A 70,995-nucleotide genomic window follows, 5' to 3' on the forward strand; every position below is an offset into this window, starting at 1 on the left:
TCACCTACTGTGTCCCACAATGCAAAGCGCTGGAACAGCCAGGTAGACCCTCTTACCCCACAGTCACACAGACCACTCAGCCAACATGTTTTACCACTGCTTTTCTGTCAGGACATAAGATTTGAGTGCATTATTGAACTTACGCACCTACTGCCAAGGGGGAAATGTTCCCAATATGAACCAAAAAGTCCCATCAATCAACAAGTTTTTTGAAAAGCACCCTGTTTGATTGAAGCGAGGATAGCATCACGCTTCCACAGCAACAGAAATACCGGGAGGACTCGCTCCAACCTGCGTAACTTTTGCAGTGAAGGAATGCGACAAAACGCCAGTGAATCTGCTTCCTTCCAGTCATCAGACAGGTGGGACCCATCTCTCAGGTACATGTCCTTTTGGAAAATCCTCATTTGTAAATTTTTTTTCAGAGCATAAAGGGATGCTACATGGTAACGGTGGTGAATTATTAGCTAGCTTTCTCAGGGTGAGATGAGAATATTGATACCATCTTCATGTCTGCGTCAAGTGACCTGGAGCAAGGAAGTTAGCTTAGTTTAGCTCAGCAAAGATTGGAAGCAGCTAGCCCAACAGGTTGCACCAGACCAAGTAAAGCAAGCCTTTATAACTTGTGCTTGTTAATGTTATTTATTTAAAAGTTACATAGTGTTGTTTTAATCTGAAGAAACTAGATCTGTAGAGACATTATCATCTCCAGTCACTGTCTGTTCTACTTATTATATTATTTACTTATCTATATATTTTGCTTTTTTTACTGGTGGTTTTATCTTACTATTACGTGATCATCTTTGCTGCTGTAACCCTGCAAAGTTCCCAGCTGTGGGATAATTAAAGGATTGTCTTATCTTATCTTGACTTCATGCTGTGGACCTGCTGACCTCCCGACTTTCACTCCACAGTTTTTTTCTGGAGACGTGTGGCTTGGCAGGAAGTCATCGGCTCAGTATGGACTTCCTGCCCGGGCGTCCGTCTGAAATAAAACACTCGCAGAGAGAGAAGGTCTGCGCTGGAGAGCTCGGCTCCTCAGCCTTCACAGGACGGAGGTTGGATATCCTCCTCTCTTGACACACAGTCAGGAAGCGATTAGACTCTGTGCCAAACGCTCGATGTTCCAGGGGGGGCTGGGGAGAAGAAGAGGGGCAGGCTGGGATTTGGAGTCTTGTGAGGTTTATAATGAGTGGTTTAGAGGAGGATAAACACATTTATAAATCAGTTTACCCACATTTTAGGTTAATGAACTTGTTAACATGATGCTTCTATTTTCATTTCATGTAATATTTATAAGCATTATTATATCTTATTTTACTTTATGTTAATTCTGGGGTTTTTTTTATATAAAGCACTTGGTGCATGTGATCACTTTGTTGTAAAGCACTTTGAGCTGCAATTCTTGTATGAAAGGTACTATACAAATAAAGTTTTATATCAAACTAATGTTATTTACAGTATATTTATTTTAATAACTTCATAATATTGCATTGCAAAGGTCTTAGGCAGCATGAGATATTACTTATGGAAATCAAAAATGAAGACAAAGTTGTACCTCTTTAAATAAATTCATTTATTTCTGTAGGTTGCTATCCATAATCAATACAGACAAAAGCAATACTCAACTACCAGAATTTATAAATCATTATAATCATCTCTTGTGAGCATCACAATAAACAGTATACTGAATTATGTACAATGGAAGACAACGACACATTCAGACTGAGTCAATCCGAGATCAATCCGTAAAAGAGGAGTCTGTCCATGGACACAGAGATGGGGAAAGCGCTTTGAGACGTGTCAAGAACAAAGTTATGAGCAAAAAAAAAAAAAAAAAAAAAAAACCCAAACACTTGGCAGAAAGAGAAAATGCACGAGGAGCAAAACGGCTTCTGCTCGTCACAAAAAAGAAAAAAAAATCATCGATGCAATGTTACATTTGGTTCCACGGTTGTAAACTAGATTGTATTCATGTCACTATTGCATATGCCATTAGGTAAAGTGTTTCAACAAGGCAAAGAGATCTCTATAATAAAATAGACAGAGTATTTTTTTTGTCATATAGTCACGGAGACTGTGAGGGAGGAGAGCATACAATACACTGTACAACCCCAAAGCAAAAACCTTGTCCCCTTTTTAAAAATCGGTAGCCAAAGTCTTTACACAGGAATATCATTGCAACATAAGTAAAATCTAAGTACTCTATGTATTTTCAATAGATTTTTTGTTTTTAGTTAAACTCTTTCTATGTACACAATATACACATTCAAGACTCATAAGATAAATAGATAACTCCACAAAGCGTGGTACAGCTCCAACATTACTCGACTCTGTCAAACCCGGTTCCCACATTTGTGTTTCTGCGGCATTCCCACCAGCTCAGCGATACATTCAGACATGGTGAAAAGTTTTACAATCTCCCGAACGCTGAAGGGGTCGTGGAGTCGGCACAGTGGACGATGCGAAGACCACAGTGTCAGGATGTCAGTGTTTGCGAACCGCCTGGCAGCCATTTTGGAGGTTCAGAGCGCTTAAGAAGCAGCAGAATTTAAAGGTTTTTTTGTAATAATTGTGATGAATGTGGTTAAGAAGATTATGCAATTTAAATAAATAGCATTAACAGATGAAAATTTTAATTTATTAGCACTAAACTCATCCAAGCTAAAGCCTTGGTATGACCAACACCTTGTGGTAGCTAATGTTAGCTAACGATAGCGAACCTTAGTTAGACATTGCTATGCTGTGTCAAGTTCTTCTCAGCTCATGCAAGCGTGAAACTACATGTTAGCATTTAGCATTATCCTGACATTTTGTTCAGCAAAAGTTGCACAGGCTCGCTTCAGCTTGCTAGCTTTAGCTAATGCTAGCTAACGCCAGCCGGTAGCTGATAGTGGCAAATGTTAGCAGACATGAGATACATACTGCTGCGTGCGACAGCTGTGTTTTAGCATTTAGCTGTATCCTGTATGCGTAGTTGTATAGTTATTTTATAACACTGCAGAATTCTCCTACTCCAGATCACAGTTTTTATGCCGTCTGCAGTACAGTTACTTTTTCCAGACAGCTGGTTCTCCAGTGAACCTCCATGATGGTGCCAGATGTGGCTGTTGGCCTTTCTTCTTCTACTTTTTCTGAGTTGCAGAGCCCTCCTCCCCTCAGTGCTTGTCTGGCACCGCTGACACCGGCGGCCCCCCCGCCCCCTCATTTCAGCCCTCGCTCGCTAATGCCTTTCAGTGGCTCCGCCCCTCCGCCGACACCTAGTATAGACAGTTGTGCTGTCCAATGATATCACAGCAGGAGCGGCCTGCATGGAGCTTAGCAGCAGGCCGGAGGTTTGAAGGTAGGAGTGTGTGAGGTTTTCAGGCTCAAGTGACTGAGGAACTGCGGGAGGTACAGTGCATTCAGATGCCTGGTGTTACGGGGTCTGAGCCGAGTTATAAAGACATGCATAACTCTTAAAGACATTTAGAAATATATTTCTTTAAGTCCAGCGCTTTGATTGGACAAAAAAAATAAACTAGGTTAGAATAAATAAGAAATTAGTAATTAAGAAAATACTTTAATATCAATACGATAGATCGGATCTCAAGCAGCCCCACTGTACTGTACATTTCTGAAATAATATTTTTCAACAGTAATCTAGGCTTTTTACTTTCCACAACAGAATAACAATATAGAGATGTAGGTCCAAACATACATACTGAAATAGAATATTTATCTCTTATTTCATAGAAAACATAAGGACAATATAGACATTAAGGCATTGTGTAGGTCTCATCAGACATTCAATTTCCAAAAATAAATAAAATATCTAATCTAAATATAGTAATATACTCAGTGTACCGTGGTGTCCTCGCTCCCTGGGCCATTTCTATATTAGGTTTTCATTGTTCGCTGACATACCGGTTGGTCATACTTTGTCTCAGAAACACACTCGCATACATACAGGCAGTCATTACACTACCCTCAAGTAAATAAATAGTATCTGGGTACCATTAGAGTTGTCTTACTGTCTGACTATCTTTGCGTCTGTGCTCGCGCCAGAATTTGGGTCAGAGGAGAAATGGCCCCTGAGAGCGCGGGGAACGCGAGGCGCACCGACACACAACGCACACATCAACCCACACGCGCACAATCACACCTGGCCCGCCTTCGGCGAATTCATGGCATGCATAGATGATGACCTGCTCGTTTACTAAGTGTGTGTTCGTGTGTGTGTGTCGCCGAGGGTCCGGACAGTCTTTCAGGGCCACAGTGCCCAGTGGAAGGGTCGTCTGGGTTTTTGTTTTTGTTTTATTTCGAGCAGCAGGTCGGTGAAGACGCCAAGTCAGAGGATGGAGGAGTCCTTCAGTCTGAAAGAGACAACAAGAGAGGGGGGGGGTTAGTGGAAATATCTACAAATTCAAACACTCATATATTCTTGTATATTCTCCAACAATCACATGCTATATAACTACTGTAGGATGAGCATTTCTATCCATTTACATTCAACCGTCAAGCTGATTTTTGTAAAATCTGCATGTCAAGTCCTGCATTGTTGCCATTTAGGCGTTCAAGTCGTCTCCTCTCCCTTTGTCGTCACATTGCCTCACTTCTTTGCATGTGGCATATGTTGCTGCGAGTGGCCAAAGCTTGTGGGGCTGCTGGGTAATTCAATCAGACGTCCCCATTCAAAAATTCTAATCTTTACATGAAGCCCGCTTGGACGGAAACGCAGCACAAACAACACCGGTGCCAACAATTCCGACCTTTCGGACAGCGACGTGAGCGGCCCAAGAGAACAGCCTTACACTGTGCAGCGTGAACTCGTTGACTGACTTAGATTAGGCTGTGTTATTGTGCCACAATAACAAGGAGACACTGGGGAAAACAGCTTGAATAACAAGAACAGTGAGTGCTGCACACACATGCTAAAGGCCGGGGATTTGGATTGTGTAAACTTAATTGCTTTATGTGTATTATTTGTGTGTAATGACGACACTTTGAAATCACAGGTTGTTCCTTGTTGCCTTAATGTGTTTGTGTGTGTGTGTGTGTGTGTGTGTGTGGGGGGGGGGGGGGGGGGGGGGGGGGGGGGGGTTTGTGTGACTGCACGTGCACGCGGAGCTCGCTTTTGCTCCACCTGGACTGGACTCCGCTCCATCCTAGTTCCGTCACGCTGCGGTTGGATGGTGTGTGTCGTTTCTTAACATGCCAGCTGTTTCGCCCAGGAGGCGCTTGAAGGACGGCTGGTCGGCAACGGCCGTAATTACGTAATCTGGGATGTAGAATGATGGGGGTGGGGGTCTCCTGTCGCGCTGCCGTGTTGCTATGGACACACGCTGAGCAGAGGAGGACCAGCTCAGCTGATGCCTCTCTGATGTACATACAGAGAGCTGCGGTTGCATGTATGTTACAACAGATACTGATAATTAAGTCGGATTTTGAGGCGTTTTAGCGTGTTTTAAGAGCCACCGTGTGTGTGGAGGAGGGGTCAGGGCATAAAGACGGAAGCATTTACTTGAAGGCAGAGTGGCGGTCGGGGGGAGGGAGGGGCACTGGGGCAACTGGAAGCTTCCAGGAGGAGCTGGAGTCCAGCAGTTAAAGGTTTATGCCTGTGGAGAGGGCTGCACAATGAAATGTGCGTGCAAGAAGACTGGGGACTGGGGGGCAATATAGTCGCTGCAGTCATGTGTCGTCAAACCACACAAGGATTACATGGTTGTCTTTGGGCTGGGAGACTTCTATCAGTGCAAGTCTGATGAAACGCCTTCAAAAGACACCGGATAGCCTCAAAAACGGGCGGCGGTCAGGCTGAAAGCAAGGCTGGTTTTCTCAGCTCCTCGGAGAGCTGCCATTTTTGGAGCACCCACCGAACGCATACGCACAGCAACAGCCTTGAAAAAGCGCTACCTTCACTCTAAACAGGACGATGGCGGGCAGCTGAGAGCACGAGGGATCGCTGAATCCTAAAATGAGTCCATGTATCAGAATTCGCTGGTGTGCAAAGACTCAGTGGAGTAACAAATGATAGTTGAGTTGATGTTTGGCTGATGTGAGGCGTTTGTCTTCAGCACTGCCCAGATATGATTTCTGTTGATTTTAGAGCTAAATTATGATAAACTCACATTTGGGCGGGCTAAAGCCAACAAATGCCCACACCTTGCGTTACGTATTCCCCAGCTGCTGTCCGTGGAGTAGCCGCTGGCTCTCGCTGGCTGTCTAATCTCGCCTGCAGAGGCTGTAATCTCATCTGGAGCCGTGGCTGGCTAAATGTGGGGAACGCTGGCCACGCAGTTATCTAGCAGCTAGCGCTTCTGTCTGGAACATCCCGGCCTACTTTAGCCCCCCTCCTCCCCGTGCCATGACACACACACACACATGCAGGCAAACACACACGCTGCCTGGAAACTCTGACACAAGAGCCTGCGGTGTTACGTGTGCATGTTTGTTCTCTATATATCAAGTAACACGGCATTTCTGGATTTCCTGCCTCGGCTATTTGCACTGCTTTGTTATTTCTTTGCAGGATCTCAGCTTCGGCGCAGGTCTGACGCAGATGTAAATAAACTATTCAAGAGTTCGCGCGTGCGCATGTGTGTGCGCTCGAGACAGGGCGCAGGGAGGCGGCGACAATGGGTCGGACAATCAGGCTGATGGGTAAAACCAGGTGTCACCTTTACGAGTAATTCCACAAATGCAGAACAAAATGGGGCACGCAGACAATCAAAACAGAGACACATGGGCGCCACTAAGTCATGGTGTTGGCCAAAATTCCAGCAGTGGAAAAAGTGGCATCAATGCAATTATGCAAATGTGTAATTCTCAGTGTGTGTGAGCAGCAGAGAGCCACACTAGAAAGCAACCAGTCTTCATTGCTGATTACTCTGCTGATTTGATCTCTGAAATGCATGTGACTATTTCCTCCAGCCCGAAATTGCCATTGAAATGCTTTTTGTGTCCAACCGTCCCACCAGAACCTGAAGACTTTCAGCTTACTGTCACATAAGACGGTTTTTCCCAAACCTTTAGGACTGCCACCTCTTAGAATAAAGCAGAATAAAGCACATTTTTATTAAAAAAGCAAAGATTTTAGACAAGAATTCCAATTTAGAATTCATAATGCATTTCATGAACCCCTCATATTAATCACGGACATAAGACAAAGACAAGCTGGCACTGGAGGATATTTGGCATCAATTATTATGTGATTATCGAAATAGCTGCAAATGCTTTATTTTTATGTTGGTCGACTCATCGATCAATCATTCCAGCTCTAATTTAAAAGTGAGGGAAAGCATTTAGTTATGAGAATAAAGCTCCTCTCCAATTCCCTCTTCCCCCTGTGTGTCAGTGCACACCTCGCTCTGACAGCCGCACCGACTGAGCATGCTCAGAGCGAGTTAGGGATGCATGGCTGTGCAGCTAGACCTCTTTCGCTCGCTGCACCCTCGAAGAGCAGAGCGAACAGGAAATGTAAGTAACACAGATATATACGTAACGCGCTCCGGGGGCATCATGTCTGCGGTGACATCACTCGCAGTACTACGGACCGGATGACGTTAAGAGGAAGCGGGATTTGAGGAGATGGACATGAATGCTTCTAATCTGGCCGATGAATTACACACACACGCACGATGCCGATGGTCATACTCTGCAGCCTGTGGGTGCGGCAGATGGTGGGCTGTCATTAGCGGAGGGATAGTGAGTAGGAGGGGATGTGTGTGTGTGTGTGTGTGTGTGTGTGTGTGTGCATGAGAGAGAGACATATAGTGGTATGTATGTGTTTACATGCAAGTGTAGGCTTCGGTGTAATGAGTGTTTGCATGTGTGTGAATAGAGCAGAGTGGCAGGTGTTTAACCCCCTGATCCACCCCCACCCCCTCCCACAACAAGACGCACACACACACTCTCACACACTTGCCCTCCAGAGAGTGGCCATCTGCCACTAGCACTCAGGAGGGACTCGGGGTGTTTCAGCAGGGCTCCTCCTGTCTTATAATTTTTTCACCCTCCTTCTATCCCTTGTTTCCTGCCCTCTGTGATGCCTGACGGTGAAATGGGTAAGACCCCTCCCATTAAAACGCAATCAAATCGATCCACCAGCAAACTGCAATACAAGCCTAGCTGCAGGTTGAATCGCCTCACTGTGCTAATCAAGCTTCCCAAATCGCCACGAGGAAGCAGGAGTTGGTTGTCGCCGTCAGATAAAGGTATTAGTCAGACGAAGAGGTGGAAACAGGGACGGCTGACTTGGCTAATCTGGGTCTGGTACAGAACATCCACCTGGCTGAGCTGCGGCTAGCCAGGGCCGCGAGCAGCTTGGGTGAGGGCAGAGGTAAACACCACCCCAGAGTCACATGGGCTGGTCCGCTGCCAAAACACGATGTAAACGAACACCTGACCCGTATGCCAGGCATTGAGACATCCCAGCTGACTCTGGGCGGAGCACCAAAAAACCGGATCCAGCTGTCAAAAGTTTATGGCCGCGGGGTTTCGTTTACTAGAAGCGGCGTCAGTCACGTTTCCTAACAAGGGGGCCGTCACATGGGTGTGGGGGGTAAACGCTAAATTCCAAGGGGGCCGTTGGGGCCGATCAGTTGGGCGCTTTGATCCTAACAAACAGCCGCACGTTGGTCCAGCACAGTGGCAGCCAACCAGTTATCCTGACCCGAGAGTCAGCAGGTTTTCATTCCAGCCAAACTGTTTCGCTGAGAGGGTAAACGAAGGTAATCTGTGGAGTCAAGGCGCAGAGGTGTTTGGCTGAAAACCCACAGACTTCTGGGTCAGGATGGCACATGGTGCGGGGGCCCAGCGTGACGTCCTGATAAACACGAAATCAAAGCCTTCCGCCAGTGGGGCCCGGCGCCAACAACCCCCTCGCTTGTAGCGCACTTTGACCTCCTTCACCCCGCTTCGCCACACAGCAGCAGGACTGAGTGTTCAGTAAACAAGCCATCGGGCCTGCCATCCTGGGTCCTGCGCTCCCAGAATGCACCGCGGCCGAAGTGGGCCTCACTGATGAGTTTGTTTGTTGCTTTAAACAGCTCAAGCCCCTCCCCGCCTCTTTCTACTGAGCATACAAGGCTGTGCTCCATCTCCCATTCTCTGCTTGTCTTACTTCTGCTAAGTGAACAACCTAATGAGGCAGAAGGACACGAGTGCACGTGCCATCCTGCCCCATTATGCATGCATCCATTTGCTCTCCCACAAACAGGCAGGCAAGCAGCACTGGAAAACAAAACAAGCCACTCTCTCTCTCTCTCTCTCTCTCCCTCTGCACATCTCTGCCAAGTGTTCACGGATGGAGGCTACGCCACTGAAAAAAAAAGAAAAAAAGATCCCTGGGAGAAAAAACAACCCCAACCGGCCTGGATGCATACGTGCTAGAGTCCACATGTATGTGCTTGAGTCGTCTTCTCCCTCCCTCTCGCTCGTCAGTCCCATTCAACAAGCTTTATTAGCACCATAAAAATATCTGCGCTCCACCAAAACACGTGCGCGCCAACACACCTCGGACGAAAACAAACAAACGTGCGGACACATGTTGTCGGGAGTCTGCACATCAAATGCACGAGAGGATGCGGCGGACCGTCATTAACTCGCTTTACTGCCTGTTTCGCTGAAAAAAACAGCCGTCTGCCTTCATGTCACCGTCAAAGATGTTGTCACACTGTAGTAAATTTAAAGGATGCATGAATTAAGGCTCTTCTGAGGAGGCGGTTGGTTTTCAGCGCTGTGCAGAACATCAGAAACAATAACTTTTACAGCATTCCTCTGTCTGGCGTGTTAAAAATGAAATCTAATAACACCTCTCTGTCCACACACGGGGGCCTTGTGGTGAAATAAAAGCCACTTTCTATTCAAATGGCCTGGAGCCTGGGGACAAAAACAAGCCCCTCTCACAGCAACTTTTCAAACCCGCTCTGCCAGGAATGCGGACCGTGACATCCAGTTACCTGATGGCCGCATAGCAACTCGCCCGCTTTGCTGTTTTTCCCTCGCCGCCTACAAGGACACGCACACAAACACATATCCACTTGTGCTGGGCCTCACATGTCAGCGTACGAGCCCCCACCTACCCCCACCCTCCTATGTGCTGGTGAACGCATGTGAGCTCAGTGTCCAATGAACGGCGTGAGGACAGAGAGGCAAACTTGGCTTCTGTTGTCAACATGCTGCTGTCCCTGTGCTGTTTGTTTACAACGTCTGCTGCCCCACGCCACAGCTTTGTTTTGCCCACTGGGGTATTCCGGGACAGTGTATTGATCATGGGATGGTGGGAATAAGGTGTCTATGGAGGTCACATTGATGTGCAACACATCCTAAAGCCTACCCAACTGAAAAACAACAGCCGGAAATGCCCGCGGCTCAGTGTGACATTAGAGCTGGCAGGAGCTCTTACCTGGCATTCCTTGGGCTAGCAGCATTACAGCTATAACAATAACAAACCATAGCAAACCAAATTTATAGACTTGATAAGGAACTATTTAATACATCTGACTTCATATTTTCTGTATCCTTGTGTCTGATGGTGCATAATGAATCTCTAGTCTCTCATTTCTGTTTTCTGTGCAAACAACTTCCATTCATAATAAGCGTTGGTGGAATCCCGAATTCTGCTCGTGTATTTTTAGTCTGCGCTGCCCACAACAGTAGCAGCGAGGCAGCGTCCTGCTCAGTCATGGTGCTTGTTTACTTCAGAGCTCTCAGCCTGGTCACGTTTCATAGCAGCCTTGTGCTGCGTTCACGTGTTGTGGGAAATGTCGGAGGACCAAATAGGAATGATTAAAAACAAAACCAAAGACGGTGAAGGCATGATCGACCGCGACAAAAACCAGAGGACGCTGGTCTTCATTTTGAGACTCCCCACTGGCTCTCTGTTGCTGAACTGCAAGCGCTGCCACAAAACGTTTTTCATGCTGCAGGATTTGAAAGTGCTAAGAAGCAGGAGCTTGAGAGGAGCACTTGAAGGCCACATCAGCACCACCTACTTATGTACTTTGAAATCCACAAGGCCAGTTTGAATTTGAATCAAGAGAAAATGAAAGTTTGCTTTCATCCTTGTTTTTTTCCTCTTGCACCTGCTCAGCACAGCTCTCATCTCCTACAGTAAGACTAAACTGCTTTAGTCACTTATTTTAATTAAAAAAAGCTACCTTTCACATTCTGAAACACTTAATCCCCTCCTTATAAACAATAACACCTGCAGGACTTTAAGATGAAAGCTTAGACACATTATTTAGCAGCAACACATCTGACATCAGCCTCGCTCACCTTTGGCAGTGGTTGCAGTCTCCTTGAATCCCAAACAGACATATGGTGTGCTGTGTAATCCATTGATACCCCCTTTGCAGCTGCTGGTGGGTTTGAAGCCAGCCAGGTCCTCACATTTCTCCATGTCCCTGTTGTCCAGCAGGTTCAAGGCAATGTAATTCAGCCCGTTCGGGTAGCCGGCCGAGCTCTGCCGGTTCACCGGGCTGCCGTACTCCTCGTCAGAGCCCTCGCTGCTCCGGGATGAGATGTTCTCCACCGAGCTGTGCCTCTTCACTGTGTCGCCGCGAGCGAAGGAGGGGAAGACCGGCGTCACCGTGGCGGTGGAGGAGAAGGTCTCGGAGCTGTGGCGCCGACGTCCCTGTGGGTTGGCCCGGATCACTTTGGCAGAGCAGTCGGGGCCCACCGTGGAAGAAGAGGCGGCCCCAAGCAGGAAGACCCCAATGCTTTCTGGGACTCCCTGGTCCTCCAGAGAGAGCCTCCTCTCTCTGCTGCTCTGGCTGCTGGAGAAAAATATTCAAAATATGAGATGTTTAGTCAACAAGTAGCCTTTATTTTCATTTTACTTTACTGGTAAAATAAAAGAGACCATAAAGCTGTTAACCAAAGGTTGAAAATAAACTGGAACTGCAACAATATAAAGGCGATTTGAGAGTCACAGCCTCTTCTGCACAATTCAAATCCCAAATACAGTGAAGTTGACTATCAGACACTTTACATTAATTAAAGCATTCACTGAGTAAAATTGGACTTAAATGAAGTTAATTAAAAGCATGTTTTTGTACCGACTGAATCACTGTTGCTGCTTTTTTCTGGGATCAATCTTGCAGACAGACTGTTTAAATATATTATCATAAATGATAAAAACATTGCCCCTCCCCTAACAGATACACATACCTTGCTGTGTGCTGGGGAACAAGCTGTGGAGGTGAGCTGGTCATCCCAAATGTCATCTCAGTGTAGTCATTCTTCAGCTCATCGCAGAGGCCCTGAGACCTTTTCTCGCCATCCAGATGGTACACTCCGTCCTCCCCTGAGCAGGGGCACATTGATAACTCTGGAAGTGCGTCCAAGCGCTCAGCGGGGGTGTTAGCCGCCTTGGGTGAGTGTGAGCCCAGCTCCAGGTTTATGTAGTCTGTCAGAGAGGACCTCCCCGGACCCCCACCGCTGGAACCCAGTGATGAAGACTGGCTCTCTGTAGACACAATGGAGGGCGGGGAGAATCTGGCGCCGCCGAAATCAATGTTAATGTACTCCCCGGGGCTCCGGGGTTCTCCGGGCAGGGGGTGCTCATTCATGCTGGGCAGGGTCCTCAGGGTGTCTAGGGATAGCCTGTTAGGCCTGCCCAGCCTCCCTCTGTAGGGCAGGGTCTCCGCCCGGCCGTGTCTGACTGGGGAGGGTACTGAGGGGCTCAGTGGCGAGGTCTGAGCTGCACTGGGCTGCATTACTGAGTAATAGTCTGACTCCCCCAACCTCTGCCTCAAACTCTGAGGGCTCATCAAAACATACTGGCTGCTTTCTTCATTCTTGGAGGTCTGAAGTTTAGCAGGAAGCGTGAGGGAGCCGGCCTGATAGGCTGACCTCATTGACGCAGGTTCACCAGCCATCAAGCCCAAGTAGTAATCAGGGGGGGTCTGGAGTGGGGGTGGGTTTCCAGGTGACATGTTCATGTATTCGCTGTTCCTGTCTGGGCTCTCCATGGAGGATTTGGAGCCACACCACATTCTCATGTAGCCGTTGTCCTCCAGAGAGCTGCTGCAGGGGGAGTTGTTCTTGTAGCCGCCGCTGGCAGCCGCCTGAGGATGCACCCTTGGGTTCACAATCTGCTTCGGTGCTGAGACACACATGGGGCTCATGGGCACGTAGTTGTCTGCCTTGCCAGACTGGGATGCTACACCTGGCGTCATTGGCATGTAGCCATCATCTGCAAGGTTACTACTGGAGCTCCTGGATGAACCGATTTCAATGTCTCCATAATCCTCTGGGTAGCACACTTTGGGCGAGGCGGAGTGAGAGTTCTGTCCGTGCGCCATCCTCATGAGTGTGTGCTCATCCAGGGAGGCCGAGGACAGCGGCGCCACCACCCGCTGTTGACGCGGTGTGGTGAGGGAGTGTGTCCGCTTCCTGTAAGCCTTGTCAAATGCCAGACCCTCCCCAGACTTGCTGCCATTGGCCCCCTCCATTATCATGTAGCCACAGGGGTCGCTGATGTCACGGGATGGGGGCGTGCTGGACAGAGAGTCGGGGGTGTCGCTGCGCGTCAGGGGGAGGAATTTGGGGTCACCTGGGCTGGAGCTGTAATCTTCACACAGCATGAAGCCCGTGTCACTGAGGGAGCCAGAGATGGAGGCGCTACAGCTGAAAGGCCGCCTGGCTTTGTCAGGAGTGCAGACATTAGCCCCCCCTCTTGGAGACATGCTGATGGGGCTGGAGGCAGCCGGAGGGGAGTTGGACACCGGCATGGACCGGCTATGATGCAGGTTGGAGGAGGACTCTAGCATTCTGCAGGTGCGCCCGCTGCTGAGAGTATGGGACCTGCTGAGGTGATTCCCAGAGTTTGGACTGGTGGGGCTCCCGTTCACAGATATGGACATGGACACAGGCCGGGTCACACTGCCGTCTCCCTCGCTGGCTGTTCTTATCCGACAGGACGTGAACTTTCTCCCCGGGGATGTGGTTGCCATGCTATCTGTTCTGGATCTCCTCACCAGGCCCGTCTGACTGGGGGGGAGGTTGTTGAGGTTGCGTCGTGTGGGCACAGAGATGGGGTTGGTGCTTGCAGACTGGCTTTTGCTCCGCGGCCTGAACTCAGACAGCTCCTTCATGGCCTTCATGGCCTCGAGGATGGTCTCATGGATGTTCTGCGCCACCACCGAGTCCTCTGCCTGCATCCAGAACTCTCCGGGCCCAGTGACCGCTGACCGGCCCACCTCTATGAAGAAGAAGCTGTCTGAGTGGCCACATCTCCGAATGTTCATGAGCTGTAAACTGACAGCAGCTGTGTCTGAGTTCAGTTTGACAAAGCTGATGGTCCGGCTGGATAAACACAGCCTGTACACTCCAGTGAGGTTCTTGATCTGACCCAAGCCTTTGGATTTCAAGTTGACCTGCCACACCTCCTTATAGACAGCTGATGCGGGCGTAATGAGTCCGTAGCTGGCCTCCTCAAAGCCCACTAAAGAGGAGGTGGAAGCGGGGCTGTCGTACACTTTCCCCTCGGCAATTAGATCAGTCAAAACAGCGAACCAGCTCTCCTGCTCCTGCTCGCTGTCTGCTGCCACAGCGAAGTACTCGTCCTTGGTGTAGAGGGCGATGAGGTGCTTGTGTTTGGCGTCGGCGCGCTTGTTTACGCACAGACACGAGTCCAAAGTTATGACCCGTTTCGCGGCGGACTTGTTTCTCCATTTCTTCTCGCTTTCATAATACTCCAGGCGGGCCGGGCAGCGCTCGGTCGGCTCCCGCAGCACGAAGAAGCGCCTGTGTCCGTGTTTCTGCTTCCTCAGGTATCCGCTCTTCTTCACGCCGCTCGTCCCGTTGGATAACAGGTGTCCTCCGTGCGCCGGAGGACTTGCCATTTCTCTCCGCTTCACTTTTCAACTTCCAGATAAGCAAAGCCCCCCCTTTTAAAAAAAAAGAAAAAATACAACTGAGCGAGATAAGACTTAAAACGTAACTCGTTGTTTCATCTAATCCATCGCGGACGCCGATAGCTGTGTCCGCCGTGCGCCGCGGTGAGAAGCAACAGCGCAGCCGGACCAGACCAGGGACTGATCCGATCTTGGAGAAAAACAACATGTGACGCTGCTGCTCTAAAAACAGACTAAAACACGGAGTCATAGGGGGGCGGTGCGTCCTGCAGGGGCCGTGCCTGTCCATCACCCGGCTCCGACGCCGCCTATTGGCTGACAGCAGGATTCACGGCAGGCAACCCCCCCCCCCCCCCCCCCCCCCCCCCTTGCCTTCCAAACAGCTCTCTCCTGTAGAGACAGAAATGATCATTGAATAACACGACGTCCTGCACGGCGCACAGTCAAATGAAAGCGTTATGCAAAGACACACACTCGAGGCTCGGTTATCTGGAACGAAACCACCGTTAAAATCCACTTTAAATGCATCTTAATATATGTGTGTTTACAGAGTGTGTGACAGGCCGGTTGAGCCCGTTTGGATTAATGAGGATTTGAAATGTGCAGCACATTGCTGTGCTGTAACCATTCATTTCTCAGGCAGAAACACTGTAAACAACCCTGATGTCCCACTTGTTATATAAGGGGTGTTGTGGCCTATTTTTAAACCTGTGGGTATTCCTCTGCAACTGGAACCTTGTGTTTGCTCTCTCAGTGTAGCTCACCATTCATTCCCCCCATCCAACACTCCAGCAGTGTCCACATTTGGTAATAATTATGGTCATTATCTCTTGAAAATGTAGCTTTTGCTACAAGACAAAAAAAGCCGAGAGGGGCTGAGAGGCAGCCGTGTTTTCTTTGTGATCTGATACTTCTGTTGTGCTTGTGCCGCACTTTGGTGCACATTTGCGAAATGTTTCATGTTGAATGAAAAGCAGCCATCTCACAGAGGGAATGACTGAAGCGAATGCGTCAGAGGGGCTCGGCGTGACGGCAAGCTGCACAAATGCTGCCATCGTCTGGTCTGCTCGGGATCACTCTGCAGCCCTGCAGCAGCCAGCACACACACACAACTCTTCCCGCATGTGATTCTAGGCTGAAAAAGTTCATTTCTCCTTGGCGTAAATCACAATCAGAGACGAACAGGGGGCACCAGAGGTGGTGCCGAATAACAGGCCCTTGTGGGGACTGCGTTAGGCTGTGAAGGGCCTGTCAGCAGGGGGGGAAGACATCTGTTCGTCAGATCATCTCGGTAATTATGTCAGTAATTCTCCGTGTGATCTTCACGGCCATGGTCCGTGCCAGCCATCAGACCCCCGGCCAAACACACACTTGGATTGTTTTTTTATAATCTCCCAACAAGCAGATTACACCCCTGCAATGAGGTGTCAGTGTGAATTAGATTGCATAGCTGAAGGGAGGGTATCCTTCTTTAACTCCTCCTTAATGAGCATATCTACCCCCTTAAACAAACACATAGATACGGCAGATTAAGGGTAATCCCTGCCCTCTCTAATCACTATTGTTCTCATTATTGTTATTGTTGATGTTAGTGTGATCCTGGCGACATTTAGCCGCTGCCTATTTTTCTGTTTTCGCACAAGTGTGAACTCACCAGGGCTAAGCTCGGCCGCAGCATGTGTTTTCAGCATTAGCATCACCTATAATCTGACATACGAGCAAAAACATAAACACCTCCGCCAGGATTCAGTAACACATAGTTTCTGACCACAGATACAAACAGCCTGAGGCAAAAACAAAGGAACAAAGAGATTATTGTTGACATTGAACTGGCAGAGACGTACAATAACTTGGCACCGATACTGAGGAATATTGCTGAGTGCTTGAATATTGTTGTTTTGCTACTCGCTGTGTTTTTTTTGCAGGCAGTTAATGGGATGTGGTGTTCTGATATGTTCCCACAGGGTTTATTTCAACACGAATTTCTGCTTGAACTCAGGGATCTTTTATTTGTGCTAATGTGCAGGTGTGACATGGCTTTCTCATGTGGCATTGTTGTTGTGATTGTGTGATTCTGTAGATTTGTTGTTTTAGTTGTCATTCACTTTTACCCCACACGAAACTGGCTCACTGCTCATTCGATGCGAGCTGATTTTGCAAAGCATCAGCGCACTAGCAGCTCTATTTTGGGATTCTTTCCACCATCGGTTAATTTTCAACTCCGCGAGGCCGCCACGTTATGCTGCCCCAGTGAGAAAAGGCCTCACTCGATTCTGGAAAGCAGGAAAAGACCTCCGATGAGCCTGTTTCACAGTGGAGACCACTTACTAGCTTTTGCTAAAGCTTTCAGCTGCATTCAACAGGTTCAAGTTCTATGAATGTTGTGCAAATGTTTTTTCCCAAAACATTCAAATAACCTCACGAAGTAACGTTTTTTGGGCTAATTTTTGCACATTTCCCCTGATGTTCCTCGCTGGTTGCCTTTTTTGCTGCTACCTTTTCAATTATTCAGAGCTGTGTTTTCAGATGGTTTCATGTTCTTTTATTATTTATATTGAAACATATGCAAAGGTTTGCATAAAGGTTTTAACACGACAATATGAACAATACATGGTTTAATGTGTCGGGTGTTTGGACCACGTCATATACAGTATACCATTCTAAGGACGTATTTCTTCATTTAAAATTTGTAAGGTATGTATTTCAGGAGAAAATTCATTGGTGAGACTTGTTTTAAAGTCTCATCTTAGTCTTAGAAATCTAGACTGTTTGCAAATTATGTGAAAGAACAAAAAAATTCTGAAATATTTTAACATTGTTTCAATTTTGAATCAGCTAAAAGCTGTAGACTGCTTTTTAGATGGTTAAATCAATGCTGTTTCACTCTATTGTTAGTATATAATCAACTGAAATGTAGCTGCAGACTGACTTTCTAGATGACGGTTGAATCAATATTGATTCAGTGTCAGTTATGGTTGGAAAGCCAATATTTGTTCAACATCAATCACAACCAGAGAAGGCCATTTTTGAAGAAATGGTGGTGTGAATGCTGGACGTTGGAAAGCAGCACTGCTGGCTGTGAAAGTTAAATAATGCCAATAACGTAGGAAAGATGTGGGATATTTTAAGGCTTAAATGAAGTTTCTGGCTTCAGGTATAAATGAGCAGATGATAGTTGGAAAGTGTATGAGCGGGGGTGGAGGAAGAAACAGCGGGAACTGGGAGATTAAGCTTGTATGAAGATGTAGCTGACGGCATTTGAAGAGTCGGAAAAGCATGAATGCGACTGAAAAGTTGAATCGATCCCATAATGTCCAAAACACCCTGAACATTTTAATGCTTGAATGGACTTTCATTGTTCAGTTTCCAGCCAGTTTCGCTCATCAGCTGTTCTCGATCATCCAATCAGCCCTCAGAGTACTAATAGCCCCGCCTCTCCGCCACCTGTGTGCCAGGTTGTCTTTGTTCTCCCTGCAGACTCGAGCGCCAGCCTTTGTTATTCCTGTCATTGTTTCGTTGTGTCTTATCTCTGCCTGGTGTTTGAATTTAAATTACTGCCCGGCTGACTTTCTGTTTTGTCTGTTACCTCTCTTGAACATTTCCCATTAACGTTCTCTAGATGTTAAAAGGAGGGAGAGGGAGAGTTACCTGTCAGCTGTCTCCCTCACTTTAAGCTTCTAGCTCATATGATATGATATAACATAAAGATATTAGGGGCTAATTCTGCATTTAAGGCACAAGGTAGCATCTTGTTAACCAGGCTGGACAGAGATAAAGAAAGAGGAAAATGCACCAAAACACTCGAGGAAGCGATGTTGCCAAAGAGTGTATTCAGTCGATTTCTTGTTTGGAAAAACCATTATAAAGAGCACAGGAATATATATTTTCACTTAGTAATCACAGTGTATTTGAATGCTGCTGATGAAAAAAGGTCGATGGAAATCAGATTCCCGCTTGTTGATGATCACACAACACAGCAGCTTTTCACTGTGTAAACACACACAGATCAGTAGCAGAGGGTCATGCGAGACGGGTCAGCGCAGGACCAAAGGTCTTTAGTCTAAACTGATCTGGAGTACAGAAAGCCTTTAACACCCCCATGATCGTGGCTCACTTAAAACAAGTGTGTTTACATCATCTGTAAGCCAGATATGGATGAAAGGTCTCGAGGGTAAACACCTGCCTGCATGCACACACTCAAGACCCACATGCAGCTGTAGTGGAATATGCACAAAATACTATCACAATGAACAGTAGAGCTGCAGGCAGTGATTATTTAAATTATTAATTTTTCTGTTTATTTATTTATTTGGCTAAATAAATAAAATATAATTAATAATTTATCAGCACTATCCCAAGTACTCATTTATGATGCATTTAACCCAATGCTGTATTTTATTTCATTTTTAGGTCTAAGTGTACAATGTTGACTCTTTGCTCTCCACTATAATTCATCATCAACATCAAGTTTTTGGACATAAAAAGGCTGAAGTTCCAGCAGCATCAGCAGCATACTGAAGGCTGCACAGCACTTCCATTGCAGATGCTGTATGTCAGACATGAAGCAGACACTTGATCGCAGCTAAGTCAACACTGACCTCTAGTGTCTGGGAAGAAAAACTGCAAGCCTCTAAAAGAATGAGCTGATATTTCTGATCAGTGTTTTTGGCAGATGTTTATTGGTTTGATTTCCGATAATTTGAAAAAACAACAAAGGAAAAGTTAGGATTAATATATAACAATAATAAAAACTTAGATTAGAATTCTGATTTACAAAGTCAAAATTCAATGTGTCTACGTGCTATCTTATAAATTAGTCGATATAATGAATACCATCTCAGAATTTTTATTAGTATCAAACATTGTGAGATTTTGAAAGTCATGTAAAACTTGGCCTGGTATTTTTTTTTTTAAATAATAACTCAGTATCTTATTTTAGATTTGTCACTCAAAATTTTGACTTGTCATATGGGAATATACCCTTTGTAAGTCAGTGTCTATAGCGAGTCAAAAAGATGACAATTTGACCTCGAAAATAAAGTTTAGTAATTACATTTGACCCACAAAACTGTCTATCTCAATGCCAACAAGCCGTGTATTGTTTCTTCAGTTACTCCCTTAGCTTTAACGAGTAATGCAATCATAAATTTACATATAAAAAAGTTCCCTTATTGAAAAAAAATAAATGAATAGATAAAATGAAATTAAAATACAATGTTGCCAGCTGTACAGTAAATGTAATGTACAGTGCAGAAACATGTAGAAACGTTCAGGACTGTTGACAAGCACGCACACGGACTGGATGTTCCGTCATTTCCGTTTTACCTGTGTGTATCAAGTCAACTGAAACTACGCAGGTTCTTTATTTCAAAATGAAATATGTGCAGAGCAACGTCCCAATTTTTCACGAACAAAAATGGCAAATATGAGTGAAGTAAGAAGTATTCGATTAGAGATAATAAAAAAGATATATCGCTCTTTTTGAACGCTTTAGATTCCCTTACTGTTACTTTTTTTTTTTGTTCAAAATTTAGGTCCCATTTTATGTTTGAACTTCCGTGTACTTCCGGTGGCGTTAACCATGGCTGACGTGATGCAGCTCGGTCAGAAGACGTAGAAACCGAGAATCAACGACTTGTGGTTATAGCCCTCTGGTTTCTCAGCTGGGAAGATGGTGTCCGCTGCGGTGCTCTTTCTTTTAACGGTGGGCTCTGTCTGTGGAAAAGCTACAGCAGAAAGAAAACTAGTATATGTGACTGTGGTGAGTAATATCTGGTATAATTCTATGGAAGTGTTGTGAAGTCCGCAGCGATGTCCCTCGTCTTTCTGTGCTGTGGATAGACGCTCACTGACCTATATTCAGAATTTAGAAGATTTTTGTATTTGCGTGGCTTATCTGTAAACATGTGTATTTATCTGAACACGAATTAAGTCTATCAGAAATCACTGAGTGTTTTCGTGAATTCGGCATATTAATAATCCGTTTTGAACGTTTTTTTTTATTTTAAAGCAGCACATTTTGGGTTTGGTTCACACCGCTTGCTAGTAATGCATTGCGTTAGAAAACACGCAAGCCCGTCGTAAAAGTAGATATTTTACTGATATACTGGTAAAATTCAGCATTAAATGATAACATTTGAATTGGAAAATGGTTTTTTAAAGTGTGCGGAGTCGCGAGACACGACGAAACGACCGAAGACACAACAGGAAGTCAATTAGCATGTCTCCAGCTGACACTGTAGATAAATAAGTTAATTTGAGCTTGTCCGAGCTCATGTTAAGGTTATTCATGACAAACGAGGACCCAGCCCTGCGTAACAACCCTCACCTGTCTCACCTGAAGATATTATTAAGATGTTTGTGAGTGATAGCAATAGCCACAGTTAAATTTATTCGCTGTCACAAACTGTCAGGTGACCGGCCAGCTGGCCTAACGTTGCAAACGCCAAACAACACTTGAAACACACTTGTCAGCGTTTGTTATATAAATGCTGCTCTTCTTTGGGTCATATCTAATCTCGGTGCATTTGCGGTCCGGCTGATAATGGCTTATGTCAAAACGTTCATTGTCTCTGCTTGGATGTTTCCCTGACACCAAGCACAGAGGCACATATTAAGGAAGCACTGTGCAGATACAGCTGTCCTGCCCTGGACCTGGTCACAGGTCACCAGGAATGCCAGCTTGCCCCAGGGAAGGAGCGCGGTGTAGTCAAGGATACAGAAACCCTTGTGCAAACAAGACACAAACAAGGAAAACTGAAACTGCAGTGGGATCACCTCGCCATGTGCTTAATCTCAGTGCTGTCTATTCATATGTAATGTGAATTTCCTGGATGCAGTGTGAATGCATCTTCCTCTTGTGCCACAGCTTTCCTGAATCTCTATATCCTCTTAGATCATATGATATTAGCATAACTTCTAATGCCTGTTTTTTTGCTTGCTTGCGTTCTCTCTGTAATCTCATTACATATATTTTGTGTGATGGTTGTTTGTAGCTTTATGGATGGTTTAAAGGTTGTCTAATCCTCTCAAGCATTGACCACTATCCATATACTGTTGACTGAAAACCATCACCATCACTTCCACCTTAAGTGCGCACTTCAGTGTATTTTTGCATGTCCCCTTTGCACTTAACTGTTAAGAGGCGCCGGTGAATTTCATCTGTCCAGTAATTTCTTATGCAAAGTGCAGAGATACATGCAGGATGGTGATAAGGTTAGAGCTGCAGCAAAGTTCTTGACTCAGTGTGAACACAAACAGTGTGACAGCTTGAGGGTAAATATCTTGTAATGACAAAGAAAAAACTGAAATGCTGCTTTCTGTAAAAACGAGTTTTTTTTTTATTAAAAAAGCTGTAAATCTGCTCTGTCTTGAGGATGAGTGTGAGTGTCTCCCACCCTCTACTCCTTTTTCTAGCGCTCCAAATGTGGAATCTGTCATGGATGTGACAATTGAAATAGCATTGGACACACTCATGTCTTCCCATGTTAAAGCCATGAAATCTCACATGTCACAGTGTTAAAATATATGACGCTGAGAGCTGCGTACATGGATTTTCTCATCTGAAAGTTGTTTTGTTGGCTGTTGTTGCTGCTTAATGTTCCGCGTTCTTATTCTTGCCCTCATTCTTAGAAACGGTTACCTAATTGCCTGCTAGATTATTAGTGGATCACAGATAAGAGCAGGAGTTTTAAAGGGATAATCCGCCCTTCAAATGGAGTTTTCACACTCTCTTTGAAACTTGAAACTGTTCTCCCTGAATAGCCAGCTGATGTGGTGGCAACTAGTAACACCTGGTCGACTGAGTACAAATACTACTTTCAACCTACACAAACAGGTTTCACTTCACTAGTTTACTCTTTACCATCAAAGGAGCGGCTTCAAGTCAAGGTTCCAGTTCCGAAACGTAGTTCCCATTTTTATTTAATGTTTTACTTCATCGGCTTCATTGATTTTTGTAAATATATGCTGATTCTGGGTATGGTGTCCTCGATAGGCTCAGTCGCTCACAAGCGTTAACACGTGATCGGATAAAGGATGTGACTACATGAGCTCGGGAACATTTCATATAACTGTTGTCAGTAAACACAGTTCATCTGCAAATGATTGTATTTTTTCTTCTGTTCTACACAACAACCCAACTTTTTTGGATTAGGGGGTTGGATTTGGTGACGCGGGGCGAACCGGGACGAAGGTTTTGGCTCAGTTCTCTTTTCGAGGAGCCAAGTCTGTTATTTTAGAATAACAAATACGGATACATGGCCTCAAGCGTCTGGGATTAGGGCCTCGAGGTGTCAAACACAAGTCAGACACAAGTGACTTAATGAAACAGTCAGTATTTGCTCACAGTCAATAGCATCGGCTTTTGCTGCTCCATAAAAGTCACCAATTCTCCTCAAGATGTCCCTTTTCTCAGAGCTTAGACCTTATCCCCTGATATTTGTTGTAGCACTTTAAAATATCATTCTGCTGATATCCAACCTTAATAACCGGATTAATACCAAACTGCAGTATGTTCTTCTTCAGTCTCTGTGTAGCAATGCAGGGACTTTTGAAACATCTTGGGTTAATAGTGACGGATCCAGCATGTCACGTTCTCTCATCCCACAGTGGAAGCGTTTTTCTGCTGCAGTTTCAAAGTAACGAGGACCTCACCTGACCCCTCTTCTCTCGCCCCTCCAGTTGTTCCGTCATGGTGACCGCTCACCTGTCAAAGCCTATCCGACCGACCCATACCAAGAGAGCGCCTGGCCACAAGGCTTTGGACAGCTATCGCAGGTATAATGAACCTTTTTGAATTTGAGTGATTGCAGTGCATCAGATCTTATGTATGCATTTACTGTTCGTGCATTTACCGTAGCAACAAGTGCAAAATTTCATGCCGTATCTTGCAAAAAACAGCAATCTCACACATTTTCTTCAGCAAATCATTCTCTAGTTTATTTCTTCTTCTTTTGTTTTAATGTTGTTGACCCACTTTCAACCCGGAAGTGTAGAAACGGGACATCCGGAGGTGCATCAGGAGCATAACGCTGCTTGTGTGTGTGTTTTCAGGAGGGGATGAGGCAGCACTTTGAGCTGGGCCGCTTCCTGAGGGATCGGTACAAGGGATTCCTCAAAGAGTCCTACGACAGGCACGAGGTAGACGGACTTTCAGATCTGGTGACGCCTCAGCTGAAGCCTCACAGACAGATGATGGTGTTGATGTTTAGGAGACAGGGCCATGCCATGTTGGTGTTATTCAGGGGTTCCCAGTGGTGCTGGAATTCCTGGAACATGATGGTAGTTTAGGGAGATGTTTTCCAGGAGGAGAGCCTCTGTTATTAGTGGTTCTGTTTGGACTAAACATATTTAATGCTGTCTGTTTCAAGCCTGTCATGCAGATGCCACAGTTCTTAAATACATTTTTATCCCTCACTGGCAACTCCTTCGTCCTCAGATCTCAGTCCGCAGTACGGACTTCGATCGCACCCTGATGAGCGCCGAAGCCAACCTCGCAGGTCTGAACATCAGCTAACTCCTCTTCCTCCGACTTCTCTTCCCTCTACCAGTAATTCCTCTCCTTCTCGCGCTTTTCTTCCTCACACCAACGGTCTGCTTTATTCGGACTCCTCCCGTCATCTAGGTCTGTACCCTCCCAGTGGTCAGCAGGTCTTCAACCCGGACTTGAAGTGGCAGCCGATACCCGTGCACACCGTGCCACAGAGCAAGGAGAGGGTAGGTGTGTCAGGCGGTCTTAGTGTGTGAGTTCAGTTCCGGTGCTCCTGACTGGAAGCCATTCAACATCTGAACTCCCCCTCTTCTTTCAGCTCCTGTCGTTCCCCCTGAACGACTGTCCTCGCTACCAACAGCTGATGAATGAAACTGAACACACGGAGGAATTTCTTAACGTCACCGTTGCGTACCAGGTACAGTCTCCCTCTGAGGACAGCGGGGTCCTGTCCTCAGATTAAAGATTTCTGAAGACAAATGTCGGCATGTGGAGCTTACTGTGTTCTTCTCTTCAGGACGTTATAGACCTGGTGAGGAACAAAACAGGACTGAAAAAGACTAGTGTTGATTCAGTCTGGAACGTGTACGACACACTCTTCTGCGAGGTAAGAACACACACACACACACACAGAGTCACCACACCACCATCAACAAGATGTTTAGAAGTCAGCTCCAGTTTTAGTTTTGCAAAACATCCTCTGACATGACTCCTTTTTCTTCGAGCTGATAAAAAATTGTTCAGTGGAACCAGAAAATGTGGCATTTAACGATGATATTATGATCAGAATTTGTCATTTGAACACCAAAATTGATAAAATGCCCTTGAATCAGACTTGTGTTAATATATTCCAAGTATACAAACTGTCGGTAAATCATTTAAAGCGTGCACTTCTGAATTCTGCCCATGCAATTCAGTTTCATGAGAGGCTTTGACGGGTTTCCCTGCCATAGTTAGAACTTGTGAAAGAGACTGACAACGGACCAGATCTGGTGTGTGTTGGTGTCAGGTCTTGTGACTCAACTGGCCTCACCAGTTTTTGAGGAACACACTCCTGCTTTGACAAACAAGCCGTTAGAGGAACAGGACTGTGAAGCCAGTGGCGGTTTCACATCTGTCTTTTTTTTCCCTAGTTCAGCCTATGTACTGTACATATCATTTTTACATTTTTCCGATTTTCAGGGATAAAATCCACATTTTTACACGTTCCACTAATTAGTGTGAGATTTCAAATATGAGCCAAACTTGAAATGAGGGTCACCGAGTACAGCCACAGAGTAATTAAGTAGCATGTGAGAGATGGTTGCAGTGAGCGAGGTGCGGCCTGAGGACTGCTGACCAAGTGCTATCAAGAACAAAAAGACAGTTTGTCAACTTGACTACTGCTTAATTAAAGCAGCTCGGCCTGTTAACAAATTCCTCTTGGTGTGTGTGTGTGTGTGTGTGTGTGTGTGTGAATTCAGTCCCGTCACAACATGTCAGCTCCTGACTGGGTGACTCCTGACGTCATGGAGATGCTCCGAGTGCTGAAGGACTTTGAATTTCGGGTAAAAGTTGCAGCAGCATCTGCGCTTCACGCCGCTCTAATTGCTGTTTCGGAGTTAAAAGTGTTGTGGTGACGCTGTCTGATGTCCGATCTTCACAGATCATATTCGGGGTCTACAAACGACAAGAAAAGAGCCGACTGCAGGGAGGTACGTGTGTGCGCTTCACTGACATCTCACTGCTTCACTGTTGGGACTTGCCACACAAGAACAGCACAACACACACATATACAGCTTCTTTACAGCTCAATTTCCTAAAACAGCTGGATACTACTTTTTAACAAACATTATGTACGATAAGTCAGGCTCAGATACACACACAACACTTGTGAGGAGTGCACCATCATCGTTGGTTAGGGTCTTTTCATGGGATATATAGAACATCAGGACAACAGGAATAAATGGGAAAGTAAGACGTCTGTCTGTCTTTTAGGTATCCTGTTGGGTGAAATAGTGAAGAATCTTACCAAGATGGCCACCCCAGACCCGGAACAGAGGCTGAAAATGATGATGCTGTCTGCGGTGAGCTAGATAACGATGCTAACACTCCAAGAATTCCTTTTTTTAAATTGCTGGTGTATTTCTTATCTTGACCAGAGCCAGGCTGCTTCGCCTGTTTCCAGTTTCCAGAGACACGAGAGCGGCGTCTGTCCTCTCACCTAACCTTTGTTAAGAAAGCGACTCAGGGCCTTTCCCAACATGTTGAACTCTTCCTTAAACGCACAAACGTGTGTCTGTTCACAGCACGACACCACTGTAGCGGCTCTTCAGTCCAGCTTGGACGTGTTCAATGGAAGACAGCCGCCATATGCTTCCTGTCAAATATTTGAGCTGTATAGAGACAACGGGTAAAAACACACACACACACACACACACACACACAGTATAAGGTAGACAACATGTTGTATTGAGGAATTGGTGACCAGAAACAAAGGAGACAATATGCTCAGTATCATAAATTGATGAGACTTTACTGAAATGTAGCACAGCCAGACTCAGACAGAAATACAAATAATACAAGGACACATGAATCAGTTGATTTAAAACAGCTTTTATGATGCTGTAAGGCTCCAAATAATGCAGCTGACGGATCAGTCACTTTATCCTTCATGTCAGTTAGGAAGATGTGTGTAGAGTGTACATTAACCACCTGTAAACAATCATCGTCTCTCTCTGTTTGGGTCCACCCAGCTCTGCATCGGTGTCCATGTTCTTCCGGAACGACAGCACAGTGGCGCCGTACCCTCTGCAGTTACCGGGCTGCCCGCTTGACTGCCCCCTAGAGGAGTTTGTGAGAATTACAAAGCTCTCTATTTCTGACGACCGGGACAAAGAGTGTGAATTGCCTTCTAAGGGGCGAGACAAAGGTGAACTTTTCAAACACACCCGTACTGAAAGGTCAGGACTGCTAAAATAAAGAAGGAGATGACTGACAGTTAAACCATTGATCTTTTTTTTCTCTCTCTCTCTCCATCCTCAGAAGTGATCGTCAGTCTGGTGGTGTCCGGCTGTCTGCTCTTCCTCCTCATCACCCTCCTCCTCGGCATCATTTGTTGGCAGAAGGAGCCGGTCGGTAATCGGGGATACCAGCACGTGATCAACCAGGAAGCTGGGGAGGAATCCTGACAGAAGCACCAACTCCTCCCTCGGAGATCTGCAGACCTCACGTCTTGGGACAGCAGCGATGACGATGAACTCTGAAACTCTACATTTCTACTGGTTTCATCAACAGGTTTTGTCGGGAACCACAATGATTCGAATTTTTTTTTTTATTTTAACAGGAAATTTTTAGAGGAGCTTTTAAAAACAGTTTAATCATCGCTCTAAGCTACCTTGAGTAGTGATGAGAACACTGTTGGCGGGACCAGGACTGCTAGCCGCTGTGTTCCCACGTGGTCTGATCTCCAGTCCGTTAAGTCAAGAATTTCACCAGATACGACCTGGAGTTTCCCGGAGATTGTTGTTCAGTCTGGCTTTTTTAAACTGTCCGTTTTGGGACTTGAATGCCTCCAGATAAGTTTAGAAAGCTGATGCAGAGAATAGTGACAAAGTTTTTAAACCATGTAACGGTGGTGTGGAAACATGATGGAAACGGTGAACTATTGATCATGTCATTGCAAATTCTTGAAAAAAAAAACAAACGTGTTTTGCATCATGTGTTTCCTCCCGGCAGGGCTGATTGTCCTTAAAAACACGTCGCACAAATGAACTGAATGAAAACCTCTTTTTAAAAGATGTGGAAATAATTCAGATTTAATTATCTTGTCCAGATTGTTTCCAGAAATTTTTCACACGTTCTTCATGAAATCAGATCACTTTTATGCGAATTCCTGCACATGTCAGTGTGTCCTTTAACGTGCACGGATCTATTCATTAATTTGTGTACAGTATGTATGTGTTGGCTCATTTGTGTTCTTGTGCATGTGTGTGTGTGGACTCTGAGGCCTAATTGACCGAGATGCCTTAAATATTTTTAATAACGAGGTTTCTTCGTTCCGGTGTAACACACAACACGTATAGTATTTTTGTAGGATTTCAAGTTTTTCATTGCAGCTTCGTCAAATAGGTGCGTTTGATTTATCAGCAGCGGGGTGGTGTCGAACGGGAGAGAGCTGGCTCAAGCCTCATGACCGCGAGCATCCACCCCCACAAGTGTCCTTTAGCAAGACACTAAAACACCAGCTCGGCGGTGGCTCAGCTGAGCCTGACCTTTGACCTCGTGGTAGAAGGAAACTGTTGGATGTCCTCCAGAATCAGATCAGTTTATTGTGAATATGCTGGGACTTTGGAAACAATGGAAATCTTTACATATGTGTCTTTTTTTTATTCTGGCGGCCTTTTTAAAAGCTTTAAATCAAAAAATAAATAAAAAACCTGTTTTTGTCTCTGAACCAATCATCTTTTAAATGCTGATAATGCAGATACTGAATGCTTTTCATCATCACATCATGACAAACCATCAACTGTGGACCTAAAGCTTTCAGCTAAACCGTTTTAGAAACATCCAGGGTTTTCTACAGCAGGAGATAAAACAACAACAACGACTGATCGATGGGTCGTTTGTCAGGTTATAACCTGGTGGAGGTCCATTCTAATGCGGGTGTGAGCAGGATCTTGGTTTTCCTCAAGGCGGGATCCAGATTCTGCTCATCATCATCAGAGTTTTGCGCAACTCCTCTAAATTGTCATTTCAGTTGTCTTTCATGCTGTACGAAATGATCGAATCAGTCTGGATTTGTTCCTCTTAAATGTTTTGTTTGAAAAATAAATGATCAGCCATTGTGAGTGTTTGAAGACGCACATCAGATGCAGGGATTTCCCAAACGCGTGCACCTGTGTCTCCCACAACCCTGGGAAAACGCCCAGGTGGAAACTCTCAGTTTCACGCCACGATGTTATCTTTGTTGAAGGAAAACCCCGCCCAGGACTGCAGAGCTGTTCGCGTGGCAGCACCGATCAAATCAGTCTAATCAGCAGTGAACAGGAGCTGCTTTTACTATTTTTCACGTTGGGTGGTTGGACAGTTGAAAAGCATTTTTATGCATGAAGCAAAATCATTTTAACATCCTGTCACTGTGGTAAAAAGGAAGCCACAAAATACTAAAAATTTTACATTTCACATCTTTTTTTTGGTGTCTAAGGCCATGTCTTGCAGTGGGCCAGCCAGCAGCCGTCTTCGCTTCATTCAGATGTTCCTCATTAACGTGTTAAGTGGTGAAATCAGCCACATGACCAGCTGCAGGAGCAGTTTTCTAATGTGCTGATCCCACCGTTCATCAGTCTGGGTTGCATTTGGTGCAGCACTGCAGAGGTAAAAGGACAGCGAACTGTCTTTTGTGTAATATTTCATACAACTCTTTTACAGATTAATATGTCTGTTTAATTGAACCAGAGAAAATAACCATTTGAGTCATCTGCTGACAAACTCCACTTCACCTTTATCTTAAAAACAGTGCAGTAGGCCTTTATTTAAACGTGGTAGTGCTTTTCTTTGCATACATCGTTAGTGATCTGTTGCACAATAGGTTACATTCAGTATGGCCACAGATAATAACATAAAACAATTAATAAAACAATTAGCACTGCCTTTTTTTGTAGCAGATACAGCAAATAACATATTTACACAAATCATATCACCCTGGAGAGAAAATATGACACCGAGTTGTCGCACTGATGCAGAACCATGCACTGCAGATGTTAGCTTTTCTTAAACAGGTGAACAGCTGGACCCAACACTGACAACTTTGTTTCCATCACTGCATTTCAAAGTGTCCTGTGGAACTTTTTTTTTTGTTTGTTTTCTTGTATTAAGTCAAAGTTTACATGGTAATTTACAGATTGAATTTCAACACGGCTGAAGTCTGTTTAAGTACCAGGGTGTTGAAGAACACATGGACAGCATTTTTCCATTCAGTCCTGTCAAACTCAGCACAGACACATTGATTTTTGTCTGACAGCTGGGTCACATATGAAAATGTTCCATCAAAGTGAAATATTGCTCACTGGCTGCAGTCTGTCACGAGATTCAGAAAATTGCTGAGATTCCGAATAACGACAGGAGGGAGGGAAAGTGATAAAAAATAAACTATAAAATCTGTTAAACAATAAAAATTGATGTAAAAAAAAATGTAAAATATAAAAGCATAGCACACTTCAAAAAAAAAAAAATCTCAGATCACACACACACGGTGACTCAAAATGTCACTTCACACACATGGATTAGAAATTGATTAACTCTGAGACACACAAACAGTCAAAGACACACATCATCCGACCTTGTGCAAAAATATTTCCCATGAGGAATGAAACTATTAGATATGACAAAAACGTGATGGCACATTGATATTTCCTTTCTCAAAGGATAAACAGGAAAACACATAAAACGAGTAGGAGATGAGATCCTACATTCAGGCCTAAAGCCTTTTCTCTGAAGGTGAACGTCTCCTAAGTGCAAATTGTTGCCTCACAGCTCACAAGGGATCAGATTACGTGAACGGGTTTTGGTCAAAGATACGTTCCGGAGACACTTCCGCCCTGTTAATGAACAATCCTGAAGCTGATTTCTGCTCCAATGAATTCCATGTTGCTGCTTTGATCCCAAATGAGACTGATCATGAAGCTGCAGAGTAAATCTATGATATGTTTCTAAAACCCAACATTCAACAACTTGACAGTGTTTGGCACCGCTGTCTTCGGTCTTCACACAGTTCCCACTGTATAATTGCGGGGAAGGAAACCTTCATCCGACAGCACTGGCACGCTCTCGTGACCGAGCAAATTTAGTTAAAGCCTGAGTCTGAGCCAAAGTCATTTGTTGCAACTGTATCTCCACCACAAACTGTGTTAACGTATTTGATGGTTTTTACACATTGACATATTGACCAAGCTTGTGCTATTCAGATTGATAATAACACCCATATGGCAGCTACATATAAGTTTCACATTTATTTCGCGGCTGTAAGCAGTTTACATGGATGATAGCTGCGAACACTGAGATAAATTGACCGGTATTTTGATTACAGTAAGTAATGAATATTGTAAAAAGCGCATTTTACATGTCAAACTAAACCAGAATCCAGTAAAGCAGGACCGAGCAGGTCGGCTGAAGCCTCAAGCTTGCTGACAGCGATTGTACAACTAATTTTCAAGAATTTTCTTGGATAAACACATTGTGGGTTTAAGCTAACTGCTAAGTGTTGGCTTGAAGCTAGCTCTCCCTGCTACAACAGCCCCTGGCAAATTAGCAACAGCTAATTCCTGTCATACGTAACCTGACCTAGCAGTGAGAAACGCCATGAAATGCCCTTTGTAGATGCACATCATTTGGTTTTCATAGTCAGAAAAGCCTTTTGGAGGATTGAGGATTAAGCTAGGAGACTAGCATCCTTCGCTGTTCTCTTTCGGGCTAAATTCCCCTTTTTTGATCGCCCACTGGAAACAGTCCTACAACTGATTGCTGACAAACCCAAGTAACAGTTTGACAAACGCTGAGTGAACGTAATGTCTTTGAATCCAGAACTGCTGGCTGGCAGTCCACGCGGCTTTGGCATTAGCCACGTTAGCTCGACAAGTCTGCTACACTGCCTCCTGTCTGACCGGAACGGTACGTTCCATAGAAGTACAACTGGATGAAATTTACAAGGAAAAGGGGGGATGAGAGCGATGATTATCTAGTCCCTGGTGAATCCAGTCTCAGGTATGTAACTATTCTGGCCAAAATAGTTAACAGAAAGAGTTTGGTCTTCGCAGTTCTAGGTGTATTAGCCATACTAGTGCATGGCCTGCCCTTGCTTTCATTCTGGTCCACACATGCCATTTAACGACGTGGGTGTCCTAAACAAAAAAACAGTTAGTCTCGACAAAACTTCCCAGTTGCTGATGGCCCCCACGTTGAACCAAGTTTGATCCAGAGCAATGCCTCAGGAGTACCTGCTTTGATGCATCCGGGAAAGCAAAAACGGCGACGAAAACGCAGGAAATTAGCTATTAGTCTGTCTTTTTCAATCATTCACGATGGCTTAATTCTGCGGGGTGCAGAAATACGTTTGTGACCCGCAGTAATAATTCTGTGGCGTGGAGTAGAAGTTACTGTGGTGGTGGTGGTGGTAGTTGTTGTTCTGCGGGGTGGAGTAGTAGTTGTGGTGGTGGTGGTGATGACTCTGGATGTTTCCGTAGGCGAACAGGAGGGGGGCTGTGGACGATGGTGGCGGCTGCTGGGCGGGTGCGACGCCCGCCGTCAGAGTCCCGTTGCGCTGGATGGAACCGTACCATGTGGATGTGCCCAGCTGGGGAGTGGTGGAGAGGAGACTGAGAGATGGAGAAGAGGAAGATTAATCAAAAGCCATCATAATCTTAAATTTGCTGTTTGTACTCGACATTCTTGAAAAACACACACTGACACCCACCTGGCCCGATCGGCCCTGCTGTTAATGCTTCTGGACAGGTCGTCATCACTATCGTACCGTCGAGGGTTGTCGAAGAAATAAGCCCTGGAGCTGAAACTGTGGCTGTTGATCATCCCACCTGGCGCCTGACAGGTACAGAAATGTTCAAGCTTCATTTGAGTTTACAGCTCTGAAAGTTGCACCTGGATTTAATGTCGGGGTGTCTTTTTACCAGATTCTGGTTGGGTCTCTGGACTCGGAAGAAAACCACCACCAAGCTTGTCGGCAGCAGCTCCCAGAAGAACAGAATGATCCCAAACACAATGTAGGCTTCACCGCTGATCTCCTGCACGTCGGCCTGTAACACACACACACACACACACACACACACACACAAACACACTGTATAATACACACATTTGTACTTTTTCATTTTGCAAGTGCACGTATTTTACACCACTTGTCTCATTGTACTTTGAAGCTAGTTTGACATTTTTGGAAATAAGTTTTCTTTCTGAGCATCAAATGAGAAGATTGATGCCACTCCACCAATCAGGTAGCAATTATCTTAGCTTAGCTTCGTTTAGATTAGCTTAGCTTAGCGTGACGAATGGAGGCAGGGAGAAAAAGCTAGCTGCACGCAAACCAAAATGTACAAATGTATCAAAAATAAAAAAACATGCAGCAACTATTCATGTCTTTATGCTAAGCTAAGCTAATCACTCTCAAGCAGCACCTATCTTGTCATGTAACTCATAATACAATGTCACCATATTTCTGCAGACGTTCGACCAGGCTAGCGGTTCATTCCTGCTCACACATACACACAGTAGATGTCTGCCGGTGTGTGTCATGTTCAACACAAACACACACGATGGAACCCATTGAAAGACCTGAACCCCGATGTAGGTCAGGACACATACACATACACACACACACACACACACACACACACACACGTGGTTATTTATAGCCCAACAAAGCCCTTTACCCCACTAAGCATTGCGCTCCCAAATCTCCTAAGATGGATTGTCTACCCACACACATACACACAAACACACACACACACACTTGGCACTGGGTTTCCTGCTACATAAAAGCTTATTTTGCATCCATAACTGAACACACTACCTGATCAGAAACGCTGTACCAGCCGTAGTTAAAGGGACTGGGTCTGTCCTGTGGCGACAGGGCCACCACCACCAGGTTGTAACAGGCTCTGGATGTGTAGAGCAGAATCACCACGGCCCCTATGGCCGTCGCTTGGCACACCGATGTACCCTGGAGGAAGAGTTACAGTCCTTATTACAAGCTCACGCTCACCTATCAGTCAGCCACTGGCCTGTAATTCAATGTCTGATGCGGGCCACAGATTTGATTCACCGACATGGCCGTGACCACAATGACAGACTATAGGCCGGGAATTGAGTTTTGAGGGACATTTAAGTGAATTAATTTAAGCATCTGTGTTGTGTGCACTATGGGAACAATCATGAATCACCATTACTGCCAGTGGTGTTTGGAATTGTTTGAAAATCAGCGCAAATAGACGGGTGTCATCGTGCACCGTCATTGTGAGATGTGCACCCACATGGGGGAGGACAAACCAGAAGGACTGAGAGATTATGGGGACGACAACGTGAGAAGGATTTTTGGTGCCAACTGCATGGATCACATAAGTGATGCATGACAAGTGCTTCATATCCCCAGAAGCAAACCTCCAATAGGTCAGAGTTGGCATTTGGTGATTTTGTCAGAGCTCTGGATCTTTGCACAGCAACTGCTGAGAAAGATAAGACAGCTCACGCTGCCAATATGTGTTTATAACTGTTACATGAAAAGTGCAAGTTTATCAAGCTCAGGATCAGTTTGCAGCAGGGAACAGGGAACCTCTGGCCCCTTGGTTGTTTTACCTAGTCTGCAAGGCAACTCACACAAACAAAAAAAGCTTTTTTTTTCAGCAATAAAGTCGTAGATGAACATGTTCAAGGGGTCCCTGAATGCAGCACACACTTGGCGGTTGATATCACGCCGATGCATCATGACACCTGTCAAAAGTGGCAGTAGAGAAGATGTAGAGAGTCGCTATGAATTGTGCATTTTCCTACTCTGCAAGAACAAAGGCCTGCTCTGACACGCTGAGTGTGGAAACTGAACTCCTTCAGGCATTCACTGGGAAGTTTCCAGACATGAAAAGTAAAGAAAAGGAACTGAACATATTTGCTGAGATGTTTGATTTAGTGCAATTATCTGTCACCTGAGGTGACTTACAACCTAGAACAGGTCATTGAGCTGCAAAGCACAACGGTTTCCGACTACGAGTATCTGTTTTAAAACTGACGCTTACAAAGACTGACTGACCTAAACCTGGAAAACCAGCTGCGAGTGACATCATCATCATCATCACCCCCATCTGACATCACACGCTTCGCCAACGCAATCGTACAAAAAAGGTTCCACATCCGATTTTATTATTAAACGACAAGAAATTCATGCTAATGTGACTAATATCTAGAATAAGTGCATCTGTGGCAAACAGCAGGAATTCCATACATTTCCAATTCCATACAGCTAGCGGATGTCAATGAAGCGTCTAAAAAGAGGTTTTAGAAATGTGAGGACAAGAGACTGAGGAATACTGATATGTTTTTCTATAAGAAAATCGCATCTATTAATTGCGTCTCAGCATAAAGCAGCACAACTTTGCCTGAGCAAAATAAAGTTTGCACAATTCTACATTCCAACCTTGGACTCGAGGTAAACATTGGCGGAGGACATCTTGGCAATCTTGAAGATGCAGACGGCCAGAGAGACGGCGCACAGGACGAACAGACTGTCGTTGATCAGGACCCGGGCCAGGACGGCATGTCTCACACCCCCGTCACTGGAGACACGAAGGGCAACGACCTCGATCAGACAATTAAAAAAAGTGTTCTGTGCGACGTTATTGTGTCAGGGGAAAATGTTGGGCGAATGGAAAGGTTTTGATCACCTGGGTGACTCAGAACGCTCCAGGGCTCCTTGCACCAGCAGCGCACAAGTCAGATTCACCACCAGGAAAAATATACTGAGACACAGGAAGAACAAACGCAGAGGAACCCTGGAGAGAGAGGAAAATACACAAAGACAGTAAAAGGATGGCGGCTTTAGTCATAAACAGCTAATTAAAATGCATGGCGTAAAAGCTGCAAAGCGACTGTGTGTGTGAGAGAAGACAGCAAAGAAAGGGAGCGTGGTGATGAAGAGGAAGGAGTCATACCACCACATCAGGGATGAAAAGGTTATTGCATGTTATTCCATGTAGATATAGACAGCTTAGATCTTTTAGAATCAGTTCTGAGAGACAGACTTACTTGTATTTGGAGAGCTCTGGGGAATACTTGGCTTTAGCCTTAAACATCACCTGAGAAGAAAAGTACAAAAATGTCATCACGCACACATATAGTGGATTTCATGTTTTGGCTCATCTGGGGACGACTTTTCACGACATTTCAAAAAGGGCGCGTTACGGGTTTCTACAGGAGAGATTCAATCAGTCCACAGACGCGTGTAAAAGCATACGAGGATAAACGAATGAGCGAGCGAAGGGGGCGAGTGTGTTTCAGGAGAGCAGCCTGAGGAGTTTCCTGACAGCGGTTATTTCAATAAACACGAACATTCATGCAGCACACATTCACACGAGACAAACAGGAAGATCATGGGAGAATCCACGGAATAGTGTGCACACACACACAGTAAATTATTTTTGAGGATGAGCTATTCGGCCCAATTAAGGAGCAGCTAAAATTATGAAAGTCGTCTCTTTTTGCGTTTAAAATATTGTCGGAGTGGTTCATGAATGTATCGTTAATATGATTTTATGAAAAAAGAAAGAAGAAGAAGAAAAGGGGTCTTTGGCTCCTTTCGCCTCCGGGCGTCTGGGGTGGCGGCCGGGTTGTTTGACTTGACAGTTGGACTGGCAGCGGGGGTGGAGACAATACAGGCAAATTTTGAGTTAACTGTATCGTTCGACACAAAAACAGTCAGCAATCTGCGGGCAGGTTCTTGGAGGAAGAGGACCACACCGCTCCCGTCGACGCCGACCGATCGTAACATTTGCAGGTGGGTCAAATTCAAGTAACTCAACAAACTGATAAAAAAAAAAAAAAACATAGTAATGATGAGAGTGTGATGACAACAGTGATGTTGGCATTAACCTGTGTACTTTTTGTATTTATTGTTTTTATTCATTTTCGGCACATTCCTCTAACTGCTACCTCTAAACCAAGCTGCTCCTTTGGGATCATGAAGCTCGACTCCAATAGAAGGACAGCTCAGTGGATTGGAAGGATCAGTACCTTCTGTTTACCTGTCAGGTCCTGAAACCTCTCACTCAAGCAGTGAAAACGCAGCGTTTCCTCTTTCCAGCTGCGCTTGCTGCAGCTTTAATTCATTTCACATTTGAAAGCAGAGAGCTGAGAAGCTGCTGGAGCTCGAGGTCCAGCTCTGAGAGGTTCTTGCTGATGTGTTGGACATTACTTCAGCAAATAACTGTTTGTACGCTCCTTTTGGAAAGCGTGACACACCGTGTCGTCATCCCGACAGGCTCCGTGAGGCATTGACGTGATATCAACCACTACATGTGTGATGCATTCAGGGACCACTTGGAAGAACATTTTAGTCTCCGATTATATTATTATTTTCTTGATTGCTGAAAAAAGTAATAGCTTTTTTGTATTTGCGAACTGCCTAGCATGCTGGATCAAATGGTCTTGCAGGTTGCATGCATGCCGGAGGTTTCCCACTCCTGTTAATGTTTAGTCAGCCCTCTAATATTACGTATTATCGTCATGCCCAATCCTAATAATAGATAAGGATACATTAGCCAGAAGCTAACATGCTAATGTTGTAGTAAATATATATACATAGCAGTAACAGTTACTGCTTTATGCAAACACAGTTCAAACTGAAATGTTCGGCTGTGTGTAAACGCACAAACAAAGAAACAGTGGTTGTGTGCACAGACAGGCGGCGCCTTCATAAGACCAACAATGTGACTGGATCCAGCACCGAACTGAAGACCTGGGTGTTTAGCTTGAGCAGCTTCAGCCACTTCTACGAACAGACGCAGAAAAGAGCAAAACCGAAAGAGAGTCAAACTCTTTCAGCAGTGAATCCAAAGACAAATGATGCAGCAGATGAACCTCTTCCTTTCTGCTCCAAACTCTGGCCTGGTTGGTGTACAAACAAGTAAGTGGCTGAGACAAGTCAAAAAGAATTATTTACCGGCCGCCTCGCCGTCATGTTATCAGCAGTGAACTTGACAAACACCAAACTGTACGTAAGTCCACTTCACAGTAGCCGGCCTCCACTGATCGAGGTCACTCTCTTCCTGGAATCACATCTTGTTTTCGAGAAAAAGATCAGAATGTAGTTTCAGAATGTACATTCAGTCATTAAGAGGGACGGCGAGCATGCAGACGCACAAAGTGCTGTCAGTCCGCTCCAGGCCTCCCGTCTGTCACACTCTGATTAACGATGATTCATTTTTGACATCATATGATAGGTGCTGTGGCCACTGAGGTCTCTGAAAACTGTACACACACACACACACACACACACAGGCCAGTCGGAGGTAATTTGTAACCTAGTAATGAAGCAACCAGTCAATAGACGACTGCAGGTTACATATTTGCACACAACATGAGTGCAGCACAGAAATGCATGGAAAACGCAGCTAAATCAACACTTTGTCTTCCAGCACAGAGTGAGGTCCAGCAAAATGATTCTGCTTTTTATCTGGTCATTGCCGTGATCGCTTTGTCTTGTGAGAAGGAGCTCAGGCGTAATAAGGGGGAAGTAAATCACAGTCAGGACTCACGCCTGACTCATCAGAAAGCGCACAAGTGTTTCCACACAGGCGTGCGCGTGTCAGGTGACAGACCGGGTCACGGTGGCATGATGTTATATCAGCGCTCTGCTCGCGTACTTTCACCGAGTTCGGCATGAAACGGCGCTGATGCGGGAGCCGTGTTGCGACATTGGTGGAACAAATTATTCATCATACTGAGGCCCAGCTTCGCTGAGAGACACATGTTCTGTGCTCGTGTTCAGGCGGACGACCACGCTCTGGGGTTTCAACTTGCTATATGCAAAACCATTGTTCATGTCAGGCAAGAATGTCAACCAGAGCTGAACAAATTACTCAATAAATTGATTAGCTGATGTACAGACAATTATTTGGAGTATAATTTCATAATTGTTTTAAAGAAAATGCCAAATGTTCTTTGGTTGCAGCTGCACAGGTGAGCAGATTCATTCAGTTGCAGCAAATGTTAGGCAAAAAGCAACAGCAATTTTGCCTAAATTGCTATAATGTGTGTTAAAATTTCTGATGGCCAGCTTTAATATCACTTTAAAAGCAGTTTGTTCCACGACTCACGGCCTAATCGGCCGCAGTCTGGAACGTCGGGGCTGCAACGGGATGGTCAGCGTCTCTACTGTGGGAGAAAATAGGAATCTGATATATTACTCAGGTCCGACCCGGCGAGACATGAAACCACGAGCAGGAAAAGTCTGTTCACGCAGCTGGCCAGTCACAAGGTTCCCCCCTCATCGACAGAATACATATTTTTAAACCTATAATGACAAGTTTAGCAGATATGGAACGCTTTTTTGTTGGCGGTGGTGGAAAATAAAAAAGGCAGCTGTGGCCATCGTGCATTTAAAGCAAAGCATGGCGCAGAAAAGGATGTTTATTTTCCTCGAAGTGAGTGCAGTCTGCATGCTTTAACTGGCCACAGATCAGCTAATGCGCTGCAATGTTTGTTGAACAGTCATATGACACAATTGGCTGCATTACCTAATCTCCACTCGGGCCCGTCGAAGGCCTCCTTCTCCTCGCACCTCTCCATGCGATTGAGATGCATGCTGTGTTTTTCTTTGAGGCAGCGATTGAGCTGTGGTGGTGTTAGCGGTAGGCGTTTTCAGAGAGTGGGCTGGTGCTAAACAACTGCGACCGACCAACTGTGTCCCTCTCACCACGCTGAGGGGAGCATTTGCTCCAGTCTGCCTATTGAATGAAACGCCTCAATGGAGGCCGGGGCGTCATGCAACACAACACTTTTAGTGGGAGATCTTGACGCCTGTCACAGAGGCACATGATGCGAGTTGATCTGAAGGGCTTTTTCAAACCCCAACCCCAAAAAACCTGCCTCAAGTCCGTCATGCCACTCCGCTGTGGAACACCTAGGCCGATGACGACCACTGTGACCACATCTCCCCATTTTTGAAAGAAGAAACTCAAGCTAAAACTTGAGTTTTAAGTTGCTTTTCCAAGGAAACAGACGCTCCTTGGCTGTGACACACTGGTCACCCACAATACTGCATTTCGATTGGCTTAAACAAACACTTTCAGTCAAGGTGATGAGATAAGGAGACTGAAACCACTCTCAAGCTTGTCCATGAAGTATGACGCTGAAGCATGCAGACGGCTAACATAGCTTAGCATAAAGGCTGTAAACAGGGAGAAACAGCGAGCCTGGCTGAGAGCCAGAAAAAGGGCTTCACATCCTCGAACCTGGAGTCAATTTCTGACGTTCATGCTTAAAAAATGACAAACGTTGAATCAAATACTGAAATAGGCTGGATTTTTTTTCATTTCATAAGAACCCAATGATTGTCTCAGCTTTAATTTCATCCAGATCAGCCCATGCCGAAGAAGCACTGCCAAAGGCTCATGGGAGACGTAGTTTTTGAATCGCTGGTTTTCTATCTTTGCTAAAAATGACTGATTTCATGCAAATTCAGCATTCAAGAATTACTAGCTGATGTTAAAACGGGTGCACTTTGTCGAGAGATGAGTGATCATCCTTTGTGAGCTTTCGCCCACAGGGCGTTGGGGGGTATTGGTTCGAGGAATTGAGGATCTTGGACTAATAGTCCTCCAACAGAACACAGTAGACTACATCAACAGCACCTTTGCTTGTAAAGAAGTGAAAGTGTGTGTTTTAAACATGAGATCAAATGAATACAATGGACACACAGACTTGCAATGTCAGCTGTTTTGCAAAATCAGGTCACACAAACAAACACTGCACACCATCTCTCTCTCTCTCACACACACACACACCTCCTCTCTCACACACACACACACTGCAGTCTTACCTGTGTGAAGTAGAGGTTGAGGAGGCAGAGTGTGAAGAACTGCAGGCAGACAGGGCAGCAGTAGAGGAGCCAGTAGGCCAGAGGCTGCAGCTGGTTGGCCTGCACCACATTTTTGAAGTAGAAAGAGAAGAGGGTCGTCCTCAGCGCTGCCCACAGCAAGCACAGGAACAAAAACACGCTCTGGTAGCTGAAGCGCTTGTGCCCGTAGTGCAAAATAAGCCAGAGCTGCAGGTAAACGAAAACAAACAAGAAGGAGTAGAGGACGGTGTAGATGGTAGTTAGGCTGAGCTCCAGTGTTGGGGAGATTGCAGCTCCACGGGACTCCTTCAGGGAGGTAAACAAATGGGAATTAACCTCCTCTCCTGCCGAAAACATCTCCACTGACGTCTCGCACTAACACATGGGAGGCTGTGGAGGCAAAAGCACTAAAACTGGGTCAGACCTGGGCGAAATTCTCCGCGGATGACAAAAAGACGGGGGTATTCGGATGAAAATTTGCGATCAAAGCAGTTTATTCTGAAAAGAAGTGGCATAATGAAACTGCGCTGGGGCTGAAATCCGATGTTGGGCTGGAGAAAAACTGGGGTCTAGTTTTTAAAAAGCGCTACGTCCAAAATAACAAGCAAGGGAGCAAGAAAACAAGAGAGAGGCCCCCCTGTGAGTCTCTGCAAAGCTGCTCTCTGCAAAAAACAACTTAAGGGGGAAAAAAATCTCCAGATCAGCTGTGATGCAGTTTTAGACCCGCCCCCATGCTCTCAATTAAAACGGAAACTAGCGCTGCATGTTACGCCATCTTGGCTCAACACCTGACTCATTTTCTGGTGAAACGGCTGACTCGAGAGCCGCAGATTTTACTCAGTTTCCGAGCTAAATCTCTGAAGGTAAACACGTCCTCACGCCCACTTCCTAAGTGCGCCGCATCATTGGCTGAACCTGTCGCCCAGCCTCCACAGCTTCCTCACTCCGTTGGTTTATGATGATGTCAGCTGTGGCAGAACCCGCCCTCCACCCGCCTGTGATTGGCCATCTGTTCAAGCCAAAACTGCTTTCTTCATCTTATTGGCTCAAAGATGCACGTGGGCGTCTCTCACTGAGAAGAGACATAAAAACATTTTTTGCAGACATTTACGTCAAGTTACTGAGACATAACCAACATTTGGTCAAAGTGGCGTTGCCTTCAAAATAAAAGCGTGCTGTTCCGTGCTGGTGTGCACGGAACAACACGCTTTGGAAATAAAAAGTAGCGGAACAGCTGCGATATAATCAACTGTGGATTTCTACAATATTATTTTGGTGTTCATCTTACATAGTGACACGGAAAAAAAATATAAATACGATTTACTTTTAATGCGACATCAGGAAGTACTGCTTGAACTCCGGACGCTTGACACTGTTTAGTGAAGATGGAGCTTCATTCTTGGAAGACACATTTTTCTAATTTCACTTTGCAGCTTGCCGAAAAATAAACTTGTAAACTCGCTTTGTCGGTTGTCTTACTTTTCATGTCCCGCGGACATATGCCGACTTGTATCTTTTAAATGTACAGCTGTTAGCATGAGCTAACTATTTAAAGCCATGGCCGAACATCCATCAGTAGGCAGCTAGCAAGCCTAGCTAAAGAGCTAGCTATCATTAACGTTACCTGCTTTCCCAAGTAAATCAGAAAGCGCCATTTTTGGACTTTCTTCAGGACTTTACACACGGAGGATAAGTTGTTGCTTATCATTCGCGTCATAATGTCTTTATCTTCTTTCGCCACAGTTTTTACTGTGGTTTCTAACGTCTTTGCCACTTGGAAAGACAAAAGTTGAGCTTAGACCCCACCTCGACTTTCTCAGGTAACACTGTGCTAGCATCTGTGCTGTCACTGCTTGCTTCTTCCTTCACAGCTAATGTTTTCCTATTCACTTCCAATAAGTATGAACCACTTTTATATGAAAAGGATAGTGCAGGTCATATGAAGTAATTGTTAGGGTACATAATCAGTCATCCAGGATGTATCATCCCATCATGTTTGTCTGCTTAACATTTCTGCACAGACAGCCTCATTTCAGATTTTTTCCCCCACAGAGACCAGGACAGAACCTGCTCACCATGATGTGGATGTCCATTGCTGTTTTCCTGCTGTGGATGAGGGCAGGAGGATGCGCAGAGACAGCCAACACCTCAGACCTAATTGAATACACAGCTGCAGATTTCTATGAGAATCTGTATTCTGGGAAGATGATGTTTATCTATTTCGAGCGTCAAGGTAAGCTGCTCGCTCTGACGTGCAAGCTTTTCCACACATTTTCTCTACATTTCAGCATGAATAGGTAATGCAATTTGTGACAATATAGTAATTTACATTTGCACATATGACATTGTTTAATTTAACTCTCTTTTACTTGAAATCCCAAGGCAACCGCAGGACATAAAACATAAAGGTCACCAAAACATAGACCACCATAAAATATGAAGTGAATAATCAAGTGTTAAACAAACCCGATAAAGATAATATAAGGATAATATAATCCCACCTCACTGAACATGTTCATAGTTGGGATTCTTGCAGTATGTCCGAGGCCTGCAAGTTGACGACTGATGAGCCAAAAGATGATTTGCAAAGGCTGAAGATTAGAAGTAATGGCTTCAGGAGTAATGTTACGACACTAAATTGGGCTACAAGAAACGATTGTTTTTCATCTGGATAGATTTAATGTCATTTTAATTTGAAACAGTGGAGTCTGTGTAGTATTTCGAGTGTATAACCTGGTTTGAGGGTGTGTGTACGTGTTGAAACCCTGACTCCACGAAATCAAGAATCGGTGTGAGAGGAGTAACTCCTCGAAAGAAATATCCTCCAGCTGACAACAGCAGATAGGATAATAACATGCCATGCAAAGTTCCGGTTTCAAATCAATTTGTCCTTCATCTCCTCCGCATCAGATTTTGCTGTCATGTCAGCTGTGATCCAGCGACTTGTCAAGGTGCCACCCAGCAGATAGCAGCTAAATCTGTTGGGTATTTGAAGCCTTTTAACCCATTACTCAAGGATAACAGTATTTCTCTCTGTACTCAGTCTCTCCAACCATCTCTCTCTTCTTGGTGGAGTTGGAAAAGTCTGCTGACGCTCTGAAGGATTATGGGGTACTGGTTGGCAAGGTAACTATAGTCCCCCCAGTGCAAAGTGCTCCATCTGTCATAGAAGTCGACATTAAAGCTCAAAGTTGTGGGCACAGCCACCAGGACGTGATTGGATGGAGAGGTGGTTGTTCAGTACCTTTTTTGTTCTTTCTGTTCAGGTCAACTGCAATAAAGAGCTGGTTCGCCCATACTGCACAGAGGAAAGGGTGCAGCATACAGCATTTCTGTTCAGGTACATTGTGTGGACATGAAGGATTCACCGATGGCTAATCAAGAAACACAACAACAACCACAGAGAATATAACTCTAACCAGAGCATGGCCAAATTAAACGAACTGATTGTATTTGTCACAGTAGACATAGAAGACGTACATGTATTTGGTGCGGTGGCATTTTCTTTAAACTCTAACGCTCTGCCGTGTCTTTCTGTCAGGGATGGGAAAGAGTTCTTGGGATTTGACTTGGACACCGTGTTTGATGTCAACTCCATTGTCTCTGAAGTCCTGTTGTAAGTAAACAACACTCCCTCAGTTATGATGCAGCAGCACTGTGTGAGGCTGTAACCTTCTGTCCTTGATTGTATTTCAAACACACAGTCCATTTAATCATCATCATACATGCAGATGTAGTATGTGTATGTAGAAATGTATATGTGCATGTGTGTGTATTCTGTTTTATTTATGTGTAAAACAAGTAAAACTCTAAATTTTTACCTCATCTTCTCCTCGATTTTAATAAGACTGTACTGCCCCAAAATATGAATGAGCATTCCTTTTGGTATGTTTGCTAACAAGTGACTGTGATAAAAGTGGAATAATCCACCTGTCCTGTGCGGCTAACAACAGCACAAAGACAATATATTTAGTGTTTGATCTCATCAGCTTCATTGAGTTTTGTAAATAGGAGCAACTAAAGACTGGGAAAGATGTGGAACACTCCAAAAACACCTGTTTGGATCGTTCCACAGGTAAACAGGTTGATCAGTAACAGGTGATAGTATGATTGAAAGGCTCAGTGGTTCACAGCAATGATGGAGCGAGGTTCAACACTTTGTGAACACATGACTGTTGATGACATGATTATTTGTATAAATGATATCACTGCATGGGCTCAGCGGCTCAGTTCATTTGCAAATGACTAAACTCTGTTTTTCTGAACATTTTACACAGCGTCCCAGCTTTTTTTGGGAATCAGGGTTGTAGAAAGGCAGCTTTGGCAGAGAGATCCTCTGTGTGTGTCTCTGAGAAGACAGATTAAGGGACATCCCAAAGGGCTTTTAGTGTAATTGTCGTCTTAATTATGGTCTTTCTTGGAATCGAGCCTTCGGAAGAAAAATGTTACACATACCATTTCTCTTCCAAAGCCAGGAACTATACATAGTAGTTAATTAAATTATTTAGCAATATATTGATTGGTTTCTATTGGAATTTACTTTTTCATGTCTTTATATTTAATACTGATCACCTCATGCAGACTCCAACATGTGAATGGTAATTTTTTTGGAGAGCATTTCTAGCAAATGAAATGATATGTTTGTGAGCTGTTCTAAAAGATGTTTGTCAGTGCTTGGTTTGGGGTTGAGAGGTACGAGACAGGGTCAGGAAATCAGACAGTATTTCTAGATGAGCTAAAACATTGTTGCTTTGGTCTGTTCGTGAGATTTGACAGTTTTCGTCTCTCTGTCTTTCTCTTCCAGTGCCATTCTGCGGGAAGAGGTCAAGTACGTCCACACAGACGGTGACCTCCTGGCCTTGGAGAAGACGGCCAAGGGGAAGAAGGACATCGTGCTGGGTTACGTCCGCAGTCTGGGAACGCAAGGTAATGACAGGAAGGAGAGGCTGGATGCACAGAGGCAGGAAATGTTGAGGAAAGTGAGAGTGAAAGTGATTGAATGCGGGAGGATTATCTAGCTGATGTATTTAAGGACTGATTAATTGACTGGTGGGTTGTACTGTGCGAGGTGGTGACTCATGATGGAGATGCAGATTGTGTGAAGAACTGATTGACTTGAATGACAAACCAAATTAATTGTACTGTGTCTGCTAATTGTCTTAAGAGCACAGATCAATGATGGAGACGGCGTATGTGTACGGAACCAAATACCAGTTCATCCTCATAACTGGAGGCCCAGTTTTGAAGTACTTAGGGTACGTTTTCTGTCTTTTTAAAACTGTTTAATGACATTTAAACTGGCTATCTGTCCCTCTTGTATTCTTAATAGAGAGATTCCTGGATGTTTGTCTCCTGGAAAAGTGGTATTTACTGTGTGTGTCTCTCTTTCTCTCTGTCTTGCAGTGTTAATGATGCGTCTCTCTCGTCTCAAGTCTGGTTCCTCCACTGTCGAGTTCACAGTCGGTTCCAGACCCCGCTGACCTCTGAGCGCTGCCCTTTGACCCGTATGAGGAAGCCCCTGTCCACCCTCAGCCTCCACTCCTTCCTGCAGCTCATGGAGGCTCCACTAGTGGTCAGTAGGATGGAAGTTTAGAGCTGTATAATAGAGAGCTGACAGGAAATGAGTGGAGACAGAAAAAGGGAATGACATCCAACATACTGTAGGTCAGATCTGAACCAGGGATGTCACAGCCCTATCTTTGTCCTTGAAAAGGAGGAATGCTTAAGATTAAGGCTGAAACAAGCGGGGATATTTGTTGTAGAATAATTTGCAGATGATTTACTTATTTTGAGGTTTATTATCTTGTTGTTGTATCAAAAAGAACAGCTGCAAATCCTCACATTTTAGAAGCTAGGACCAGTAGATGGTTTTTTGTCCATTGACTATTTGATCAATTGTCCTAAACATCCAAAATAAAGTGATTATCATGTATTAATTTGTACGTAATTGTTTGTGTCTCTCCACTGCCAGTCTGAAGTTTATGAGGACCCCTCCTCGGTCCCGGCTCCACAGTTCCCCTACCAGCAGACCCCCCAGGTCTTCCTGTTCTCTCGTCCCGCGACCAAGCACCTGGACATGGACACAGCCACCACTCTGGCCTGGAGGCTCCGTGGCCTCGCCCTGCTGGTGCTCGTACACAGGTACACATCACTAATAGCAATGACGCAGCAATAATAATAATAATAATGGAATTCCAATTAGTATTTAATCATGTTATCGCATTTATTTTTATTATGTTTTGCATGTGTCACGTTTGTATTTCATCTTTCATTTGTGTGTGTATCATCAGGCAGAGTCCTGCAGTGAAAACCCCAGATGAATACAATGTTGCTTACAGGCTGCCTGAGCAGGTATGATGGCCACACACGCACCTCCCAGAATACCATCACGCGTTGTTTTTACCCATGTGTGTTTTACCTTTTTGCGTGTGTCCCTCCAGAGTTCTGAGGTGAAGTATTTGACCTTACACAACCTCGATGACGTGCTGGAGCTCTTCACAAACAAAGAGGAAGAGGTGGATGACGAGGAGGACCAGGATGATAAGATGGAGGAAGAGGAGAAGGATTCACATTTTGGTAAGTGTCTGATGGTAAAATGAAGATAATAAAAGACAGGACAGTCGCAAAGTAGGGAGGAGGAGGGAGATAATGTGTACATCTGTGTATATTTATATTTTTATATGTTGACCTTCAGGCAAGCTGGATGATGAAATTGCGGCGTCTCTCTACAACAACCGCCTCGACATGCTGGACATGGACTCGATCATCCAACTAACTGCGGACAACTTCCATGCCACAGTCGCTCAAAGCAGCCTCACAGTGGCGCTCTTCTACCTCAAATGTAAGACACGCTGCCCCCACTGTCCTGAGTGTGAATTAAAAGTTCATATAAATGTGAATGGAATTAATTGTAGTTTCTGTTTTCACCACCAGGGGATGCTGTTTCGATGGCTTTCCTCAACTCCTTCCTTGAAGTTGCAGAAAGACTTGCAGGTATGCAGGAGAGCACAGCGTGAACAGAACCTTCAGGGAAGGTTTTTTATTTTTTCACAATGTGGCCCCCCCCCCTGACAAAACAGAGACACATACAACCTCCTTTTCTGTTTTAATGTCCACAGGTTTTTAACAACAGAGCAAATATGTGTATTTGAATGCATAAAGGAGTGTCAAGTTTCCAGGAATATAACAATATCTTGATGGGACATTCTTCGTTTAAGTTTGGGGAAGTTCTGGAGCCACAGTTCTCATAATTTTGGGGATGTAAACAGCAAGTACAATTTTTCCACGATTAGTTGGTTAGCTGTGGGTTTAGCTCCAGCTTGAGCCCTGTTTTTTTAGCCTATATGTGTTTTATTTTTGGAAAATTGTCATCATTTAAAAAAAAAAATCACTTGATTCTGAGGTTTGCCCGATTAATCAATCTCTTCAGATTCCACGGTCCAGATGAGTGTGGTCGACTGTGGAGAGTGGCCCGACCTCTGCGCTGCTCAGCAAGGAGACTCCCAGCCGATCCCATTCCAGCCAGTCACGGCCTTCCCCACCGTCTTGCTGCTCCGCCCCCAGGAGTCGGCCCAGCGCTACACAGGCATGCTGGGACCTGAGGCGCTGCATCGCTTCATCATGCTGTGAGAAGCTTTCTAATGATCCACAGACATGAATGTGTCATTGTTTTGAAATCAGGACTACAGTTTAGGCCAGTGTGCCAAGGCCAAGTGTCTCCTGACTCTGGATGGAGAGGAAATAATCCTGATGATGTCGCAGTGATGTCATCAGTGTTCTTTCCCATTGGCCCTGGACACTAGAAACAGAAAGTTACAAAACTAATAAAACTAGGGTGTCTTATAGATGTGAGCATCTACGAGACAGGAACGAGTCTAATGAAAGACACTATCAAGTTGCATGATGGGAAATGTAGAATCCAGTGTTTTTGATCTTTTCTGACGACTAAAAGTCAGCATATGTCTGCCTCTACAATATTCTTTTTTTATGTGTCTCTTGTGAGTCCTCCAACTTTAGGCAGTGCTACTAAATTGCTGGAGTGCCTCTTTAATTAAATATTTAACATTTCAAACATTAAAATCACTGTAGTGCTCATTCAGCCAATTACAGAGTGCAGCCGTAGAATAAACAAACCTCTGCAAGCGACTGCCTCGAAATATGTAATATATATCCTGGTGCTTCTAAAATCCCCATATGTGATAAAGAAAGTCAAGGAAAGACAAAATAACTTTAATCTCCTTGTAGGAATGTTTGTCTTTGACATCATTAGAGCTGCATCAAAAACATTAAATGGTTCCTGAGAACAGCAACCAGTGACAGTCTTTTGCGGGGAAAGAGTCACCAAAACAAAACCTGATTGTATCAGAATGATGCAAAGACAGTGAGATAACAGGACAGATGAGATCAATCAGATAAAAGTGTTTGTATTACTAGTGGGGGCGGTCTGGTCGCCTCTGTTCATTTTATCCATTAGGCCTCGGAATAACCTTAAATAAGCCATTTTCTATTTTCCCTACTGCAAATAAACACAGGAAGTACACTCTTGGAGCTTGGCAACATGTAAACAGCAGGATATAATAAATCCACGTTAGGGAGCTTTTAAAAATATTTTATTTGTTGGAATCTTGGAGTTCTCTGTAATTCTGCCAAGGAGACTTTCCATGGAAAAAGCTCATGCTTTTATTTTATCAAGTGTTGACTGAGGAGCGTCTCCTCAGAGCGCAATGACACCTATCGGACCAATCATGTTGTCTTGGAGTAACTATATTTCACCAGGTCATGAGGCTCTCTATGCTCTTTTGCCTTTCTCCCATTGTCTGTTCATAAATGCGTATTTGTCTGTTGTTTAACCAGGAGCCTCCAAGCTTCTCCTGCGAGCCTGTCGACTCAAGAGGAAGTGACATCATTCCTTCAGGAAGTGCCTCACCCTGAGATTGCAGGCTATAAGTGTGACAGAGTACTGGGACTGTTCAAGACACAAGCACACACAGGTAGGAGGCTGAAGTGCACTTGATGTGTAGTGTTTGCTTTTTAAATGTTTTACTTGATGGTGATGCCTCAATAGTACAGAATTTTTCCCCTTTTATTAGGCACAGCAGTTGTCCCGTAGTTAGTCAAAAGGTAGCTAAAACTTTACTTAAAGTATTAGGCTGGTGTTATTGTATGTCTTTCTTACTGTCAACTGCATTTTTTAGAAAAGGCTCAGTTATTTCTGTAAACAGCTGCACACTTGAGTCAGCAAATGTCACTCAAACAGGAATAAACAATGTATTTGTATGGGAAGGTCAGTTTGAGGAGTCTGAAGGCTTCTCAGACACAAACACTGCACAGCAGTTTCTCATACTTATCACAGCGGCAACTATTTACCATCGTGAGGTAAACAGTGGAAATACAGGCCTCATGTTCTTAAGTAATCTACCAAGAATGAGTGTTTTGTGGTTGTGCTCTGGCAAAAGACGATCGGCCTTATTGAGTTTTTCAGGCAGCAGGGCAGTGTACATGAGGCTGTGTCAAAATCCAAATCAGTGCTTTTGTTCATGATAATGAAGGAGCGTGTCGCCAGTGCAACAGTGTGGCTCACTGGACGATGGAGCTCTGTGGCACATGGGAATAAGATATATCAGGCTTTAGATGCACATTCAAGACTTCTATTCATGTTGCCAACGAGAAAAATATGGATTACTAACCTTTTCCTTTGGACTTGGAAGATGTGAATCTTAATGAGATGCAGAACTCAACACAGGCCGGGTCAGTCAGTGAATTTTAATGTATTTCAACATGTCCCTTCAGGGCCTACTCTGTACACACCACTGACCTGTCTGCTGCCAGTGACAGCATATGATGATGTATTAATGATGCTTCTCTGCCTTGCCAGGTGTATCAGTGTTTACTGAAGCAGCAAAGTCGTTGAGAGGAGAGGCGCTGACTGGACTGCTGACAGATGGGCTGGCAGAGAAATGGTAACAGCTCTAAATACAGTCTCGTCATTCCTGTTTCAAGGTTGTCCCTCACAGTCACCTCTGAGTGCTTCTCTTAAGCTCCAGTTTCTGAGTGCGAAGCTGTAGTTTACTCATTCACTTGATTTTCCTGAAGTGGTCCCGTCTGGACAGTGCAACTAAAGCATGAACGGGAGAAAAGGGGGCATTTGCTGAGGGGTCTGTGCTCATTCAGCTGTCAAGATATGTCTCTTCAAGAGCACTTAAAGGCACCACGAGATTGATTGATTGTTTTTGAGGGGTAAAATTTACTCAGTAAGACTAAACAACTGACCAAAGATGATTAAAATCCAGTGAGGTATTGAAAAGACACTTCAGTCAGCGTGTCATAACATTACATAAAGGGTGAGATATTCTTCTGTTATTTAACAGTCTTAAACTGTTCAGCTACATTTATGACCTTCAGTGTTTGTTTAAGTTGCATGTTTGTTGTGCAGGGCGGCAGAACACGCCGTGGACCTGCCCGCAGTGTTTGTGTTTCCATCTTGGAAGACTGACACTCATCCTTCCGCACTGTCTGTGTCCACCTCTGCTGAAGAGCTGGTCCTACGCATTAACGCTGCACTGCTGCAGCCAATGGTAACCAAGCTATGTGTTCTTCTGTCTGTATGTTGTATAAAGCCTTGCTTACATAGAGAAATACTACATGAAGCCAAAAATCTACATATCTCTCAGCCCAGATTGTGAGCATATCTTCACTGAACACTTCTGAAATGAAATAGGCGGAAATAAATGATGTGGACTTCTTGGAAGTTTGTGAAAACCAAGAATGAATCGTTCACAGTATGTCACAGATAACCAGCACCATGTGTAGATTCAGAGTTTGGATGTGGCTCCCTCAATACATTCAAGGTCAGAGCAATGCGTCACGCCTGAGTTTACGTTTCCACATTTAAATGCATCAAGCTGAAGTGGAACTGCGAACTTTAATACAGATGTTGCTCAACAAGACAAGTTCAGTGTTGATGATGCTGCTTCAGCCTGATGAATTTGGCCCCACGTTAGTTTCTAGTGCTGAGGGTGTAAAAACTATTTTCACTGCATTATTGGACACTTTGGATAAAAAGTCAAAAAAATAACAAAAGCTCCCTTTTGGGGGCGCTGTTGTCCTCATTTTTATTTAGACTGAGAACGCAGCATGATTTAATAAGTCTGTTCAAGGTTATTCAGTTCAAAGCAGAATTTCTTTCAGACTGTATGAAATCTATTTCTTTTTCTGCCTGTATTTATTAATTGACAAACAAAACAATGAAAATTATTACATCAAACAAGCCTTTCATGTGTATCATTGGTTATAAAGTTTTTGCTATATGCGGAGGATGACGATCACGCATGCCATGGTGAAAGAAGATGTACCAAATCAGTGACAATAACTTGCACACAGTCCCTTAAATTTTTCCCAACTTCACTTTTAATTCTTAAAAAAATTTCCTCACATTATTTAGCTTCCTTCAGTCAAATAACCGCAGCCTCTAACATGTTTAGTGCCGACACTGACTAACAGCAAGGTGTAGCAGCTGCAGTGCACAGCAAAAATCACTGATGTGTAGATCTCAGAAATCTTGCAGAAACTGGGCTTTGTGCTGTTTTTGCACAAGTCATCCCCAAACCTTCTCTGAACCTCTATTTTATTTTCGGATGTTGTTGAAACGTCAGTATCCAAAGATTATTTCGGCCTTCCTCGCAGCCACCTGTACATTGATTGCACATAGATGCTATTTGAAATCAGTGGAATAACGTGCCAAGTTTTGACTCTTCGTCAATCTTTATCTCTGTTTTATTTGCAGCCCGAGCTGACGGTGGAAAACCTGCCGTCCTTCCTCTCCCTGGGTAAAGCCCTTCTCCTCCTCTTCGTGGGAGAGGAGGAGGATGAGATCGGGCGGAGGCAGAACCAGGTGCTGGTGGAGGAGATGAAAGGGGTGGAAAAGATGGGCGCGGGGTGGACGGAGCGATACCTGCCCTGCTGGATCCACCTGTATGTACATCAATCACTATTGATATTGAGTCAATATTGAACTGGAGTTGTTGCTCCATCCATCATGTCTCCACTCTTATCTTGATTCTCTTTTTTAGCTGTATATATATATATATATATATATATATATATATATTCTGTTGTTCTGTGTTCCAGTGGCCGTACTCCATCTGCTATGTTTGTCCTTGGGTCATACCTGGGCTCTATGCCCCCCCTCCCTGCTCTGGTCCTCACCCATTTGCCCTTTGGAGATGAAATCTATCAGTACCCCCCCAACACCCCCATAGTGGCCCGCTCTGTCCGCCAGTGGCTGCAGAGGGTCGAGGATGGCGTGGAGTCACCAGCAGGTAACAAACAATGAAAGAGCAGACATGGCAGGTGACTGTGCTGCAGCAAGGATGCTTCTAACTGCAGCAGCGCCGCTCTTACCTGCGATGATTGCTCACTTAACATGCAGCGATTAGGTGACCGCCTGCAGCGATGACTTTCCAACACACTGCCGTCGCATTTCCACCTGGATGACTCCGGTCAGCACATTCTCAGCTCAGTGTCTGCTGAGTATATAAGATATCCAGATACAGCTATTGTTTCAGTACTACATTGAAAAGTGAAGTGTAACAGCATTTAGACCTGACCCATGCACATTATAGTTTTGGTTGATCGTTGAGCTACAAATGTCCCATTAGAGAGGCTGATTAGAGCCTGAAATTCTGAGGAAAACAGACTGATCAGATCATATAACAGCCCCTATTTAAATCTAGTGTATTTTGCAGATGTCAAAAAGAGAAGAATACAATCAGAAAATGCCATCATTTTTTTTCCAGACAATGAAAATATGAAGCAGTGTGTCTGTTAAAAGTGCAGAAAGACGTGTCACTTCACATGGATGAAGTAAAAAATCAAATAAATGATCAAATAGATATGGCAGTTATATGGAAATCTGTAGTCATGGAGAAAAGGAACTAGCTGATGTCTTCTCTTTTCTCCTACAATGAGGCTCACATAATGTCAGAGGCTCCCAGTATAAGCAGGTTAAAGGAATATGTCACCAGTTTTAAATGATTATGTACTTCTGCTGACCTCAGACAAACCTGTAGATGAAACAGTGACAGGATTGAGCTTGTTCCTGTCTGAGGAATGCAAAGTTATGTGGAAGAGGCGTTGAGTTAAGCACGTGTAATAACTGTAAAAGGGTTTTTTAATTAGGGTGGTGATTGTTAAGGTACCCTCAGGCTTGCAACATCAACAGTTTGGAGCCATTAACCCTCGACCTTCTGAACCCTGTAGTTTGTATAGATGTGGGCCAAGATAAGACACAAGTCTCGCCGTGACCTGTCTCTGTTTATCTGCACCCGAGGATTGTCATCCAGCACATTCCATCCATTCTCCATGAAGAAACCGGAGACCTGCAGCCTTTAGAGCTGCACAGTGGCTTTAAGCTTCCAGTTTTTACTTGACTGAAGTTTACTTCTCAACACCTACTTTTCCAAGAACTCAAAGTTTCCTACAGATTGCCGTGTTGCACAATTGTGGCTAAAATTATCTTGATTACTTTGTAAATGTTGAAATCAGGGTTATTTTTCGCAATTATACATTAAACTTCAGGAGCAAAGTTGTTTATTGCAGTTGAAACACTGGAGACAGAAAACCATGGAGACCCCCGAGTGTTTAGGACTAAATAAATAATCATTTTCAAAAGCATGAATTTATTTCACAATCACATTTTTCCCATGGCACTTAGCTCTACAACTGCGACAAGCTTTAGCCAGTTAACTCCTGTTAGTTAGAGCGTCAACAATGTCACAGTCATCCTGCAGCTGACTGGCTGGGTTGGGTTATGAGCTTAGATTATTGCATTATGTCAGAATTACTTATTTATTTAATAATAATATAATGTTTGTAATGATAGATCTCTTGTTTTGGTCTGCCTCTGTAGGGATGTTGGGTGACGAGAGCTGGCCTCCTGCTTTCCATTTCCAAGACTTCCTGAAAATCATAGACATGCAGGAACCCCACTCCGCCCAGCAGCAAACTCCCGCAGTGAAAGAGGAGGAGGGCGAGAAAGAGGCGAAGGTGAAAGAAGACGTGGTGGTCGAAGAAGAGACGGATTCCTCCTCCAGCTCTCCCACTTCTGCCAATGACCCTACTATCCACTCTGAACTGTAGAATAGAATAGAATAAGATGAGAGGGAACATTATTAAACATGTTTGTATAATGAGTCTGGGCTTCAGTTGTTGTTGTTTTTTTTTTAACTAATATTACTGTACTTCTCATAGAATTATTGAACGTATAATTTTAGATTCATTGTGTGCCTCTTTCTGATTTTTTTCTTCTATCAACAGGAAGCCAAAATCCGAATCAGTCATACGATCAGAACAGCTCTTATGCTGTTCTTTCCTGTCAGTAGTAACCTCATAAACAGTGATTTTTGAAATGTTTTAACTGTTACGAGTCTTCCTGCTTATGAAATTACACCATGTGTGGGAATTGCAGTGACTTTAGTAGAAGAAAATCTTTGTCTCTGAAACGTTTTGGATATTATTCTGACGTTTTTTTCCCCCATCGTTCCACCTCCCGTCCCGGAATGGCAGCGGCATTATTGGTTGGCTGTGTCATTTTTTTCCCGGCAGTCGAGCTGCAGATCAGAGGAGGTGGGATAGGTTAGCTGGAATGGTCTGTTTTAATTACAGTGGTTTCAGATGTGGTTTCTGAGTTGAGTTCAATCAATCAGTCTCAGTTAAAATGGAGCACCCATCCATCCGAAACCATGGACTGAAGGGTCTGAAGGGCTCTTGGATTGTGGGTTAGAGTGGATTTTCTTTTGAACTCATATGTGAATCTACAGCTACTGTCAAATTACTTGCTGTGTCTTTGTTCTACCTGATTAAGGACTGAGTACATAAGAAAATAGTCAATTGGAATTAGATTGTTATTATTATTTGACATTTTGGGCACAATATAGGGATATAATACGTATATGTTCAACAATGCCATGTTTTGAAGCACACAAGGGTATAAAGTTTAGGTAATCGGGCCACCTTGGAAAGCGTCACTTTAAAATTGGTGTTTTGTTGTCAATTCATAAATAAGCCACTTTCATGAACTCAAACTTTCTCTGCAAAATGAATATTGGGTTTTTATTGCCTCTTAGCACTTCCGCAGTGTGGATCTCATATTGTGGAAATGAGTGGTCTATTGCCCACCCTAAATGCAGCTGTGTTTTCTCTCAGAAAACAAGGCAAAGCAGGATTTGGCCAAAACAGTTATCACTGTTATTTTAATATGTGGATTTAATCATTTTCTTTATCATAACTTCTGTCGCTTTTTTTCCTCAAAGGCGGGAAACAGCGCCCCTCTTGGTTGTAACGGCTGCTCAACGTTAGCCAGCCTCTGTGGTCAAGGACGTTATTGCATCCTTACTGAAGCCAGGTGAAGGTGATAAAAAAAATATTTTAAACCATTAAACCACAGTTTCGCCGTGTTATGCCACGGCGAAACTGTGAATGGACACTTCTCAGGGGGAAAAAATCCCCATAAAAGTTGAAGTTAGTATAAGGTGCTAATGGTTAGCTAGTTTTTGCAGCTAGCTTTAGCCAGTTAGCTAATTAGCTAGCAGCCATGGAGGGAAGAGTTGTTGAGAACAAGCAGGACGGCTGCCAACATGGATAAGAAAGAAAGGACTTCAAGTAACGTAAGTCACATATGTCCTCTGTTCTGTCTGCCTTTACCAGCTTGTTTCTTGGTTAAATGCCCTCGAGCTGTGGCTGTCTGTGTGTTTTCAACTCTTTACTGCGCTGAATGTGATATTATCGAGGTTATATAGACTGGATCTGCTGTTATTGTTGCTGTCTGCGTGGAACAGAGCCTGCTGGCCTGGAAATAATTTAATATTCGTCTTTCAGTCACCTGCTGACTGTGTGATATGTGACTGAACCTGTGCAGAAGCTCTGTGAGTTCCCTGAGACACTTTCTTCTTACTTGTTTTGCTTTTTGAAGCTGTGCTGCACACTGAGAAATGAGCTTTGGTGTCTAACTGGAATGCTGATTTTTGGATGGCAAGCATGTAGATAAAGAGTGTACATACATACATGCATTGATGTGAACACACATATTTAGATCCTTTAAGTGTTTTAAGGTGTGATTAAAGCTGATATAGAATAAATATGAACATCTTTAATGGTTTAAGTATTCCTTTAAGAACAATTTGGGGTCAAAATCCAATCTAAACTATAAGATCATTTTGATCAGACGGGCCAAAATCACAGCCAGAGAGCAGTCGTCAAATAACACATGATCGGTGTCTTGGAGTGGATTTCTGTGTCGTGAAGTCAGTCTTCGTTTTACCACCCGATGCTCAAGTTGATCAGTGTCAAAGCTGCAGAGATTAGAGCAGGAAAAGAAAGCCAAGGCCAAGCACATCGCTGTGTGTTTCCATATGCGGGTGGATTTCACTGTGTAATATTTATTTGGGTTTTTCAGTGGAGCAGGTGATTAGAACAGGATCAAATGTTTCTGAAAAAACATTTTTATATAAAATAACATTCTGTTAGTTCTGGGCTTAGAGAGCTTATCGCATCTCAACTCATGTGTCAGCTATGTAACGTGCGGCAGCGCCAGCGTCGGCTGGAGAAATAGCTGCTGTCACCGATTAACCACTCTTCTGCTGTTGGCGCCTATTTCAGTCAGACTGACTCGTGCTGCCATAAGAGCTGAGGAGAGACTCAAACACATGAGATAATGGTTGTGTGGCCGCCCAGTCAGGATAACTGTGGCAGCGATCTGTGTATTTCAGACAGTTTGATTAATAGTGACATCTTAAACCTGCTACCCAGAAAAACAAAATGTTCCGTTTGAGACTGACATTGGGACGAACATAGGGAGGTTTGCCTTCGCCCTGAGTATTGCCTTCAGTCTTCCTCACAGGCTGCATCCCAACATCATCCACCAGGAAGTAAAGGCAACTGGCCTGAGAGGCAAAATCCTGAGGAAAAAAGTTTATTTATATAGAACTTCAGAGTAAAAAAATAATGCAACAGACTCAAAATGGAAATAAATATATACATATTTCAAAAAGGCAAGGTTTTGGGCTGCTATGAAAGGTTGTCCACAGACTATAAGTCCAAAGGAAAGGAGTTCCAAAGTTTGGGAACTGCAACCTCAAAAGCCAACAAAGCACTTGCTGCTGCTCCAAAAGCCTAATGTGATTGCATGGTAAAAAAAAAAAGTTGAAGGAAGCCAAATGACTGCACTAAAACTTTCATCAATCCCCTCTCTTCTCTCATCTCGCTGCTGGTCTCTCCTAGGACAGCATTTAAAGAGAGTTTAGTGAGTAAATCAACCTGAAACTGTCAAAGTGCTGCTGGACATTTCCCTTCTGATCCACTGTGGAAACCCCACCCTTGATTCTGACTCCGACCGTATCACGAAAAGGTCAAGCTCTGTACGCCCAGGTGTGTTTCCACCAGCTGTAGAGGAAATGTAAGGGAAAGGGAAGAATCTGAACCTGAACGGCCCCCCTGAGTTTAAGGTGGCATGTCAACCATGTGGTCCCCTCAGAAGCTGTCAGTGTGGAGTCGCACTCTAAACCTGCTGAGGGAGCAAAGGAGGGAGCATCTCGGAATATATGTACAGTATGTGTGCGAGTCTGTGCCTCACACACACACACACACACACACACACACGCAGACAAACAAACAGACTAAATAATTGCATTTGCTGCTGCCTGGAAAACCTGAGTCAGCATAATCAATCAGCGGGGAAATGATCCGATGTAGATCAAGTATGTAACTAGATTGTCAGCCAACTGCCCGCCCCGTGTTACGTGTGAGCTATAACGTTACCCGAAGCAGGCCATGTCTATTATTAAATTTATGGATAACGTAACAAACACACACACACAGCGCAGGCCTGATTCCTCAATCATCACGTGTTTCTTTGTTCTTGAGGAATAACTTGAGAGGACTCAGTGATTTTTCACTGATAAGACTAATTAGAAAAGCAGCACATCAAGTATTTGCTTCACTGTTGTTAGCTTGGCTCAGTGCTTACATTACCATGTATTATACTGACTGAAAGCAGACTATGGTCGCTGAGTAAAAGGCCAATTACACGTAACCTATTCTTGTAAAATAGTTTCAGCAGTTGCACAACGACGACTGGTTTCAGCTATCTGTGCAGCGTCTATACGGGAGGTTAAATCAGCCAGCACACACGCAGGCATGTGGAGAGGGAATCTGGCTCGATTGCAAGGTCAGTGTACGCAATCACGGGGAGTCGATGGCATAATAACACACAGATGCACGCGTGTAAGAACGCAAAAACAGAGATGAGATGATGGGGGGCCAGAAACACCGCAGCAGAGCCACAAAAAGATCGTGGAGGTTTCTGGTTTCATCATGTCTTAAAATAAAGGTTTCTGTCTCTAGGGCTGTAGTTTGTGGTTGTTGCTAACAGGAAGTTTTACCTGTGTTATTTACTCAAGCCAAGCTTTGCAGTCACACAACAGATCCTACATGACGTGCACGCATGTGTCTGTCACGTGTCTGTGTTATGAGCCCAGTTGGTGGATGTACGTCATTGAGTGTGTGTGTGGGGCACAGGCAAATGACTCCGGGAGCAGGGTCGCAAAGATACGGACTTCTGCTGGGAATGCCGATATCAGTCCACCGTATCTGGCTGTCTGTGGGAATATTTACTCCAAGATTGTGATAATCAAATTCTCGACCATAATTACACTAAAACCCCTTCGGGATCCCTTTCGTCTGTGTTCTCACAGACACACACACATGCACATGCAGAGGATGTCACTGCCAGGCCGCATTTCTGCAAACCCTCATGTATTCATCTCCTTTATGAAATCATGTGTTCACACATTTTTATAAATTTTTACAGGAAACAAACAAAAATCGTACAACTTGTTTGTAGTGTATTTGTATCATGACAGTATGAGAAATAAGAATTGACTTGGAGACCATAGATATATATTTTTTATAAACATGTCTTTATTGAATTTTCTACAATAAACATATTCATGTAGCAGTCAAGTAGACATTAATCAAAAGACACACAACAAAATAAACAAACAAAATATTTGAGACTTCCCCACTTGAACAGGCGACCACAGATATTTAAATCAAAATGAGAAACAGTAAATGGTCAAGCAATTAACAAAACTCTGCAGGCAGCAGGAACATTATCCACTGGTCGTGCACTCTGTCCGTGAGGTGAGCAGCTCCATCAAAGAGTTGTCCAACTGTCCAATATTTCACAAGGAAAATACAAAAATTACTCAGTCTCAATAAAAATAATGCTAATTTGTGTGCGAGAACAATGTCTTTTTTTCTTTTCTTTGCCATTAATCATTTCATGACCCCTCAGATTTATCTCATGACCCCTTTGGAGCGGTTAATAAAAACAGTTTAAGGCTCTAATATAAATCAAAGACTGTTTCGCTGCCCTCTATGTTAAACACTAATGATTCAGCTTACAGCCAGGTCATGAGCGCTACTACTCTTTTTGTCCGGGGGAGGGGGGGGCATTTCTCTGGCACACCGCTCTCTCCTCTGTTTTGCCTCGGCTTTGTTTGCAATATACAGAAGAACGAGTGAATACCTGGATGCTAGATTGCTGGCCCGCAGGGGCTGTGGAGCATGCTGTGGGATTGTGGAGATATTTTTGCATCACAGCTGTTTTCCCTGCACCAACAATCCGGTTCAGGATGTGACCATTAATTCAAATCCCTGTGCCGGGCTGACTTCTACATTAGCCCATCCTTTCTTATGAGTTTGCACCAAAACAGTTTCCTACCAGTCGTAGCCAATTGATGAAGGCAATAAAGTCTTGACCGTGGACTTGTGAACTAACAGCCTACATCAGTCTCTTCCTCTTGTGCTACCTGCAGTGGAAAAAATGAGCTGTTACTCAGGAGATTTGAAGACAGTATCAAGTGAATGTCCAATAACATGAAGTAAAAATGGCAGCGTTTCAGAGCTTTCCCTTTTGGAAAATTCACTGGAGGGGAAATTTTTCGTTTCGTTTTTCTGCCTGGTGGGAAAACCAGTGTTGTGTCTGTAGTCATCAGGAAGTCAGTGAGTAATTATGACAAACATGTGTGTGTGAATGTGATAGCACACTGACACTACATTATTTTATTCATATCTTTAATATATCAGCTCCTGAGGTCACTGCTAATATTTGGCCAGCTGCCATTGGTGACACACCGCGTCGTCACGGGAACCCCTCGGTGCCATTTCCTGTCTCTCCTCCATAGGGGAGACAGACTAATAGGAATTAACCTGTGAAGGGCGTGGGGACACTGATGATTCAAAAATGAGACGAGTCTTCAAGGTCAGATTTACTTTGAATACCGAGTCTTTGGAGAGTTGAGTCAGTCATGACCCGGCACCGTTGTCATGACCGCTGAAGAATATAATGACATGCATTCTGGACAGTAATTCTATTTAAAGCCCTGCATCATGTCTGTCGCAAGTTGCTCAATGTTTCTGTGTCTGACTCCCTTGTTCGCTAATTCACTCCCCCCATATAATACACACTCAGGAGTCAACTCAGTAGGGAGCATTAAATTGAGATTTGTCATCATTTTGTGCTATCACTGACAGCAGCAGAATAGTAAAACGAAATGTGCATATGTACTGTATATGTATAAAATGCTGAGAATTGCATTCTGGGATTGTTTTTTTTCAGCTGTTAACAGCTCCTCCACCTCCTTTGTGCATTGCATTGTGGGAGAATCGTACCCATCACCAGCACCACACTCAAAAATCCAGTGTTTTTTTTACTCTTATGATGATATAAAGTATATATAAAGTAAATATATACTATATTCAGTGACTTTTGTCAGTGACTGTGAACACTCTATATCCTCAAAACATGCTTAGAATTTGTCTGTAATGTGGGTTTGAGACACAGATAATGTTTCCTGCAGTGTTTTGTAGTCTGAAATATGGAGCGCCTCAGCTAACATAGGAAAAATTCTTACATTTTAATGAAATGTAGCATCAGCATCATCAAGTTCAGTTCAGTTACGCCGATAACGAGATGAGATTGTGTCAGGATCTGTCTGGTCCAGCTCAGCATGTGACTGATTTATCAAACATCCTAAGTCCACTCTGTAGTAATTTAATCGGAGTATAATTTTAAAAAAAAACAGCACCCCTCTGAGTTTGTTAAAAGTGGGAGCAGGTGAGACAAACAGTCCAATCAGTCGCCGACGTGTGAGGAATAAAAGCCGTCATCACTGCACTGCAGGTCAGACACCAGGCTGAGGTTAATTAGGATTAATTCAGAGGAAACACTGAAGTATGTAAAGAAGTCACAGGGAAAGAATGAATATGAGGCTTTGAATACTCTGTCAGTTTTATAGCACCTGTTGGGGCAGGACAGTTCACTCCTTCCTGTTTCTGAAGCTGAGCAGAGGCCCAGTTCATTCAGAAGACGTGGAAACACCTGTGTGAATGTGCAGGGCCTCCATTTATTTCTTGTCACCTGAAACTTTATTTAAGAATTAGAAGAGAAGAGAAGATTCTGAGGCTTTTTTTTTTATTATTTGCAGAAAGGTTCAACTGACTGCACATCTACTATGTGCAGTCAGCCAAGAGGGGGAGCCAGCAACATTATGAAGTCATCCCGTTGTGTTGTGCACCTATAAATTATCATACTTACTAATAGGGGTATTTCTGTATCTGTGTTATGAAGGACTCATAAACACATTTAGGAAGGTGTGTGTGTACATCTTAATGCATGAATTGATCTAAAGCACAAAGACAGAATTACAAAATATATGTGTCTGTAGTCATTTTAGCAGGTTGATATTCTGTGTGTGTGTGCGTGTGTGCGTGTGTGTGTGTGCATGTGTGCATGCATGTGAATGCCATCTAGTAGAGAGGGACGTCTGAGAGGCTTTTATTGGCTTTATTACACAATTCTGGGAAGAGAAACACAATAGCCTGCATGGTAGCTGTCAGGAAATTTGGTGTTTTTGTACGAGTTTGTGGCGAGAAAGAGTGCGGCAGATGGTAACACGGCTTTGGACAGATCCTCTCACACTCCTCCAGGATTTGATGCGTTTCTTTTCTCGTAATATTTCGATCAAAACATGGCTCGTCATTCTGCACTATTTAGGACCCAGAGCAAACTGAGACCAGCAAGTAAAAGACGTGTGTTTTTCTAAAATGAGTAGAACAATATTTAAATGATTTGCAATGGGTTTAAGATCAATAGACCATAAAAGAATATGCATCTCACTTCTAAATAGAAACTTCAAACTTTCTTTCCTTTTTTCTCCATGCCACGTTTGAGTTTGAGACAGATTTATGATGTACAGTGCATTTTTTTTTTTTGCATGGACAAAATACTGATGGTGCGCACAAACACAGGGTTGCATGACGTGGTGAAAGCCCCTCTATGTTGCCTTTTGTTGGCTACAATACAAAGAAATTCTCTCCAACTCCCATCTCCTGGGAGCCTTACAATACAATCCCTTTTAGCACCTATTGGACTGGTAAACAAAAGCTGTGTGTGTGTGTGCATGCATGTGTGCGTGTGTGTGGACAGGTGAACAAAGGCAGTGTGTGTCAGTGACACAGAGGGGAAGATAAAGTCCGGCTGACAGCTACCTCTCCAGTAATTCACAGAGATTTTATGCCGCAACTGCAGCCAAGAACAGAAAGCTTGATGTCATGTTTTCCTGCTCCTGGCTGCTGAAACAAGGGAAAAGCAGGATCCATGTACAGTGCTGTCAAAAACCTCTTATCAGTCCTGTCAGGGCGTTAAAATCAGCCAGACATGCCTGAAATTACTCATAAGCACACGAGAGTATAACTTCAGAGGAATGTGGGACTGTTTTCTATGATTTTATTTGATCAGGATATCTGAGCTGAATGATAAATGATTAGATCTCCACAGGGCTGCACAACCAGACCTTTCAAAATTTGTATTTGTTGTATATTTTTGATACGTAATTGCTATTTTCAGTTTTTCTCTCATCAGATCATCAGATTTCTGTCGATCAGTATCTTTTTGGTCGACCGACTCATACAGATAATGTCAGTAATATTGCTAAGACCTAAACCCCCTTGAGCATTTTTATGATCCTTGAGATCATCCTAAATCATCTTTGTTCAGCGTTTGCACATGGAATAAAATAAACTCATATCTCATGTCTGACCTCTTTAGTTTGAGTTTTCTCAGTTTTTCACAGTGAGCTCTTTCCCACAGTCATTCAGTTATTGGCTCCCAATCCACAATCCTTTAAAACCCAATAGGACTGGACAATGTGTGTGTGTGTGTGTGTGTGTGTGTGTGTGTGTGTGTGTGTGTGTGTGTGTGTGTGTGTGTGTTTGCATTTCACATTTCACCTGGGACTGTCTGTCTTTGGCTATTTTTGGGGTTCTTCCCTCATAAACCACAATTTCCAGCATAAGAGGATCTGAAATGAAACAAAGAGAAACAGGAAGTTGTGATCGCATTGCCATGACGACGCACTGAAGGAGGGGTCACCTCAGAACATGCTGCGTCAGCACATGCACGTTGTTTTCATCATTTGTATATTGTCTCTATAGATGTGTGGCACAGAATCCACTCCACCCTCTGCGTGTGTGTGTGTGTGACACTGTTAGCAACTAGCTGTGAACATGGTGGAGCATTTAGCAATTAACGAGAAGAGTTTCAGGAGCTGGTGGAGACCAAAAACTGAGCTAAAAGGGAGCGTGAATGTTGTACCAATGATCAGATGGACAGAAACTGAACAAATTAAAACTAATGCTGCTGTCTGTTAAATGAGTAAACAGAACTGCTTCCTAAAAAGTTTGTTACATCAACTTAAAAAATGATCTGTCGGAGAGAATTTGGGTGGAAAAACTGGATGCGTTTTTTTTGTTACACCCCAGATTAAAAACAAACTACTAAATTCACAGCAGACCTGTTGGAGGCAATGTGGTACTCTGAACGCCAACCATTCACATATCTTTTGGCTCTGTACAAGGATACGACCTTTTTGGGACATAGTTATGCAGACTCTTGATGAGATTTTTGGTTGTAAGATTCCTAAAGACCCACGGATAGTGTATTTAGGCTTGATCCCGGAAGGTATTATTCATACGAAGGATGTCTACTTTTTTAAAATTCTGATATTGGCGAGCAAGAAGACCATCACCAGGAACTGGCTGAAAAGCGCCCCCCCTACACTAACAAACTGGTTGGAATTAGTAGAGGAGATTCTTTCTATGGAAAAGCTGACGCACTACTTAAGAAACAAAGCAAAGTCTTATCATCATCAAAAATGGACTGACTTCCAAAAAAGGATGATGGATTATTCATCATATGACACGTAATAATTTGGATCTTTATCAAAATGAGAGTGCCCCCCCATTCTTTTTGTCATTTGACCATGTTTTGTTGTGTTTGTATTCTGAAAATACAAATAAAAAGTAGAAAAAAAACTGATAATCTGTCAACGTTGTGCCCCCTGGTGGCCAAAAACAGGCAGGTTCAGAGAATGTTGAATTAGGGCTCGTTTTTTTTAAACCTGAATGTTAAGTATATTCTAGTTGAGTTGTTCAACAGATTTAATTGCTGTTTCTGTTGTTTTTACAATTTTTTATTGTTTATCATTGCAACATTCAACCAGATCCATTTTGTCCAACCTTCACCAGTGTTTTAACTAACATCCTTTACATTCTGTCTACTCGTGGCTGAAACTACAGTACGAGAAGCTTTCAGACTAAAACCTTGAATGATAGATGGTTCACTTTTATTGGAGTTCCTTTGGGTTCCTCCTTTCATCTCATGTCTCCTTTACTGCTCATTTGTAAGTGACTCCTCCTTTGGAGTGGAGTGGTTTTTCTTTCACCTATGCATCAAGCTTAAAGAAATTTGGAAAGGTAAGCTGAGCCCAGATGTTAACACGGAGAAATAAACCTTTTTTCGATTTTCCAAACATGGGTCTTCATGAACAGAGACGTCTGATCTGATGTGGGTAGCGGACTCTGCTGAGCTGTTATCGCTGCTTCAGAGTCGTATGGAGGTGAAGTGATTAGAGCCCAGCCTGCAGCCAGTATTCAGGGTTTGATCCGCCGGGATGCGTCTGAAAGCCTTTTGAAGTGTCCCTGACCTCTCACCTTCTAGTGCTGCAAAAGATGAGACAGACATAGAATTGGGGAAAAAAATGATCTGATGGGATCTGATAATTTTGGTGTATCTGTTCTCCTGGTGGTTTTTCCAGTTTTGACTGATGTTGCTCCCTCAGCTGCAATAACAGTATATGAAGGCTGACGGATTAAGATCTCCTGCTTGGAGCTTTCCAAATTCAGCATGGATTAAAAGGCGCATGTTTTTCCTGGAAACTAATTGCAAAGTAGGGAGGGAGAGACCCAGAAAGAGGAAGACCAGAGGTCAGCATTCCTGCTGGTCCTCGGAGACTCAGAAACCCGCCGCAGACAGAGCAGAGGCATCGTGAAGCAGCAGAAAGCACAGGGTGTCCCACTCAAGGCATGAAGCAATCAGCTCCGCCAGAGGTCTGTTTACTGCCCAGAATCAATCCAGCTGCTCACTTTCTAACATGGTTTACAAAGCAGTCGTATGCATTTAAATATTTTGGATGACAATACAAAGAGAAATGTAAACTGTGTAAATATGAAAAATAAAAACGGCAGTGTAGATCGCATGCCGTCAGTGGATTAGCATTAGCAGGACAGCATTCAGGCTAGAATAGAAATCTCCCACCTGTCCCGTATCAGTGGTAGCCCTGGCAACAGTTTGCCATCCCATAGACTAAGCTGCCATCTGATTTATATCTGAATGTCGTTTCTCTGACTGCGAAATCAGACACATTTGTATGAATGTTTTGAAGTTGTTGAGTCTCGAAACAGTCGAGCGGTGGTGACAGAGCTTGACATCCGTCTCCCGCTTGTTGCTGTTTGAGTCAGATGAGGAGCGCGTTGGCGGTTATTATGAGACACAGAGGAAGTGTGCCTGCGACGAAATTAATCTAGAAGCTGTCAGAGACGATTGCAGAGTTTTACGTCAGACAAGTCCTGAGGTGGGGAAGATCCCAGAGGAAATTCTGTTGTGACATAAAACAACTGTTGGATACTGTGGAAAAGTATCAGAAACTTATGAATGGCTGGTTTTATTTTAACAAACTCTCTGATTTTAAACTGAGCCAAGACTAAACTCCAATCCTCCAAATTAAATGCGTTTTATTTGTTTTAGGCACAAAAACAAGTCGTTTTAGCTGCGGTTTGGTTCAAAATTACATGTTAATTAAGTTTAGAGAGACAAGGAACATGCATGTTTAAGAGACAAACGGTCTCTAGCTTGGACATTTCCGTATGTAATGCAGCATAATCTCATGCTAATGCCACGGGCAGCACTAAAAAAGGCTCTCGGACGTTCTAGTTTTAGCTTTGTGATTCAGCCTTTTCGTTGTCTAATCGTCAGAGGTTTCAAAGACGTTTCACTCGAGCCGAGACAGCAACATGAAACCCGACATGGGAATTTTCTGAGTGGCTGAATTTGATTTATTAATGAGGGCTTGTTTCTAAATATCATCCTCTATGACTGCATTGCAGCATTACTGTAATGCACCCCATGCACACGTACACACACACACACACACACACACTCAGTAGTCAGCACTTAATAACATTTGCTGCCATTAAGAGGTTTTTACTGAATCAATATGGAGAGAAGTTCTGCATATTTTGTCCAAAAGAGCATTTTCATATTGTTGTGTGTGTGTGTGTGTGTCTGGGTGTGTTGAGGTCACACTCAGCTTTACGTAGACTTTCCTGACTGTATGTGAAGCTACAGTAGAGAAAACATCCTCCTCTTTGTGCCTCTCTCTGTCTCCACATGAACAGCCCGGTAAACATCCTCCTCTAGCTCTGCTCTGCAGGAATGTCCCACGGCGTTTATGTTCTTGATTAGAGAGAGTGTGTGTGTGTGTGTGTGTGTGTGTGTGTGTGTGTGTGTGTGTGTGTGTGTGCCACCCATAATAAGCCTGGGCAGCTCCCTCCTGTCAAAACTGTGTTTGTGTGTGTGTGTGTGTGTGTGTGTGGTACCTGGGGTGTTCAATGACGTCAGAGCTCTCATCTCTCTTTCATGTCTACATTCCTGTCCTACGTCTCACACACACACACACACACACACACTCAAATGCTCTATTGATTCTGTGTTTCGTTTCAGCATGTAATGTATCATCACTGGTGTTCTGTGTATGACACAATCCTTATTTCCAGTATAAACAGTTGGAAGTTATTTGTCCTCCATCAGTATTTTCATATTATTTGTCTTTAGGTAAATGAAGGAGGAGACGTCAAACAGACCAATCTGACCTGCACAAACACAATTATTCTTGTGTTGGTCTTTTCATAATAAGTCTAGAATTTAATTGAATTTATTTGACTCTGAGGACTTGTACTGTGAAAAGCTGCCCATATCGAGGGTAATCACATACCATAAATAACCGTTTTCTCCTATATTGAATCGTTTACAATTGAGACAATGGAGGCTGCAGCCCATACACTGTACATAATGTGTAGTAAATGGACCACAGCACAAAATAAAACTGGTGTGGACCAGTGATGCATTTAAGTTAGCACAATAGAAACAAAACACTCCAATGCTCCAGTGACTTTTTACAATCTGGCTTGAGCTGTTAAATATAAGGACAGCCTGAAAGCTAACGGTCTGTTAGCTCGAATTTTACTTCTGCAATACACACCTGACCTGAAGCACATTTTTCTTTAAGTCTCTGCTTTTCTGTTAGACATACGTAACTACAGTGGTTGTCTATTATGGCTCCGAGTCGTGCCAAAATGCTGGTGACCTACACTCTATATTGTGCCTGAACACATCCTGTGTAGACGCAGACAGAGGACTGAAGCTGCTGCTGCTCTCACTAAAGCCCGGCTGTATTTGAAGATGCAATAATCGCCCGATTCATCGCCCTGGAACATGCTTTGTTTGACACATACAAAGCACCCTGCACAATGCAGACGGTGTAGTTTTGCACATTTTGGCACTTTCACTCTTCTTTCTTCTGGTGACTCTGTGAGCTGCAGCACAGAGGGACCATCGATTGTGTGCAGCCGCTCAAACAAAACCTTCATGCAACATGTTTTCTGATAGACAGATGAAATCCTATCCAGCCAATCCAAGCAGCGTGTCCTGACAGCTGACGGATGACCCGTTCACTGTGCAGACCATTTCATTGACGTATGAACGTGTCATGGGTCATTCGTTAGGGTGAGATGTTAAGCTATGAGCTGCATGTACAGAGCACAAAACATGTTATTTCTGTCATGTACCCAGACCCGCGGGGACACAGGCTGAGGGTGGTGGTACCATTGCCAGCTGTGCCTAAGTGAAGCCTTGTTTCCTTGTACAGCCAGCAGACAGGAGTCACTACGCTGAATCATTTTAGAGTCTGATTCATGTAGGAAAACTAAACTTACAGGTTTTAATGCAAACTGAATGAAACAAAGCAGGTGTATGCAGCTCCCACGTGGTGAGTGCGCAGGTCACCTTCATGCATTGAACATGCGATGTGTTCATGCAGAGATCAGGTGATTTCTTTATCCTGGTCAGGGTGTGATTCAAGACTGATGTGGGAATAAGCATCTATAAGCTGTGTGTGTGTGTTATTGATCGAGGAGCAGGTAACGGACTTCTGGAAGCAGATGTGTCCTCCCATTCTGCCTTTCACTTCACTGTGTCCTTGAGAAAGGGTGTTCGCACGCACGCACACACACACACACACACACGCAGAGCAGAGTTGATGAAGTGATCATAGTAAGCTGGAGCAGATAAATCACTTGAATGCTGCAGTCGCTGGATAATCTAGCGCACACTTACCCATGCACATTCACAGAGAGCTTAGTTTGAAGCACCGTATGAGTAATTGCTCTTTTTTTAAACCTGTTTGATTTATGGACGCTGTATATGACGTGTATAACACGCACACACACACATGCAGTTGTGCTGTGATGAATGGGATTGCCATACCTCGGCGTGTAAATGAATGAGGTCACAACAAACAACAACAACAAACTCAGCGAGAGCATCATTTATATCAGACTGGAGCGAGTCCTGCGAATCAACCGGCTTTCCTCTGCTGATGTTTTGTGGCTTTTTTCCTCTCTCTCTCTGGGGGAAGGGAGTCGGGAGGCTTTCCTTGGATTTACTGAACTTTCAGCTTTAATGACTCACGGCTGGCGATAGATCTCACAAAGATTAGAAACTTCAGAAGCCATTTCCAAAGGCACATATTGCAGAAGTGATCAGCTAGTAAATTGTTGAATATTACATGAAATAAAATGTAAAGTTTTTAGTTGTCTGTCAAACCCTGAAATTTGTTACATCCTTTTATGAAATTGAAAATAAAAAATGTTAAAGCCAGTAAATGATTAGATGTAACAGCCGCTATTAGCAGCCTGAATAGGTGTGTAGTTACTCTGTCTGCACTCGTTGGGGCTTGTTTGAATGATTATGTAACACTATAGCTGTGTGCCAATCCCATAATACATACCATCTGTATACAGTGTGTACTATTACTAATCTTTACTGTACAATATACTAACAGGAGATTGTGCAGTATGTGTGCTGTCACTCGCTTCAACAGATCATCTTTCTGTCTCGCCATCTTTCACAGTTCATTGAAGATTTTATCTGTATTTTCATCTCTTTTACCTTGAGCTGATCTGTGAGAAGCTCCTCCATTCCCGTGCGTTTCATTGTGGGGGGGTAGTTTGCAACAGCATCAGCTCATGCAGCTGTTTTTAGGACGCTCTTGGGTGTTCTTGTATTTTGCAGCCTTGCATTGTGTGACTTAGAATTACTGGGCAGTTAGAAGGAAACAAGTCAAAACAAGGCCACAGGTTGGGTTTAGGTTGGGGTCAAGCATTAAGTTGTGATGGTTCAGAGTAAGGGGCTCAGGAACACGTTATGTCAGTGAGGGTCATCACAGGTATAGACAGTGTGTGCTTGCGGCGGCTCGGTAAAAGACGCCGCTTACCTTGCTCGCCTTGATCATGCGTGGGGAGTTTCTGGCCCCCGTGCATTTCTCCCCGGTGTTGGTGTA

At 44.0% G+C, this 70,995-nt stretch overlaps 4 protein-coding genes across 5 annotated transcripts; 2 read left to right on the plus strand and 2 right to left on the minus strand.

The window, feature by feature from the left end:
* Positions 1–1,570: 1,570 nt before the first annotated feature.
* Positions 1,571–15,021, minus strand: LOC121627429 (insulin receptor substrate 2-like). 2 transcript variants are annotated; one of them, XM_041966337.1, is made up of 3 exons: positions 12,154–15,021; positions 11,260–11,756; positions 1,571–4,355 (listed from the first exon to the last, which is right to left on the minus strand). In XM_041966337.1, exons 1-3 carry the CDS (start codon positions 14,829–14,831, stop codon positions 4,351–4,353), a joined length of 3,180 nt encoding a protein of 1,059 aa, XP_041822271.1. In that variant the 5' UTR covers positions 14,832–15,021; the 3' UTR covers positions 1,571–4,350. The 2 variants fall into 2 exon arrangements, with proteins under 2 accessions (XP_041822271.1, XP_041822270.1); XM_041966336.1 differs by having other exon boundaries at positions 11,260–11,759.
* Positions 15,022–20,446: 5,425 nt separating this feature from the next.
* Positions 20,447–28,755, plus strand: acp2 (acid phosphatase 2, lysosomal). Its single transcript, XM_041966179.1, has 13 exons — positions 20,447–20,604; positions 23,526–23,621; positions 23,898–23,984; positions 24,283–24,343; positions 24,469–24,560; positions 24,653–24,751; positions 24,851–24,940; positions 25,797–25,880; positions 25,979–26,027; positions 26,311–26,399; positions 26,622–26,725; positions 27,069–27,244; positions 27,358–28,755. Exons 1-13 carry the CDS (start codon positions 20,515–20,517, stop codon positions 27,501–27,503), a joined length of 1,263 nt encoding a protein of 420 aa, XP_041822113.1. The 5' UTR covers positions 20,447–20,514; the 3' UTR covers positions 27,504–28,755.
* Positions 28,756–29,842: 1,087 nt separating this feature from the next.
* gpr137c (G protein-coupled receptor 137c) lies at positions 29,843–41,556 on the minus strand. The gene is made up of 8 exons (XM_041966416.1): positions 40,907–41,556; positions 36,115–36,164; positions 35,754–35,861; positions 35,507–35,645; positions 33,893–34,042; positions 32,994–33,119; positions 32,783–32,907; positions 29,843–32,684 (listed from the first exon to the last, which is right to left on the minus strand). The coding sequence occupies exons 1-8, from the start codon at positions 41,279–41,281 to the stop codon at positions 32,396–32,398; spliced, it is 1,362 nt and encodes a 453-aa protein (XP_041822350.1). The 5' UTR covers positions 41,282–41,556; the 3' UTR covers positions 29,843–32,395.
* A 783-nt stretch (positions 41,557–42,339) lies between these two features.
* Positions 42,340–55,101, plus strand: txndc16 (thioredoxin domain containing 16). Its single transcript, XM_041966004.1, has 20 exons — positions 42,340–42,744; positions 42,977–43,157; positions 43,968–44,050; positions 44,191–44,264; positions 44,466–44,540; positions 45,729–45,850; positions 46,089–46,179; positions 46,328–46,496; positions 46,896–47,065; positions 47,215–47,275; positions 47,365–47,500; positions 47,619–47,765; positions 47,858–47,917; positions 48,354–48,549; positions 49,778–49,914; positions 50,799–50,883; positions 51,357–51,498; positions 52,707–52,894; positions 53,051–53,241; positions 54,831–55,101. Exons 2-20 carry the CDS (start codon positions 43,001–43,003, stop codon positions 55,058–55,060), a joined length of 2,514 nt encoding a protein of 837 aa, XP_041821938.1. The 5' UTR covers positions 42,340–42,744; positions 42,977–43,000; the 3' UTR covers positions 55,061–55,101.
* The last annotated feature ends 15,894 nt before the right edge of the window (positions 55,102–70,995 follow it).

Source organism: Chelmon rostratus, chromosome 24 (genome assembly GCF_017976325.1).
Source record: "Chelmon rostratus isolate fCheRos1 chromosome 24, fCheRos1.pri, whole genome shotgun sequence".
NCBI lineage: Eukaryota > Metazoa > Chordata > Actinopteri > Chaetodontiformes > Chaetodontidae > Chelmon > Chelmon rostratus.

Coding starts and splice junctions, on each gene's coding strand:
- txndc16 (XM_041966004.1), top strand. CDS start 43,001: ATGATGTGGATGTCCATTGCTGTTTTCCTGCTGTGGATGAGGGCAGGA. Junction 45,851..46,088: donor CCGCAGTCTGGGAACGCAAG/GTAATGACAGGA, acceptor AATTGTCTTAAG/AGCACAGATCAATGATGGAG. Junction 53,242..54,830: donor TGGCGTGGAGTCACCAGCAG/GTAACAAACAAT, acceptor CTGCCTCTGTAG/GGATGTTGGGTGACGAGAGC.
- acp2 (XM_041966179.1), top strand. CDS start 20,515: ATGGTGTCCGCTGCGGTGCTCTTTCTTTTAACGGTGGGCTCTGTCTGT. Junction 20,605..23,525: donor AACTAGTATATGTGACTGTG/GTGAGTAATATC, acceptor TCGCCCCTCCAG/TTGTTCCGTCATGGTGACCG. Junction 25,881..25,978: donor TGAAGGACTTTGAATTTCGG/GTAAAAGTTGCA, acceptor CGATCTTCACAG/ATCATATTCGGGGTCTACAA.
- gpr137c (XM_041966416.1), bottom strand. CDS start 41,281: ATGTTTTCGGCAGGAGAGGAGGTTAATTCCCATTTGTTTACCTCCCTG. Junction 35,646..35,753: donor GAGCGTTCTGAGTCACCCAG/GTGATCAAAACC, acceptor TCGTGTCTCCAG/TGACGGGGGTGTGAGACATG. Junction 33,120..33,892: donor GGTACAGCGTTTCTGATCAG/GTAGTGTGTTCA, acceptor TGTGTGTTACAG/GCCGACGTGCAGGAGATCAG.
- LOC121627429 (XM_041966336.1), bottom strand. CDS start 14,831: ATGGCAAGTCCTCCGGCGCACGGAGGACACCTGTTATCCAACGGGACG. Junction 11,760..12,153: donor GTTCCCCAGCACACAGCAAG/GTATGTGTATCT, acceptor ATTTTTCTCCAG/CAGCCAGAGCAGCAGAGAGA.